General features: G+C 37.8%; 1 long non-coding RNA gene across 2 annotated transcripts; it reads right to left on the bottom strand.

Moving 5' to 3' along the window:
* Window positions 1–28,067: 28,067 nt before the first annotated feature.
* LOC140614508 (uncharacterized) lies at window positions 28,068–52,510 on the bottom strand. 2 transcript variants are annotated; one of them, XR_012015360.1, is made up of 4 exons: window positions 52,088–52,510; window positions 48,050–48,149; window positions 34,569–34,691; window positions 28,068–28,455 (listed from the first exon to the last, which is right to left on the bottom strand). It is a non-coding gene; the product is annotated as an uncharacterized lncRNA (long non-coding RNA). The 2 variants fall into 2 exon arrangements; XR_012015361.1 differs by lacking the exon at window positions 48,050–48,149 and having other exon boundaries at window positions 28,070–28,455.
* Window positions 52,511–72,089: the final 19,579 nt, after the last annotated feature.

Raw genomic sequence — 72,089 nt, 5'->3', positions numbered from 1 at the left:
AGAGCAAGTATTTTCAACTGATGGAAACTAAATTGTGTCCAGACTCTTAGCCATAAAGACAAGTACAGCTTTTATTTTTCTGTTCTCTGCAGTATAAAATTTGTTCTATAAGCCTGGAGTATATAGAGAATGAATCTGTCATATTCTCAAAGAAGACAATTCTAGCTCCATGATATGTTTTCAAAGAATTCCTAACACCTACAAAAAGGTAAACTTTTTCAGTGTTTGAACACAAGATAATTAAATATTAAGTGGACTCTGATCATAATAAGGTAATATATGCAAAACTGGACACTAATGAAACCCGATAAAGGAATCATCAAAAGCTACAGGAGTGATTTATTTAATCATTGCTTCAAAAGTAGGTTACTATCTACTCAAAAGGCATTAAACTATTGTGTGGCATTAATAGATTTTTGATCAATGACTTGCTTTCTAGTACCCTCTTAAAACCAATAAATGTATAATTTAAGTGCAACCCAGGCAATAAATGCAAATAACTGTACTTTTGTAGGCAGTGTATACTTAGGTCTTGCTCTCTTATCTCTTCAGGCACTCTGTCTTTTGATTGGAAAATTTAATCTATTTACATTTAAGGTAATTATTAATTATGAACTTAGTGCCATATTGTTAATTATATATATATAATTATATATATTTTATATATAATTTGTAATTACTTTGTTAATTATATATATAATTTATATATATATAATTTGTATGTATTATATACAAATTAATTTGTATAAATTTATATATAATTTGTCTGTTTTGTAATTACTTTGTCTCTTCTCTTGCTTCCTTTGTTTGTGATTTCATGATTTCTCTACTGGCATGCTCAGATTCCACTCATTATTTTTTGTGTACCTACTATAAGTTTTTGCTTTGTAGTTACCATAAAGCTTACATAAAACATTTTAGAATTTTAGTGGTCTATTTTAAGCTGATAAAAATAACAGCTTAAGTTGGAATGTATTCTAAAGTTCTACACTTTTACTTATACTACTCCCCATGTTTTGTCATTGATGTCACAGTTTATATTTGTTTTATTTTGTACATCCATTAACATGTTTTGTTATTTTTACTACTTTTATTTTTTTAACCTCATAGCAGATTATAAGTGATTAGCCTACCATCGTTACAATATTATTTCTAATTTAACTATTTACCTATGTAATTTATACTTTCATATGTTCCCCTGTTACTAATTAGGGTCTTTTTTATTTCAGCTTTAAAAATTCCCTTTAACATTTCTTCAAAGTCCAGTCCTGTGGTGATGAACTCCTTCAGCTATGGTTTATAAGAAAACCATTATCTCTCCTTTAATTCTGAAGGATGTCTTTGCTGGGTAGATTATCCTTGATTGGCAATTTTTTATTTCCACATTTTGTTGGGGTTTTTTGTTTTGTTTTAAATTAATTCCAGTTAACATATAGTGTAATATTAGTTGCGGGTGTACAATAGAGTAATCCAAAAATTCCTTATACAACCTAGTGCTCAACACAAGTTCACTACTTAATCCTCATCCCCTTATGCTCCCCTCTCTCTCTGGTAACCATCAGTTTATTATCTTTAAGAGTTTGGGGATGCCTGTGTAGCTCAGTGGTTGAGCCCCTGCCTTTGGCTCGGGGCGTGATCACAGTGTCCTAGGATATAATCTCTCATCAGGCTCCCTGCAGGGAGGCTGCTTCTCTCTGCCTATGTCTCTACCTCTCTCTCTGTGTCTTAAATAAATAAATAAAATAAATAAGTAAATAATCTTTTTTAAAAAGAGTCTGTTTCTTGATTTGTCTCTCTCACTGTCTTGTTCCCTTTGCTCATTTATTTTGTTTTTTAAATTCGACATGAGTGAGAGCATGTGGTATTTGTCTTTCCCTGACTGACTTATTTCACTTAGCATTATATTCTCTAGCTCCATCCACATCATTGCAAATGGCAAGATTTCATTCTTTTTATGGCCGAGTGATATTCCATTGTATTTATATACCATATCTCCTTTATACCTTCATCAGTCAATGGACACGAGGATACTCCCATATCTTGGCTATTGTAAATAATGCTGCAACAAACATAGGGGTGCATGTATCCCTTTGAATTAGTATTTTTGTATTCTTGGGGTGAATATCTAGTAGTGTGATTGCTGGATCATTGGATAGTTCTATTTTCATCTTCCTAAGGAACCACCATACTGTTTTTCACAGTGGCTACACAAGTTTATATTCCCACCAACACTACAAGAGTGTTCTCCTTTCTCCACATCCTTGCCAACACTTGTTGTTTCTTGTGTTGTTGATTTTTAGCCATTCTGATGGGTGTGAGGTGATATCCCATTGTAGTTTTGATTTGCATTTCCCTGATGATGAGGAATGTTGAGCATCCTTTCATGTGTCTGTTGGCCACTGGTAGGTCTTGCTTGGAGAAAGTTCTGTTCACGTCTTCTACCCATTTCTAAAAGGATTATTTAGGGGTTATTTTGGTGTTGAGTTTGATAACTTGTTTATATATTTTGGATACTAACTCTTTATTGGATATGCTGTTTGCAAATACCTTTTCCCATTCTACAGGTTGCTTTTTAATTTTTCTGATTGTTTCCATCCTGTGCAAAAGCTTTTTATCTTAACGTAGCCCCAATAGTATATTTTTACTTTTGTTTCCCTTGCCTCAGGACACATCAAGAAACACGTTACCATGGCCCATGTCAAAGAGGTACCACCTGTGTTCTTTTCTAGGATTTTTATGGTTTCAGGATTCACATTTAGGTCATGAATGCATTTTTAATTTATTTTTGTGTATGGTGTAAGAAAGTGGTCCAATTTCATTCTTTTGCATGTTGCTGTCCAGTTTCCCAGCATCATGTGTTGAAGAGACTCTCCTTTTCTTATTGGATATTCTTTCCTGCTCTGTCAAAGATTAATTAACCATATAGTTGTAGGTTCCTTTCTGGATTTTCTATTTTGTTATTGATTGATATGTCTATTTCTATGCCAGTGCCATACTGTTTGGATCACTACAGCTTCGTGATGTAGTTTGAAGCCTGGAACTGTAATGCCTCTGACTTTGCTTTGCTTTTTTAAGATGGCTTTGGCTATTTGGGGTCTTTTGAGATTCCATACAAATTTTAGGATTGCTTGTTCTACTTCTGTGAAAAATGCTGTTGGTATTTTGTTAGGGATTGCATCAAACGTGTAGATTGCTTTGGGTAGTGTAGACATTTTAACAGTATGTGTTCTTCCAATCTATGAGCATGGAATGTCTTTCCATTTCTTTGTGTTTTAAATTTCTTTCATCAGTGTTTTGTAGTTTTCAGAGAACAGGTCTCTCGTCCTCTTTAGTAAGGTTTATTCCTAGTTATCTTATTATTATTATTTTTTGGTGCAATTGTAAATGGGATTGCTTTTGGTGTATAAAAATGCTACAGATTTCTGTACATTGATTTACTATCCTGTGACTTTACTAAATTCATTTATTGTTTCCATCAGGTTTTTGGTGAAGTCTTTTTGGTTTTCTATATATAGTATCATGTCATCTGCAAATAGTGACAGTTTTACTTCTTCCCTACCAATTTGAATGTCCTTTATTTCTTTTTGTTCTCTGATTGCTATGGATAAGACTTCTATTACTATATTGAGTAAAAGTGTTGAGAATCCACATTCTTGTTCCTTAGGGGAAAAGCTCTCAGGATTTCTTCATTCAAGATGATGATAACTGGGGTTTCATAGATGGCCTTTAATATATTGAAGTGTGTTTACTCTAAACCTACTTTATTAAGAGGTTTTATCATGGATGGATGCTGACTTTCTCAAATGCTTTCCTGTTTGAGATAATGAAATGGTTGTATCTATTCTCTTATTGATGTAATTTATCACATTGATTGATTTGCAAATGTTGAATCACTCTTGAATCCCAGAAATAAATCCCACTTGATCATGCTGAATGATTTTTCTCATGTATTGTTGATTTGGTTTGCTAGTATTTTGTTGAGGATTTTTGTCTCTATTAGGGATATTGGCATGTAGTTCTCATTTTTAGTGATGTTTTTATATGGTTTTGGCATCAGTGTAATGCTGACCTTACAGAATAAATTTGTAAGTTTTACTTCCTTTTCTAATGTTTGGAATAGTTTGAGAAGAATAGATATTAATTCCTTCTTTAAATATTTTTATTTATTTATTCAGAGAGAGAGAGAGAGAGAGAGAGAGAGGGAGGGAGGCAGAGACACAGGCAGAGGGAGAAGCAGGCTCCATGAAGGGATCCTGACGTGGGACTCGATCCTAGGTCTCCAGGATCAACCTCAGGCTGCAAGCGGCGCTAAACCACTGCACCACTGGGGCTGTCCAATTCCTTCTTTAAATATTTGGTAGAATTCACCCGTGAAGCCATTTGGTCTTGAGATTTTGCTTGTTGGGAGGTTTTATGTTGTTGTTGTTTTTTATCTGTTTCAGCTTTCTTTGCAGGCTATCAATCTATTCAACTTTTCTATTTCTTCCTATTTCTGTTTTGGTAGCTTATGTTTATAGGAATTATCCATTTCTTCCAGGTTGTCCAATTTATTGGCATATAGTTTTTCATATTGTCTTATAATTGCTTATATTTCTGTGGTATTGGTTGTTGTTTCTTCTCTCCCTTTTGTAATTTTATTTTTTTAGTCCTTTCTTTTATTTATTCATATATATATTTTTGTTTCATGATAAGTCTGGCCAGAGGTTTATCAATTGTATTGATTTTTTTTTTGAAGTACTGTCTCCTGGTTTTATTGATATATTTATTTTTTTAAAGATTTTATTTATTCATGAGAGAGAGAGAGAGAGAGAGGGAGACAGACAGACAGATGGCAGAGGGAGAAGCAGGATCCATGCAGGGAGCCTGATGTGGGACTCGATCTTGGGTCTCCAGGATCACACCCTGGGCTGAAGTCAGTGCTAAACCGCTGAGCCACCTGGGCTGCCCCTGATTTATTTATTTATTTCTAATTTCTAAATCATTTGTTTCTTATCTAATCTTTTTAAAAGATTCATTTATTTCAGAGACAGAAAGAGAGCAGAGGGAGAGGGAGGGAGAGAATCCCAAGCAGACTCCCTGCTGAGTATGCAGCTCCACATAGGGCTTGATCCTATGACCCCAAGATCACAACCCAGGCTGAAATCAGAAGTCAGACATTCAACCCACCAAGCCACCCCATATTTCTAATATAATCTATTATTCGTCTCCTTTAGGTGTAAGGTTGGGTTGTATATTTCAGATCTGTCTTGCATTTTTCTTTTTGAGAGTGAAAGAGAAGGAGAGGTGAGGGAAGAGGCAGAGAAAGAGAGTGAATCCTAAGCAGCCTCCCCAGTTAGATTGACATGGGGCTCAACCTCGCAACCCTGAGATCATGACCTGAGCCAAAGTCGAGCCAGATGCTTAACTGACTGAACTCCCCAACCACCTCAAATTTTCTTGCTTCTTGATGTAGACATACATAGCTATAAACTTCCCTCTTAGAACAGTTTTGCTATATCCCAAAAGTTTTTGCCGATTTTGTTTTCATTTTCACTTGTTTTCATGTACTTTTTTTCTTTGATTCCTGGTTGACCCATTCATTATTTAGTAGCATGTATTTTAACCTCCTTGTATTTATGGCCTTTCCAGATTTTTCCTATGGCTAATTTCTAGTTTCATGGTATTATGGTAAGAAAAGATGCATGGTATGACTTTGACATTCTTGAATTTGTTGAGATTGGTTTTCTGGGCTAATAGGTGATCTCTTCTGAAGTCTGTTTCATGTTCACTTGAAAAAAAAAATGTGAATTTTGCAGTTTTAGGATATAGTGTCCTGAATATATCTGTTAAGCCCATCTAGTCTAGTGTTCCATTCAAAACCATTGTTTTCTTGTTAATTTCCTTTAGATTATTTGTCCATTTATGTAAGTGAGGTATTATAGTCCCATACTATTATAATATTATTATCAATTAGTTCCTTGATTTTATGTACTTGGGCGCTCTTGTGTTAATGAATAAATACTTAGAGTTCTTATATTGAACCATACCCTTTATTATTATATAGTGTTCTTCTTTGTCTCTTGTTAAATATTTTGTTTCAAAGTTTATTTTATATAAGTATTGCTACTCAGCTTTCTCTTGACTTCCATATGCATGAATATTTTTCCATCCCCTCCCTTTCAATCTGCAGGTATCTTGAGGTTTAAAAATGAGTCTCTTAGACCAGTTTAGGTTTGGGTGACTCATTGGTTAAGTGACCAAGTATTGATTTTGGCTCAGTTAATGATCTCAGGGTTGTGAGATTGAGCTCTTCTCTTTGCTGGTTGTGGAGTCTTCTTTTGATTTTTCTCTCTCTCCCTCTCCTTCTGCCCCTCCTTCCTTTTTCTCCTACTCTCTCTACCTATCTGTCTCCTGACCCCTCCCAAAAAAACCCTAAAAAATAAAATGAGCCTCTTGTAAGAAAAATATAGATGGGGAAAAAAAAGGAAAATATAGATGGGTCTTTTTTTTTTAATCTATTTTGCTACTTTGTGCCTTTTAATTGGAGTATTTAGTCTACTTACATTCAGATTATTTATTGATAGATATGTATTTATTGTCACTTTATTATTTGTTTTGTGGTTGTTTCTGAAGATTTTCTCTGATCTTTCCATGTCTTTCTTTCATGTTTTACAGATTTCCTTTAGTGATATATTTGGATTTATTTCTCTTTACTCTTTTTTTTTTTAAGATTTTATTTATTTATTCATGATAGAGAGAGAGAGAAGCAGAGACACAGGCAGAGGGAGAAGCAGGCTCCATGCTGGGAGCCCGATATGGGACTCGATCCTGGGACTCCAGGATCGTGCCCTGGGCCAAAGGCAGGCGCTAAACCGCTGAGCCACCCAGGGATCCCACTCTTTCTCTTTACTCTTGACATGTTTATTAGTAGTTTTTGACATGTGGTTACCATTAGGTTTGTATATAACCTGCCTCTGTGCATAGCAGTCTATATTAAGTTGGTAATTGTCCAAATTTAACCCCATTCCTTACTTCTTTCCTCCCCACACCTATGTATATGTTGTTATATATTATATACTTTGAGAGGTCCCTGTTTTTTTACAGAAATATTCATTTTATTGCTTTTGTGTTTCCCACCTTATACTGTCACTTTTGATGTCTCCTCCTCTCTCAACGAGTACCTTTCATCTTTCTTGCAGGGCTGGTTTAGTGGTCATGAACTGAAGTTTTTCTTTCTTTGGGAAACTCTTTGTCTCCTTGTATTCTGAATGACAGCCTTGCTACAGAGAGTGTTCTTGGCTGCAGATTTTTCCTACTTAGGCAGTCTGAATAAAACATACCCCTCCCTTCTGTCTTTCAAAGTTTCTGTTGAAAACTCTCCTACTGGCCTTATGGGTTTTCCCTTGTAAGTTCCTGTCCTTTTTTGTCTTGTTGCTATTAAACATTTTCTTTATCACTGTATTTTTCCAGCCTATTTGCACTATGTCTTGGTGTGAATCTGCTTTTGTTGATTTTGATGGGACGTCTCTGTGCCTTTTGGATCTGGGTGTTTGTTTCCTTCTCTAGATTAGGGAAGTTTTCAACTATAATCTCTTGAAATACATTTTCTGCTCCTTTTCTCTCTGCTCTCCCTCTGAGACTCCTGTAATAGAAATGCTATTATGTTTGATGGAGTCACTGAGTTCCCTAAATCTACTCTCATTTTGCATAATTCATTTTCTTTCCTTTGTTCAGTTTGAATACTTTCCATTATTCTGTCTTCTAGGTCACTAATTCATCCCTCTGCTCTTCCATCCTGCTGCTCATTCCATCAAGTATGTTTCTCCTTTCATTTATTGGCCCCTTTATCTCCACTATGTTATTGCTTATGTCTGTGGTAAGGGTCTCACTCATGTCTTCTACTCTTTTCTCAAGTCCTTGTGATCATTGCTTTAAATTCTCTATCAGGCATGTTGTTTATGCCAGCTTTTCTTAGATCTCTGGCAGTGGCTTTGTCCTGTTCTTTCATTTGGGACAGATTTCTCTGTTTCCTCATTTTGTCTGCCTGTCTGTGCCTGTTCCTCTGTGTTAAGAAAGTCAGCTGTGTCTTCTGCTCTTGACCGTAGTGACTTTAGGAAGAAGAGTTCCTGGAGTGCCCTGTAGTTCAGTGTTCCCTGTTCTCCAGAACCTGGCACTCCAGAAGAGCTTGCCATGTGTGTTGCTTATGCCCTGCTGTTGTGTCTGAGTCATCTTTCCTTTCAGTGTAGTTGTCTGCACTGACTCTCTGCCTGTTATGGTCTTTGCTTGGTCTCTGTGGTGTGAGTGGGGCCCAGACAGGCCAGCTCTGAGGGGTCGTGCTGAAGTACTTCAATGTGGGGTGGCAAGGTTAGAAAAATTTGTGCTGAGTCACTAGTCCTAAGCCAGATCCCCCAAAGGGCAGTGATGGCTGGGGGCTTTATACTTGGGCAGCTCAGGTGCAAGGCTGGACATAGTCTGGTGATGGCTGGGCCCAGCATGCTTTGGTGGTGACTCAGCTCTGTGAAGCAGCTGGGTGTGGCATAGTGGCTGGGTACTGTATGGTGTGCAGCTTTCATCTGAGCCCACTGCCAAGGCTAGCAGACTTGGAGTGGATAAGTCTTCAGGAGAACTCATGGGTTTATTGCACTGCTATCAGGTTACTTAGCAAGTGACTGTGCTGTCCCACATCCCCCAGATGGCCCTTTGTTTATTCTAGAAGACCGAGGAGGAAAACTGCACCTGCTATCTCCCTCGTTTTCAAGATATCACCCAACACATTCTAAAATCAATATGAACAGGTCTATCTTCCATTTGTTGCTGGTGTTGTATAAATCGCCATGTTTATGTTGCCTCCTTGTGCAGGCTGCTGTCTCTTTAGGGTGACAATCCAGCTATCACTCACCCTCCCACAGGAGCCTAACTTTAAGACGACCCTGGTTCCAAGTTGCTCAACTACCTCTTGTAATGATGATATTTATTTTTATTCTGTGTAAATCAATTAACTAACACAGATGGTCAGTTCAATTACCACATAAATTTTGAATTATATGACAAATAATGTTCCCAAGTCCTGTTACTTGAGAACTAGTTATTGTTTATCTTGAGAATATGTATCTAATGGTTAATGTCTGCTTGCCTATACAAAGGATAAGATTAGTTTCTGTCTTTAAAACCTGGGTGGACTGGCTGTGGTGTAGATCACATGCTCATTAAACTTATACCCAAAATAAAACCAACTTCTCTCTTTTATCTTCGTGGAGGTTTTCTGGAATGGGAAGATTTTGTTTTACATTGTTGAGAAACTTTGAAAAAATTATTATAAAACTTTTGTAATTAAAACAATATAGTATTAGTTCAGAGATAGAGATTTCACTAGAATAGAGTTCAAAAACAGACCCAAACACATATGGACATTTAATTTATGACAAATATAGTACTATCTCATAATAGGAAAAATTAACATTATTTTCAATATGCAATGCTGGGCAGAGAAATATACATATGAGATGAAATATTTACTCTTTCACACTATTACAAAAATCAGTTATGGTAGGTTTTAGGCCTAAGTGAAAAGGTGAAATAAAAAAGCTTCTAGAAGATAATATAGGAGAATATATTCACATCATTAACATGAAACTTTACCCCCTACACAGCATTAATTACAATAACTTACCAAAGACATAGAACGTCAAAACATAGACTTTATCTGTAACATATGCAACTGATGACATGTTATAAATAATGTAAAAAAGTCATAATTTAACAATAAAGTAGAAAACCTAATATGAGAATAATTGACCAGACTTAAATCTTAATTTCCTAAAAGACGATATCCAAAATGCCAATAACCACGAAAAGGTGCTCATAGTCATTAAGTCATTATGAGAGTATAATTTTAAAAAGACAGTGAGAAAGCTTGAGAGTTCCTACCCTGTTCTAACAAAAGTAAATATTTGGGAAAACTAAAAGATCAACAATTTTTCTTGAATTCATAGATGAGGACACAGGGAAAACTGTTGTCTCCAAGATTGGAGAGACAAATGAATACAGGGAATCATAGCTTATTAGTGTGGAGACTCAGGAACTAGTGCTGGCAGTAGAAAAGCCCAAGCTGTCAATGATAAATTGTGGGGGGCTTAGTGTAGAAAACTAAGTTTAAAAATTCCAGGGGACTCAATCCTAAGGGATCCCCACAATTTTGTAAGATTTACCTTCAAAAGATTGACCAGATTCCCACAGTAAGTGTCTGAGAAAAATCTTCTCAGTCTTCTTTGAAGTGGAGGGGAAAGTGAGCCATTTTGAAATGCTCCAGAGCACTTTGTTCTTTGCAAGGCTTGTCTCAGAGGAAACTAGTTAATAAGACCCTAATCTGATAGAGTATTATTGGAGCCTAACTGACCTGGGGAAGTGAAATACCCAACTCCAGCCAAATTTAACGAATGTGTGACACTTAAGGGGGGAGGAAAAAACCTGAAAAGTCCTTGTGAAATTCATAGTTCGAGGCATAGACTCACTGAGCATCTGAGACCTCATCCTAGGACTACAGAACATTTCCCCTCCCCCATTCTTCACCACTATAATGTCTAATTTATAGCCATTCCTTTTACTCAGTACATAATGCCTATCAAAAAATTATAAGACATAAAAAAGGCAAAAACACAATTTGAAGATTCAGAGAAAGCATCAGAATTAAATATGGTAGAGAATATTAGAATTATCAGATCAAGAAGTTCAACCATGATTAATATGCTAAGAGATAAAGTAGACAGTATGCAAGAACAGATGAGAAACGTAAGCAGAGATGGAAATCCTAAGAAGGAACCAAAAAGAAATATTAGAGATGAAAAAAAAAAAACCGCACTGTAACAGAAATGAAGAATACTTTTGATGAGTAACAAATAGAAAGTAGTAACAAATATGGTAAATAGTGATTCAGGAGAAGGGAGGGGCAGGATGGCGGAGGAGTAGGGTCCGCAAGTCACCTGTCCCCGCCAAATTACCTAGATAACCTTCAAATCATCCTGAAAATCTATGAATTCGGCCTGAGATTTAAGGAGAGACCAGCTGGAATGCTACAGTGAGAAGAGTTCGCGCTTCTATCAAGGTAGGAAGAGGGGGAAAAAGAAATAAAGAAGCAAAAGGCCTCCAAGGGGGAGGGGCCCCGCGAGGAGCCGGGCTGAGGCCGGGGCGAGTGTCCCCAGGACAGGAGAGCCCCGTCCCGGAGGAGCAGGAGCTGCACCGACCTTCCCGGGCGCAAAGGGGCTCGCAGGGAGTTAGAGCAGGACCCAGGAGGGCGGGGATGCCCTCGGGCTCCGGGGACACTAACAGACACCTGCGCCCCGGGAGAGTGCGCCGAGCTCCCTAAGGGCTGCAGCGCGCACGGGGGACCCAGAGCAGCTCGGGGGGCTCGGGGGCGGCTCCGCGGAGGGGGCTGCGGGGCGGGAGCAGCTCGGGGGGCTCGGGGGCGGCTCCGCGGAGGGGGCTGCGGGGCGGGAGCAGCTCGGAGGGGCTCGGGGGCGGGGCGGGAGCAGCTCGGGGGGCTCGGGCGGCGGCTCCGTGGAGGGGGCTGCGGGGCGGGAGCGCGAATCCAACAGCGCAGGCCCCGGAGCACAGGGCGCCCGGACACAGCCCAGGATCCGGCCTCCCCCGGGACAGGCAGAGGCCGGGAGGGCCCAGGACAGCGAGGTCGCTCCTGCCCGGAGCTGAGCAGATCAGCGGCCCCGCCCGGAGCCTCCAGGCCCTGCAGACGGAGAGCTCTGTGGTTACTGCGGGGGCTGACTCCAGGGCTCCAGAGCTGGCCCCGCCACTGCGGTTGTTCCTCCTGCGGCCTCACGGGGTAAACAGCCCCCACTGAGCCCTGCACCAGGCAGGGGGCTGAGCAGCTCCCCCAAGTGCTAACACCTGAAAATCAGCACAACAGGCCCCTCCCCCAGAAGACCAGCTAGACGGACAAGTTCCAGGGGAAGTCAAGGGACTTAAAGACACAGAATCAGAAGATAGCCCCCGTGGTTTTTTTATTATTTCTTCTTCTTTTTGATTTCTGTTTGCTTCCCACACCTTTTTTTCCCTTTCTTTCTTTTTCTTTCTCTTTTTCTTCTCTTTTTTCTTTTTTTCTTCCTTTTTTCTTTTTCTCTTTTCTTTCCTTCTTTCTCTCCTCTCTTTTTCGCCTTTTCCCAATACAACTTGTTTTTGGCCACTCTGCACTGAGCAAAATGACTAGAAGGAAAACCTCACCTCAAAAGAAAGAATCAGAAACAGTCCTCTCTCCCACAGAGTTACAAAATCTGGATTACAATTCAATGTTAGAAAACCAATTCAGAAGCACTATTATACAGCTACTGGTGGCTCTAGAAAAAAGCATAAAGGACTCAAGAGACTTCATGACTGCAGAATTTAGATCCAATGAGGCAGAAATTAAAAATCAACTGAATGAGACGCAATCCAAACTAGAAGTCCTAACGACAAGGGCTAACGAAGTAGAAGAACGAGTGAGTGACATAGAACAAGTTGATGGCAAAAAGGGAAACTGAGGAAAAAAGAAACAATTAAAATATCATGAGGATCGATTAAGGGAAATAAACGAAAGCCTGAGGATGAAAAAGCTACGTTTAATTGGGGTTCCCGAGGGTGCCAAAAGGGCCAGAGGGCCAGAATATCTATTTGAACAAATCATAGCTGAAAACTTTCCTAATCTCGGAAGAGAAACAGGCATTAAGATCCAGGAAATAGAGAGATTCCCCCCCCTAAAATCAATAAAAACCGTTCAACACCTTGAAGTTTAATAGTTAAGCTTGCAAATTCCAAAGATAAAGAGAAGATCCTTAAAGCAGCAAGAGACAAGAAATCCCTGACTTTTATGGGGAGGAGTATTAGGGTAACAGCAGATCTCTCCACAGAGACCTGGCAGGCCAGAAAGGGCTGGCAGGATATATTCAGGGTCCTAAATGAGAAGAACATGCAACCAAGAATACTTTATGCAGCAAGGATGTCATTCAGAATGGAAGGAGAGATAAAGAGCTTCCAAGACAGGCAGGAACTGAAAGAATATGTGACCTCCAAACCAGCTCTGCAAGAAATTTTAAGGGGGACTCTCAAAATTCCCCTTTAAGAAGAAGTCCAGTGGAACAATCCACAAAAACAAGAACTGAATAGATATCATGATGACACTAAACTCATATCTGTCAATAGTAACTCTGAACGTGAACGGGCTTAATGACCCCATCAAAAGGCGCAGGATGTCAGACTGGATAAAAAAGCAGGACCCATCTATTTGCTGTCTACAAGAGACTCATTTTAGACAGAAGGACACCTACAGCCTGAAAATAAAAGGTTGGAGAACCATTTACCATTCGAATGGTCCTCAAAAGAAAGCAGGGGCAGCCATTCTCATATCAGATAAACTAAAATTTACCCCGAAGACTGTGAGAGATGAAGAGGGACACTATCTCATACTTAAAGGATCTCTCCAACAAGAGGACTTAACAATCCTCAATATATATGTCCTGAGTGTGAGAGCTCCCAAATATTTAAATCAATTAATAACCAAAGTGAAAAAATACTTAGATAATAATACACTTATACTTGGTGACTTCAATATAGCACTTTCTACACTCGATAGGTCTTCTAAGCACAACATCTCCAAAGAAATGAGAGCTTTAAATGATACACTGGACCAGATGGATTTCACAGATATCTACAGAACTTTACATCCAAACTCAACTGAATACACATTCTTCTCAAGTGCACATGGAACTTTCTCCAGAATAGACCACATACTGGGTCACAAATCGGGTCTGAACCAATACCAAAAGATTGGGATCGTCGCCTGCATATTCTCAGACCATAATGCCTTGAAATTAGAATTAAATCACAACAAGAAGTTTGGAAGGACTTCAAACACGTGGATGTTAAGGACCATCCTGCTAAAAGATGAAAGGGTCAACCAGGAAATTAAGGAAGAATTAAAAAGATTCATGGAAACTAATGACAATGAAGATACAACCTTTCAAAATCTTTGGAACGCAGCAAAAGCAGTCCTAAGGGGGAAATACATCGCAATACAAGCATCCATTCAAAAACTGGAAAGAACTCAAATACAAAAACTAACTTTACACATAAAGGAGCTAGAGAAAAAACAGCAGATAGATCCTACACCCAGCAGAAGAAGAGAGTTAATTAAAATTCCAGCAGAACTCAACGAAATCGAGACCAGAAGAACTGTGGAACAGATCAACAAAACCAGGAGTTGGTTCTGTGAAAGAATTAATAAGATAGATAAACCATTAGTCAGCCTTATTAAAAAGAAGAGAGAGAAGACTCAAATTAATAAAATCATGAATGAGAAAGGAGAGATCACTACCAACACCAAGGAAATACAAAGGATTTTAAAAACATATTATGAACAGCTATATGCCAATAAATTAGGCAATCTAGAAGAAATGGACACATTCCTGGGAAGCCACAAACTACCAAAACTGGACAGGAAGAAATAGAAAACCTGAACAGGCCAATAACCAGGGAGGAGATTGAAGCAGTCATCAAAAACCTCCCAAGACACAAAAGTCTAGGGCCAGATGGCTTCCCAGGGGAATTCTATCAAACATTTAAAGAAGAAACCATACCTGTTCTACTAAAGCTGTTTGGAAAGATAGAAAGAGATGGAGTACTTCCAAATTCGTTCTATGAGGCCAGCATCTCCTTAATTCCAAAACCAAACAAAGACCCTACCAAAAAGGAGAATTACAGACCAATATCCCTGATGAACATGGATGCAAAAATTCTCAACAAAATACTCGCCAATAGGATCCAACAGTACATTAAGAAAATTATTCACCATGACCAAGTAGGATTTATCCCTGGGACACAAGGCTGGTTCAACACCCGTAAAACAATCAATGTGATTCATCATATCAGCAAGAGAAAAACCAAGAACCATATGATCCTCTCATTAGATGCAGAGAAAGCATTTGGCAAAATACAGCATCCATTCCTGATCAAAACTCTTCAGAGCGTAGGGATAGAGAGAACATTCCTCGACATCTTAAAAGCCATCTACAAAAAGCCCACAGCAAATATCATTCTCAATGGGGAAGCACTGGGAGCCTTTCCCCTAAGATCAGGAACAAGACAGGGATGTCCACTCTCACCACTGCTATTCAACATAGTACTGGAAGTCCTAGCCTCAGCAATCAGACAACAAAAAGACATTAAAGGCATTCAAATTGGCAAAGAAGAAGTCAAACTCTCCCTCTTCGTGGATGACATGATACTCTGCATAGAAAACCCAAAAGTCTCCATCCGAAGATTGCTAGAACTCATACAGCAATTTGGCAGCGTGGCAGGATACAAAATCAATGCCCAGATATCAATGAAATTTCTATACACTAACAATGAGACTGAAGAAAGAGAAATTAAGGAGTCAATCCCATTTACAATTGCACCCAAAAGCATAAGATCCCTAGAAATAAACCTAACCAAAGAGGTAAAGGATCTATACCCTCAAAACTATAGAACACTTCTGAAAGAAATTGAGGAAGACAAAAAGAGGTGGAAAAATATTCCATGCTCATGGATTGGCAGAGTTAATATTGTGAAAATGTCAATGTTACCCAGGGCAATGTACACGTTTAATGCAATCCCTATCAAAATACCATGGACTTTCTTCAGAGAGTTAGAACAAATTATTTTAAGATTTGTGTGGAATCAGAAAAGACTCCGAATAGCCAGGGGAATTTTATAAAAGTTAGCCATATCTGGGAGCATCACAATGCCAGATTTCAGGTTGTACTACAAAGCTGTGGTCATCAAGACAGTGTGGTACTGGCACAAAAACAGACACATAGATCAATGGAACAGAATAGAGAACCCAGAAGTAGACCCTGAACTTTATGGTCAACTAATATTCAATAAAAGAGGAAAGACTATCCACTGGAAGAAAGACAGTCTCTTCAATAAATGGTGCTGGGAAAATTGGACATCCACATGCAGAAGAATGAAACTAGACCACTCTCTTGCACCATACACAAAGATATACTCAAAATGGATGAAAGATCTAAATGTGAGACAAGATTCCATCAAAATCCTAGAGGAGAACACAGGCAACACCCTTTTTGAACTCGGCCACAGTAACTTCTTGCAAGATACATCCACGAAGACAAAAGAAACAATAGCAAGAATGAACTATTGGGACTTCATCAAGATAAGAAGCTTCTGCACAGCAAAGGATACAGTCAACAAAACTAAAAGACAACCTACAGAATGGGAGAAGATATTTGCAAATGACGTATCAGATAAAGGGCTAGTTTCCAAGATCTATAAAGAACTTATTAAACTCAACACCAAAGAAACAAACAATCCAATCATGAAATGAGCAAAAGACATGAAGAGAAATCTCACAGAGGAAGACATAGACATGGCCAACATGCACATGAGAAAATGCTCTGCATCACTTGCCATCAGGGAAATACAAATCAAAACCACAATGAGATACCACCTCACCCCAGTGAGAATGGGGAAAATTAACAAGGCAGGAAACCACAAATGTTGGAGAGGATGCGGAGAAAAGGGAACCCTCTTACACTGTTGGTGGGAATGTGAACTGGTGCAGCCACTCTGGAAAACTGTGTGGAGGTTCCTCAAAGAGTTAAAAATAGACCTGCCCTACGACCCAGCAATTGCACTGTTGGGGATTTAACCCAAAGATTCAGATGCAATGAAACGCCGGGACACCTGCACCCCGATGTTTCTAGCAGCAATGTCCACAATAGCCAAACTGTGGAAGGAGCCTCGGTGTCCATCGAAAGATGAATGGATAAAGAAGATGTGGTCTATGTATACAATGGAATATTCCGCAGTCATAAGAAAGGACAAATACCCACCATTTTCTTCAACGTTGATGGAACTGGAAAGTTATGCTGAGTGAAGTAAGTCAATCGGAGAAGGACAAACAGTGTATGTTCTCATTCATTTGGGGAATATAAATAATAGTGAAAGGGAATATAAGGGAAGGGAGAAGAAATGTGTGGGAAATATCAGACAGGGAGACAGAACATAAAGACTCCTAACTCTGGGAAACGAACTAGGGGTGGTGGAAGGGGAGGAGGGCGGGGGGTGGGGATGAATGGGTGACGGGCGCTGAGGGGGGCACTTGACGGGATGAGCACTGGGTGTTATTCTGTATGTTGGGAAATTGAACACCAATAAAAAATAAATTTATTAAAATAAATAATAAATTTTTAATAATTTTATTAAAAAATAGTGATTCAGCTCTATTAATAATTATGTTAAATGTTAATGGTCCAAACACATCAATGAAAACACAGTTTGTGAGAGTGGTTCAAAATGTATGACCCAATTAAATATTGTCTATAAGAAATCTACTTTAGTGAACCCTGGGTCGCTCAGTGGTTTAGCGCCTGCTTTTGGCCTGGGGCATGATCTTGGAGACCTGGGATCGAGTCCCACATCAGGCTCCCGGAATGGGGCCTGCTTTTCTCTCTGCCTGTGTCTCTGCCTCTCTGTGTGTGTGTCTTTCATGAATAAATACATAAAATATTTTTTAAAAATCTAATTTAAATATAAAGATACATATTATTAAAAGTAAATGGATGGAAAAATATATACCATGTTAATGGTAATAAAAAACAGGTGTAGCTATACTAAGTTCAAACAAATTAACCTTCAAAGCAAGGGGAGATAACGAAGAGCATTACAGAATGATAAAGGAGTAAGTTCTTGAAAATATAACAATTGCTAATAGGAAAGTGCTGAACACCAGAGTGACAAATGACAAAAGGCAAAACTAATGGAAAGTTAAGGAGAAATAAATAAATTCACTATCCTAGTTGAAGATTTTGGCATCCCTCTTACAAAAATGGACAGATACAGCAGGCAAAAATCAGAAAAAAAATTGTTAAACTCAATAATACCATCAACAGAATATAATATGCATCTATAGCTACATCATTTAATAACGGAGAGTAGACAGACATTTGTCTCAAGTTCACATGGAACATTCACCAAGACAGTCCATGTTCTGTGTAGTGGTATCTTTTCAGTAAACATCAAAACTTGGGAGTATTCATCTCAGAAGAGAATAAAAGCTAAGCTAGACAAGTACAGTACTGCCTTAGACAATGAAAAATATTGGGAATGTTTGGTAGCAAATAGGGACATGTTAATAGCAATATTAAAGTAACATAGATAGGGCAGCCCGGGTGGCTCAGCGGTTTAGTGCTGCCTTCAGCCCAGGGCGTGTGATCCTGGAGACCCTGGATTGAGTCGCACATCGTACTCCCTGAGTGGAGCCTGCTTCTCCCTCTGCCTGTGTCTCTGCCTCTCTCTCTCTCTCTTTCTCTCTCCTTCTCTGTCTTTCATGAATAAATCTTAAAAAAAAAAAATAAAGTAACATAGATATTTAAGTTTGGATTGCAAAATTCAGTAAATACTACCAGGATGTGTGGGTTAGAATCTGAAGATCTGGCTGCTTGTGGGGCCCATTGCCAGTCAGAGAAGAATGCATAGATTTTAGATTTTTTTTTTTCCTAGCTGTGATCACAAGGGCCCATGATACCAGAAGCTTCTAGTAGCTTACCCTGCTTTCCATGGACCTCCACCCATGTTGCAGTTTCTATGCTCTCCTGACACAAGCTAAGTCAATTTTCCATAATATCAACAACTTGGTGCCAAACAATTCTAGAAAGTTTCTCTAACATTCTGATCCTAAATGTGAACATCCAAATCCTGACATGTGTCATAGCAAATGAGAACCAACTGTCTCTAACTCTCCAAATTAACCCTTTAGGAGCACAGAGAGGCTACTTACAAAAATAAGTTAATTTTTTTAAAAAAGCCTTTTCAGATGCCTGAGTGGCTCAGCAGTTGAGCATCTATCTGCCTTTGGCTCAGGGTGTGATCCTAATGTGGGGATCCAATCCCACATTGGACTCCCTGCAGGGAACCTGCTTCTCCCTCTGCCTGTGTCTCTGCCTCTCTCTCTGTCTCTCATGAATAAATAAATAAAAATCTTTAAAAAATTAAATTTAAAAAGCCTTAGTTTTGCAGGCTTACTCTCTTCCAGAAAACAAACAATACAAACCAAAACTAAAACAATTTCACCAGTCCTGCAAGGACAAGGTGTCACAAAGTTATGGCAACTGTATATTATGATTGCTTTCAAATCTGCTTTTTCCTGTTTATCCTCACCTCCAGTGCCCCAGTTCAAGCTCTCATCATTTCCATTCTGGACTGTAACTGCTACTACCTTCTTATTCTTCTTCCAACTTCTAACCCAAATTGAGAGAGCAGTCTTCCTAAAGTATGTTGGATCATCTGAGGCTCCCCACTGCCATGGGGATTATGTTCAAATTCCTCCATGTGGAATATAAGCCCTGCCACCATAACCTCCTTTTCTCCTCTTCCCAGACCTGGATTCTGTACAGAAAGAGCCTTCTTTTCCTCTTAGTGCATTCCTTCTTTCCACTTCTTAGGCCTCAGGCTATAAACCACCATTATAGGTAAGTCTTTCGCTCCTAGTCACTGGAGATAGATTAAGATTCCCTGTTACATGCTGACTTATCCCATGTTAATTACTCTTTCACATGTATAGTACATTTTAAATAAATGAGCAGTTTTTTGATCTTTGTCTCCCCTCTTGGACTTGAAGCTTCATGACATTGGGGTAGTGAGTTGCTCTTCACTTTGTGTGGAAATTGTGTGAACTTAGGAGCTATTCATCATTTGATGGAAGACTTCAAGCTGCCTAATTACAATCATGATATAAATGTAATATTTAAGTAAATATAATTATGTTATAAATATTGATTATAATAAATATAATAAAAGTACATTGATAACATAGCAACAAACTGCTAAGCTGCCACCAGTTTCTCCACTAAATGACTTATCCAAAAGAATGTGTGTCTTCATAAAGAATCATAATTTAGGAAAAAGTTAAGCTGGGGAAAAGGCATTTTTTCATTTTTTAAATCTCTGAATGACAGAGTATTAGAGAGTTCAATTTATTTTAAATTCATAGACTCTGACATGTTAGGACTAAACATAGCAGTCCCAAAGGACACTAACATAGTAGAAACAATAAGAATAACTTAATTCTTTTGTTCATGTATAAATTTTTGTGAAAGCATTTATAGCAGGGTTATCTCATTAGATTAAATATATCTCCCTAAAATGTAATCAGTATTTCCTTTGGCTATCAAGTAGTTTTAAACTAAATAACACATATAGTTTAAAAAAAGAGCACAAAATCAAATATTTTTGCTCAAATTTCACTGATTTCAATTAAATAGAGGTCAGCTTGGTCATTTAATTATGTTTAAACTTCTGACACACGGCCAGCTACATTTTGGGCAATGAATCCAGTTCTAGTGTTGACTGTACAGCTTCCATGTGCCCTCCATATTTTTGTATGAGAAGATATTTGTTATAATTACTTTTTTAGAGTGGAAGCTCTTCAAGAGAGGGAAGCTTTTAGCATTATTGTCACAGCTACAGTTTATGAGCACAGTGCTCAAGACAAACACCAAAGAAGGTCACTGGGGCCAATCTGGGTTTTGATTAAAAGGCTGACAAATATCATGGTCCCCATTTTCTCAGATCTTGTGGAACAGCATTCTTTCATTGGGATAGATGGATTCGGTGTGGTGTTGTGCTCCAGCCAAGAGTCCTATACTCTTGAATGCAGTAAGCACAAAGGATGGGTGCCATGAGCACTAGATCATGGATATTAAGTGGCTTGAGGTCAGGTATCGATGGTTTAGGGAAGTACTGAGAAATGCTAGACTCCCAATGTCAGTTTTCTCACATGGAGAACTTGGGAGTTGTGAGACTATAGGATTTGAGTCTGGGCACTACTGTCCCTCTTAGAAAAGCCCAACACTCTCATATCACCAGGCAACCTGATACAGGTGAATCCTAATGCAATTCATGGCAAATTCTGGCTACTGTCTCCACATACATATTCTTTGTACCTACCCTCTTGTTTTTATGATGACTGAGTTGAGATTGAGCTCAAAATATCTGTTTTTCTTTAAGGCACTGAAATACAGAAGACTGGAAACTTGTTAACAACCAATTAAGAGGAATTGGTCTTTATGTGATGATTTTCTAAATGAGAACTGGAACAAAAAAAGGCAAAGCAACCAAACTTTTTGGGAATACTAGCTCACCCCTGCTATATTTTCTATTCTTGCATTACCCCTATAAAATAGATATTACAGGCCCTCTTTTATTTTATTTATTTATTTTTTCAGGCCCTCTTTTAAAATGAGGAAAAGAAGAATCAGATTAAACAAGGCCTCATCACTTGTTTGAATCCAAACCCCACTTGTTGAGCAGATTTTCTGTGATTCCCTTTAGAGTTATAATACACAATAGCTTGTTTTTATGACAACTACACAAAATGTTTGGGTCAATGATTCAATTATCTGCAGGCCTAAAAATAATTTGTTGCTTACTTTTTTCTCTCTCACACCATTTGACCATTGACTTGTCTTCAGTGGATTCTCTGCTCAAATTCTAATTAAACCTGGGGATCCCCAGGTGGCTCAGTGGTTTAGTGCCTGCCTTCGGCCCAGGGTGTCATCCTGGAGTCCCGGGATCGAGTCAGGCTCGATCAGGCTCCCTGTATGGAGCCTGCTTCTCCCTCTGCCTGTGTCTCTGCCTCTCTCTGTGTCTCTCATGAATAAATAAATAAAGTCTTTAAAAAAAATTCTAATTAAACCACAAATCAGTGGTATTCAAACTTTTTAAAATAAGTGGAATCCATTTTTAAATTAAAGTCTCAATCAGAAGTCCAAAATATAAAAATGACGAAAGAGAAATTGTTCTGTTTAATCTGAGGTAAGGACTCCAAAGCCCCACCTTTTCCTTAAACACAAAATGCCCTTGATCGTATTTTGGAATATCGGTGCTTCAAAAAACAGAGAATTTGAAAACCACTGCTTTGATGAGGAAATATGCTATAAGAAACAAATGAGCATGTCCAGCTGTGAATTTTTTGGTTTCCTGGGAACTCTGTCTTGGAAAGAAGGCCATGCGCCTTAGGAGAAGTGATGGTGGCTCACATCTGTTCAGCTGCTACAGTAGCAAATGAAGGACAACATTTTCTCCAATATGTCAACTCACAAAATGGGAGAATCACCTCATTACCCCTGGATGCCTGTTACTGCAACTCAATTGTATAGTGTACAAATGTTTGTGTCATAAAAATTATGCTCTCTATATATCATGTTGAAATTGAATTAACCTCACCCTTACAATAAACTCTTAGGAAATCACATGGATTTGCAGTTTGACTCCATTTGTCTCCCTGATCTATTAAGAGTGCATTTATCATCAAATGCACTTAAAATAACTTAAAATAACTGACTGCTGTTTGCTATCAACAGTGCAAGTGACCAAGGTACTGACATTATTTGGGGAATACCAACATGAGGCAGAGACTCTATGGGCACACAAGAGGCTAGTAAAGGTTCTCTGAAAGAGGAAAAAAGGAGATTCTGCAGATGGCAGAAATCAAAGCAGAAAATGCAGTCATCGGATATACTACCTTTTGTAATGATGTTACTGCAAATGTGAGGTGGCAAACACAGCTCCCTTTTATGACAACAAGGAATGTCCTACTAGTGTCTATACTTCATCCTACATCAATGGGTTTTACTTACTGAACTTGTTCTAAGAGCCTAAAATGTATATAAATGTTGTGATTATCCTTACTATTTGAGGGTAATTAAAAACAAGAGTTTTATAGTACTGTTATTGCCCTGACTCCAATTTGTTGTACGAAATATAGCAAAAATATGCAGCCCCTTCAGTTTGTGCTTTAACAAGATAGTCTTTTCAGAGACTGCAATGCAAGATGTCCTCTCTCTAAGAGCACCTTCAGCCATTACACCCATATGCCTTCCTCTTCACCTTTAAAACAATACCAGAGCAACAAAACAAAATGGACTCTTCTATTCCTTCTAAGAATCATCAGATTTTTTTCATAGCCAATAACAAACTACCTCAACTTATTCTCACATCACCAGCTTCAGTGTATAGTCATAACCCTGACATCTCTTTCTACCATCATCTACTTCTCCATTTCTGAGTAAGAGCAGAGAGCACTACAGAAGGAAGTCTGTGGGGTTCCTTGGGATTTCAGACTGTTTAGGATGAATCTAAATTTGCTTGGAATCTATACAGTAATGTTGGAAGCATCAGTGGAAGAGAGAGGAAACAATATCCAGGAAGACAGTCTACCTGAGTCATAAATTTTTAAAGTGGAAACTAGGCAGACCAGGAAAATTCTGGGAAGAAGCAATGAGCAGGAAACCTGAAGTCCAATGTGGGATTTCTATTTTTTTAATATTAATATTAATTTTTTTCTGGTGTGTCTTCCTTCTGACAAGGGCACTAGTCCCATCGTGGAGACTCTACCTTTCATGACCTTCTTACTCATACCATCACATTGGGAATTGAAGCTTCAACATAAGAATTTTCTGGGGACGCATTCAGTCCCTAACACTCTAACCTTGTACAAGCTATTTAATAATGCTGAGGCCATAAAAAAGGAAATAAAAAAACCTCCTTCAAAGTTCAAAAGCTTTTGTGATCATATATGAGATGTTGTAGAAAACAGTGTTTAGATTGGTGTGTCATACACAACAAGAACAGGAAAAAAAAATGTGTTCCTTTTTGTCCTCTCAGGAAAATACATAGCTCTTTCTTTCTTTCTTTCTTTCTTTCTTTCTTTCTTTCTTTCTTTCTTTCTTTCTTTCTTTCTTTCTTCCTTCCTTCCTTCCTTCCTTCCTTCCTTCCTTCCTTCCTTCCTTCCTTCCTTCTTTCCTTTTTTCCTTTCTTTTCTTTTCTTTTCTTTTCTTTTCTTTTCTTTTCTTTTCTTTCTTTCTTTTTACATAGCTATTTCTTAAAGGAGTAAATGCAATCTATCTCAGTAAAATCAGAATCTCAGGTAAATACTAAATAACATATTACAGTACAGTACGTGCACTATTTGGGGCCTATTCATACTAACAAAGTTTTCCTTGTTGATCCAACTTTCAAATCCAATCCTGTGTTCTATCCCTGTATTTTAACTGGCTATTATAGCAACAAGGAGATTAGGGTGGAGATAGCACGTATACATGAAATAGAGATGTAACATCACAGTCATAAACACATATGTATATTTTTACTTGAATACTATGAATTGCTGGGTATGCAAATTTCTGAATGAGCTATAGTAAAGAAATAAGTGGTATAATAAAAATAAAAAGTTAACTAAGCAAATCAAGGAGAAACAAAAGAGTAGAATTACATGTGCACTCTATAGCTCTATGACAATAAATTTTTAAACCTCGAGACTTCCTAATGGTCTAGACATTCAGCCTTTTGTTGCTAGACTGTGAGATGGCCCAGGGGATCTTTGGGGAAGAGTCCAGGGCAAACACCAGGATTTGGGAAAGAGTTCAGGGATTATGTCAGTAGCTACATACCAAGCAGTATGGAAAGGTTTCAATACTTAACAACCACTATAGCTGTACTAGTAGAAATAAGCTTATCTACATCCATAAATCCCAGATTTACTATTTCTTTTCTTCACAAAGGCCTCTGTTCTATTTGGTTTTTAGATGCATGCTTCAGATATTTTTCTTAGGAGGGAATGGGATGTGTGGATTATTCTAAAAATTCCTAAAATTCCCCAAAATTTAGATAGATGATAGTTAGATAAATAGATTGATAGATGATAGATAGATGACAAAGTAGATAAGAATATAAACATAGAGATACTTGTCAATTAATATTATTCTAAATTTAGAACTCTTATTACAATCATTTTTTTTTATTTTATTTTAAAGATTTTATTTATTTATTCATGAAAGACACAGAGAAAGGCAGAGACATAGGCAGAGGGAGAAGCAGGCTCCAGGCAGGGAGCCTGATGTAGGACTTGATCCTGAGACAGAGGATCACGCCTTGAGCCAGGGGCAGGTGTTTAACCGCTGAGCCACCCAGGTGTCCCTACTATCATTTTTTAAATGATGTTTAAGTGTATAGATACATTTCCTCACTTTTATAATAAAAAATTTTATTGAGGTATAACTTACATACTATAGATTGCATAAACGGCACTAATATTTAGTATGTGGCTTAACAAATACCATCATCTATTTACACTTTTGTAGTTACCACTCATTTCAAGATGTAGAATATTTCTAGAGCCCTGGAAGTTTGTCTCTTATCTCAAGGGTAACCAGTATTCTGACTTCTCTCCTCTGACACCTAAATGCAAATTTTTGCAGCTGAAGGTTCTGATAGTCAGATTTTATGTTTCTTTAATTCTTTTGACCTGGGAGCTTATATATTTTTGTCCTTAGAGACTTTGGATTTTACCAAATATGCCTAGGAGGAATGCCGTTTGTGGATTTTTTTTTTTTCTGAGTAATCTAGCCTAGAACTTTGAACATGTTCAGTGTAAAGACTGACCTTTCTCTTCAGTGTTAATCTTCCTCTATTATCTGATTAATTATTATCTCTATTCTCTTTGTTCTTTTTTTCTACTTCTGAAATGCATATATTTAATAAGATAAAATTCTTGGTCTTCTGGGGCTCTTATCTTCTTGCTTATGATTTTCAGCTTCTTTTTATTTTATTCAATGTTTTGAGAGATTTCTGGCTTGATCTCTCAGGCCACTAATTGAAGTCTCAAAAATGGGTAGTCTGTTCTTCAATTCATCTAAAAAATGTTTAATTGTGAAGCCTTGTCTTAAAGTGTGAGGGAGTCTCTTTGCTGCTGTACTTGAATTCCCATGGAAGTATTTATTTATTTTTTAAATTACACTTTCCATTTGTCTTCTTCTAGCAATTCCATTTCACGGGTTCTGATTTTCTTTGTCTTTTCTCTCCAACCTGTGCACTCCCAACTCTACTCTGTTGTAGATGAATAGTGATTTTCCTCAGCCCACTGGTCTAAATAATGGTTATAGAATAATCTAAATGGTGATGAAAAGCTACAAGTACTTTCCCCATAGACCTACAGTATGGAAGCGGGACATTTCCCTGATAGTGGTGATCAGCCTTTCTGTGTGCTTATTTTCTTTTTTTTTTTTTAATTTTTATTTTTTTATGATAGTCACAGAGAGAGAGAGAGAGAGAGAGAGAGAGAGAGAGAGGCAGAGACACAGGCAGAGGGAGAAGCAGGCTTCATGCACCGGGAGCCTGACGTGGGATTCGACCTCGGGTCTCCAGGATCGCGCCCTGGGCCAAAGGCAGGCGCTAAACTGCTGCGCCACCCAGGGATCCCTGTGCTTATTTTCTATCAGTTTATTCTCTTCTGTGAATTTCTCTTCCTTGTTTACTCCCTTTCACATTGGATTGTTTTTTTACTGATGAATTTTGAGGGTTCTTTATATTCTAGGTAGTAGTCCTTTGTCACATATGTAGTTTGCAAATATTTTCTTCCAGTCCGTAGGTTATCATCTGAGAACAGTGTCTTTCACAGGACAAAAACATTTAACTTTTATAAAGTCCAATTTACTGATTCTTTTATCTAATGGATCATATTTTTGGTATCATAAATAACAATTTCCCCCAAATCCTAGGTGTTGCAGATTTTCTCCTATATTTTCTTCAACAAATTATACATTTAAATCTGTAATCCATTTTGAGTGAATTTTGGCATACGATAAGAGGCTTAAGTGAAGATTCACATTTATTGGAGCAATTTAGGTTCACAGCATTTTTTTCCCTCTCATTTGATGATCTTGTTTCCTAATTCACTGAGAAATTGAAGAAATCAGAAACTGAATCAATCAGAAGATAATTTCTCATGAGTTTACAACTCACCTACCTATCGAAAATCATGTACATATGCTCTGCCTTCCCTCATGTTATAACAGATTAACTATCTGCCTTTCTTTCTAAAAGCATTTCCCCCATCCTGTCTTGTTTACATGAGAATAAAACTTCAGCAATATTCCCTTCTGTCAAATATTATCTGTTTCCTAATATAAATCACTTATTTTTATTAGCATATGAACATGCTATTTCTTCTATATTAAAAATCGAACTCAAACTAAATCTAACTGACTCACTTTCTTCTCAAACTACCACCCATTTTTATTTGCTCTTTTTCTCATCAAAAGTACTTCCAAGTACTTAATATAGTCATTGTCTCCATCTCATTTCATTCCATTTTGTCTTATAACCAGACTAATCAGTGATTCCCCCCCCCATTATTCCACTGAAATACTTTTTAAGATAGCCTTTATGTTATTAAGTCTAATGTTCAAATCCTAGTCCCTATCTGATTAGAATAGCTATTGATATAGTTAATCCCTTCCTCCTTTTTGGAAACAAAATCCTGACTTGGCCACCAGTCTAGATTTTCATCCTTCTTCATTGGTTGCTCTTTCTCAGGCCTCATTGTTATTTTTTCTTCTTTTGGCTGGCCTTGTCCCTGGGATTTTCAAACCTTAATCAAAGTTACAGATATTTCTTTCCCTTCAGTTACCGGCATATGGCCTCCTTCTTAGTACCAGCTTCAGGTCTCATGTGCTTTCCACCTGGATCAAACTCCTTCTATATCCAAAGACTTCACTGTGTCTTAACAGAGATGCGCTGTATAGATCTGGATCCCATGGCCCAGAATATTCACAGTGTTCTCTGCTACATTAAAGAAAAGACTCCCCCTTAAGAGGTGAGAATCTAGGGGTATGGGAGTATAATCCAGAAGGCAAAACCATCTGTAATTGATGGACTGGAGAGTAGTAAAACTCCTTTCAGGTAAGCAAATAATTTAAGAGTCTTTGTTTGTTTATTTTTTTATTTTTATTTTTTTTGTGATACTGAAAGACCAGTTGCAGCCAAAGCATAAAGTAAAATGGCAATTGATGAAAGTCTAGAACTGGGGTTTGCTTTAAAATGTCCTATAGCTATGATGCCTAGCTCTGTTGCTGAGGAGATAGCACATCATTGTTAAGTAATATTTTTTCTTAGTATGATTTGTTATCACATTCAAGGGTTTCTTGGCAGGGATCCCTAATAAAAATTTATTATTTTTTCCATTTTTCATTTTTACTTTCATTAGTTTCCTGTAGTGCTTCTACCTGTACCTCTTTTTATTTTATTAAAGCTCATATGTGGAAATTATCATACACTAAAGAACATAAATAAACTTTTATTTAGCAGGCTGTGGAAATTAGGGGTATGCAGCAAAGACGATTGAGTTCATTAAGCACCAGTGGTATTAATGTCTTCTCACTCATTACTCATTCACTCCACTGATTGCCTTAACAGAATAGGAGGCACCACTTCTCTGTTAGATCATCAAACTGTTCTCTATGGGTGTCACAGAAGACAAAAGACAGGGCAGGCAGACCCATGGACCTTGGCTCTTCAGAAGACACAATGGAGTAAGAGCATTAATCACTGACACTTCCAGGTGTGTATACATTCTCTCACTCTTCTTTTTCTCTCTGTCTATAAAGGGAGCAGAAGGAGGTGGTAAGAGCCATGTGAGTTTAAGAGCTCCTCTCAAATGAGATTTTTACACTCAGCATTTGGGGCACAAGTTCGGGGGGATCCAGAAAGCAGCATTTTTATCATTTATATTGTACAATAATTTATTTCCACTATAAACCTGTGTTTACAAGTCCAACACAATTCTACCCCTGAAACTACTAGAAGCATCCTTTACTCACAACAATAATACTAAGAACTTATGATACATTTCATCAAAAGTTTGATTCAAGTTCTTATAACATGTATAAACTGATTTTCAGATTCTGAGAATAGAGTTTCTAAGTTTCTTCTGTTTACACATGGGAACAGATTGCAAGAAATTATCATCTATATCTATGTAAGCTAATGGGCAAATGTCACCTACAGCATCACATGAAAAAGGACTGGAGGGATTTTTACTGAGCTAGGAAAAAATGCTTGAAGTGGACTTATTTGAAACAGACTCTGTGGCACATATGGATTCCCTGTGGTGGACCTTACAAGATATGGACGGGGGTGATTTGGTATCTCACAGTGTTAGATCATCCTTTTCTGGAGCAGCTGGTGTGCAATATAGCTGTTCCTCAGTGGATTAGTAATATGACAGGTGCTCCAAGGTGAGTAGCTCCAAGTAGTTATTTATCTAACAATGGCTAATGATTCCTTTGGTAATGACTCTGGTGAACATACCCAGTAATATCATAAGGAACATTCTCTCAGCTCTAGGTATCAGGCCCAGTCCTGAAGCCTCACTTGTGCTATATTATTGAGTCTCCAAAATAATTCTACATGGTATCCCCTTATTTCACAAATGAAGAAAAGGACTAAGTAAAAGGTCATACAGCTGGCAGGCAGTAATGCCAGAAGTGAAAAAGAAGGTTGCTTAACTTGAAAGCTGTAGCACTTGACAGCTACTTTCCAAGACATTGGAAGGCAGAAGCATAACCTACCAATGCTTCTCTTGTAAAAGGCAATAATATACACATCTGCAAAGTAAGTAGCAGGTTGAGAATAGGAAAAGCAGGGCAGTTTGTCACTCAATTTAGCAGCTGTAGACGTTACAGGAAAACCATCATGGAACAATTCCAGTTAACCAAGGGTATAAATAAAGACCAGGGATACCACTTCAACTTTTTTTGTAGTTTGAATGCAAAAACACAATAGAAATGACAATGCACTGAATCAGAATGATACCTTATACCGCACCTCTCTGAGATAGGTTTTTCCTCTCTCCATTCAGTAAGAATGGTGACAGGAAAGGAGGGAATGACCAGAATTTTATTGATTTTCCAGTGCAGAGTGGTCATTGATGACCCCTTTTCAGAAACGATGTCATGGGAACATCAAAAAAAATATTAGTAAGATGACCACATCTAAAACCAAAATTCTACTACTAGAGAAAGTTAGTAAGTCATGGCCTGCACTTACCCAAGCCTAGAGGAAGAACTTCTATGTTCAACAGATCCTGAAGGCATGAGGACTGAATTTTTAAATTTATTGGTTAGGAAAAATATAGGTGGACTTTATTTTATTATCTGATTATAAAGCAAATACACAATTATCCTGGAAAATTTTGAATTCACAGAACTATATAAAGCAATATACATCATCCATATTGCAAACCTTCTGAGGCAGTCATTGTTAGCTGACTCAACTTTTTCATACTTTAATCCATTGCTAACTTCAGACCCCAGATGACCCACTAAAGGCTAGATACCCTAAAGGAGACTATATTAATGGAAACTGTATGATTTGTGCTGAAAGAACATAAGGAAAGAAATCCTCTTTCCTCTTCTTCCCAAGGTCTGAACAACCTATTTCTTCCCCTGTGATGGACACTTTGATTTAAAAAGACTGTCTACACTCAGAGTAAATTTGACATGTTACTGGGGCAAAGGATTTTTCTATAGCCATTAGAGATAAGATTGACTGGTGATATGGAGATATGTGCTGTTCTGGGGTAGTCAGAACAAGATCTTTAGATAACAGTTTCTTTGTTAGCTTCACACCAAACTCAACAAAGTACCTAAGGGAAAGAAATTAGTTAGCAAACCACTTGCTTATCAAATCTTTTCCTGTTTTAGGGCTGTCACCCTTTGAGGGAAGATAGTGGGTGAAAAGGTGCCACTTCCCATAACAGACGGTTCTGAGGCACAGAAGGTTCTTTCTCGAGACTTTATTACTTCATGTTAGTAAAGAGTCCTTCTCTAAGCTCTTTCAAAAAATGAAACTAAAATTACATCAAGGACAATTTCACCAACTTTTCCACTGTGGTATTGTATAGTGTGTGGTGGGTGCTGTAACAACTATATAGTGTCTATCTGTGTAGAGAAATACATCTCTTTGGTGTATTTACCATTCAGAAAATATGGACCATTACCTGCATGTCAGGGGATAGTTTAGTTGCTGCTCTATGGTAATGAAAAAAGTCTCTGCCCTGAAAGGGCTTAATTATATTTTAGTAAGGGATACAGACAATAAAGAAATATCTCATATAATTCAAAGTGTCACTTGGCAAAAAAAGAAAGTAAAAACATCATATGTATAATGAAATGCTTCTATTTTATACATGGTCTGGGAAAACTCCCTAAGGAGGTGTTTTTGAGTGGAGATTTGAATATAGTGAGGGAACAAGAGCATAGATGACTGGAAGGAAAACAAACCAAACAGATGAAAGACTAAGCACAAAGGCACTAAAGGCACTAAAGACTAAAGCCTTGAGAGGGAGAAGTGGGGGTGGTGAATCTGCTTGGCCTCCTTAAGAAACTGCAGGAAAGAGGCCCTTGTGGCTGGAGTGAGGAAGAGAAAGGGGAGGTGAAAGGAAAGACGTTAAGATCACATAAGGACTGGCACAAAAACAGACACATAGATCAGTGGAACAGAACAGAGAATCCAGAAGTGGACCCTGAACTTTATGGGCAACTAATATTCGATAAAGGAGGAAAGACTATCCATTGGAAGAAAGACAGTCTCTTCAATAAATGGTGCTGGGAAAATTGGACATCCACATGCAGAAGAATGAAACTAGACCACTCTCTTTCACCATACACAAAGATAAACTCAAAATGGATGAAAGATCTAAATGTGAGACAAGATTCCATCAAAATCCTAGAGAAGAACACAGGCAACACCCTTTTTGAACTCGGCCATAGTAACTTCTTGCAAGATACATCCACGAAGGCAAAAGAAACAAAAGCAAAAATGAACTATTGGGACTTCATCAAGATAAGAAGCTTTTGCACAGCAAAGGATACAGTCAACAAAACTCAAAGACAACCTACAGAATGGGAGAAGATACTTGCAAATGACATATCAGATAAAGGGCTAGTTTCCAAGATCTATAAAGAACTTATTAAACTCAACACCAAAGAAACAAACAATCCAATCATGAAATGGGCAAAAGACATGAACAGAAATCTCACAGAGGAAGACATAGACATGGCCAACATGCATATGAGAAAATGCTCTGCATCACTTGCCATCAGGGAAATACAAATCAAAACTACAATGAGATACCACCTCACACCAGTGAGAATGGGGAAAATTAACAAGGCAGGAAACAACAAATGTTGGAGAGGATGCGGAGAAAAGGGAACCCTCTTACACTGTTGGTGGGAATGTGAACTGGTGCAGCCACTCTGGAAAACTGTGTGGAGGTTCCTCAAACAGTTAAAAATAGACCTGCCCTACGACCCAGCAATTGCACTGTTGGGGATTTACCCCAAAGATACAAATGCAATGAAACGCCGGGACACCTGCACCCCGATGTTTATAGCAGCAATGGCCACGATAGCCAAACTGTGGAAGGAGCCTCGGTGTCCAACGAAAGATGAATGGATAAAGAAGATGTGGTTTATGTATACAATGGAATATTACTCAGCTATTAGAAATGACAAATACCCACCATTTGCTTCAACGTGGATGGAACTGGAGGGTATTATGCTGAGTGAAGTAAGTCAGTCGGAGAAGGACAAACATTATATGTTCTCATTCATTTGGGGAATATAAATAATAGTGAAAGGGAAAATAAGGGAAGGGAGAAGAAATGTGTGGGAAATATCAGAAAGGGAGACAGAACGTAAAGACTGCTAACTCTGGGAAACGAACTAGGGGCGGTAGAAGGGGAGGAGGGCGGGGGGTGGGAGTGAATGGGTGACGGGCACTGGGTGTTATTCTGTATGTTAGTAAATTGAACACCAATAAAAAAAAAATGAAAGTAAAAAAAAAAAAAAAAAAAAAAAAAAAAAAGATCACATAAGGAGAGCTCTAAGTATCACAGAAAGACCACACCATGATTGTACCATATGCATCCTCCCATTTCTGCAGCCCTGAAGACTGAATTACTCCCGAGGTACCCACTGTCTGTCTCTGATGATGGGGACACCATTCACTGTCTCACTCCAGCCCAGGTTATTCACTCTCATCTGTACTGAGCTATCATGTGCACCCAGCCCTCCAGCTTCTTCCTTCCTCTCTGTAATTGTGTAGGCAATTTCCTCAGCTTTGAATGCTTTTCTCCATATTGATCTGATGAAAGATGACCCTTCTGAGGAAAGACACCTTTTATGTGAGGCTTTTCCTGGCTCCCACTTGTCTTTCTGCCACTTCTATTTCTAGCATATCTATGACCGCTTTGTGGTAATTACCTGTCTGCATTACTGCTTCCCATGTAAGAAGATGAATTTCATGCAGTCACAAACTCGGTCTTTGTCTTTAGCTTCCTGTGCTTAGCACACGTCCATATGCATGGTAAAAAGAAATAATAATAAATGCGGAATAAGTGAACGAGTTTGTGAGTACCTGAATGAATGAAAATTGTCTGAATGAGTTTTGTGTTTGTTTTACTTCAGGTCAATGACACAAAGACTCATCAAAAAATGGACTTCTCTTTTATTCTCATTCAGCCAAGAAGATGATTTTTTTTCCCTGAACTTTTTCTTTTTCTAATAGAAAACTATAAGAGAAGTGAATGTCAAGAATGTTCTATGCATGGAAAATATAATAACTACATAATGCACCTGTCAAAATGGTGTTTAAAATAAAATGCTAACAGACCCATATAACTGAAGAGGTTTTGTGGGAGTTGCTATTATAAAGCAGTTTTTAACACACCGCGCAGAAAATTATTACCTACATGAAACTTTTAGAGCAACTATGATTTAGAATTGGAAGCTGTACTTGTCATTACTAGCAAGCCACTTCAAACATATCATACATCTGATCGTTGGTTTGCAAATCCACAGAATGGGCCAACTCACATGTGTTCCAGGATCAGGGAGAGGGATAGAAGACATTTCAGAGGAAAGTTTTTCTTTAAATATTGCCCTTTGTTTAGGATAAATCTCTAAATTTAACATAGAACATTAAGTATCTGAAATTAATATGTGCCTAAATATTATATAGGAATAATAAATGATATTCTATATGATTTAATGATCAAATTAAATTGGAAATAAAGTGCTCTCATGAAAGTTGAGATATTAAAAATCAGAGATAGGGGAATCCCTGGGTGGCTCAGCAGTTTAGCACCTGCCTTTGGCCTAGGGCGTGATCCTGGAGTCCCGGGATTGAGTCCCATGTCGGGCTCCCGGTGCATGGAGCCTGCTTCTCCCTCTGCCTGTGTCTCTGCCTCTCTCTGTGTCTCTCATGAGTAAAAAAAAAAAAAAAAAAAAAAATCAGAGATAGGATGAGAAAATGAACTAAAGATATTTTTTCTGCCCTGTTTATTTACATCCAACTTCTCTTTTCTAATTTTCTTCTTTGGTCACTATTGCTCTAAGTGTCATAGAACCTCTTTTTCTGGTCCGGGCAGGGATGGGATTATTTGTTTGTGAGGTCCAACTAGCAGGACCTTTTCTATGGAGAAAGTTTCTGTACACCCATCATGGGTATTGAAATCATGGATGTGGGCAGAGCTAATCCAAGTGTGGACATCAATTTAGTGGTATAACAAAATGGACGAGTCAAAAGAAGAGTTGATACCTGGGGTCCACAGCCAGGAGAAATTGGGGTGGGGGTAGTAGAGAGCAGAGGAAGGATGAGAAAATACAACTAACACTTATTCTGTGTTTACCATGTTGTCAGGCACTAACCTAAACCCTGGAGCAGAGAGTACAGAACTAACCCCCTGCATCTTGGCACTTATTAGGAGCAGACAGACTTGATTGTTTGTTGCAGTAATAGCCTGGCACAAGTGGCTCGGTTCAAAGGAGAGCCTGTTGATGGTAAAAGAGATTGTCATTAATTTTCATGATTTTACCTTCCCTTGATTCTCTTCTTGCCATGAGCATTTCTCTTTCCCTGGGTTTTTAGTCAATTAATCTAATTGTGGATCCCTAAACCACAGTCATTAACAATCTGATTTTCTCTAAATATAATTGACTGAAAATATTCTCGATGCTTCAAATGTCTAAGGACATCTTGCAGATCTTTAGCCATTTTCTCTACTCAATTGCATACAACCATCACCATGGATGCCCCACCATTCCCAGACTTAGCATAGCTGTTATCTCTTTCAAGACATTAATTAAATTATAAATTCAATGAAGATATTTTACATTTATTTAGTAATTTCATTCTACTTAGATTCAGGCTGGCTAATTCTAGGATTTGTGTCTTTGCCTCTATAGTGTTGCTTAGAGCACCTAGTGCAGTGCTTGACACATGGATGGACGCATCACATGCTCAGTTTATTGAAGTGAACTCAATGGTTGAAGTAGATAGGGAAATGAAATAGCTAAGAAAACATAATCTAGGGGACACACAAGTGGCTCAGCGGTTGTGCACCTGCCTTCATCTCAGGTAGTGATCCCAGGATCTGGGATCGAGTTCCACATTGGGCTCCCTCCAGGGAGCCTGCTTCTTCCTCTGCCTATGTCTCTGCCTCATGAGAGTCTGTGTCTCTCATGAATAAATAAATAAATAATACTTAAAATACTTTGGATTGTTCCAAAAATATCTCTAGCACTAGTCCAACCCTGGAGTCTGTATGTCCATGAGTTTTTTTCAAAATATTAAGGAATATTATATATATACATATATATATATACACTCACACACTGTTGAGCAAAAAAATGCCTACACATATATGAAAAGACAATGATTTAAATGTCAATACTGTTCATAGCACAAAAATATTTATTAATGCATGCTGGTAAAAGAAATTATGGTACATCACCAAAATAGCATATCACATTAAATACTCTGTGTGTATGTATGTGTGTGTGTTGACAAGAAAAATGCAAGATGCAAAACTATGTGCATATTATTGTGCATGAACTTACTGGAATAATCTACACTGCACAAGAAACTGGGGTAAGATTGGGGTTACAGCTTGAGTTAGCATTAGGGTTTTGGGTAAGAGCTTGAAAGTCAAGCATAAAAGGAAGATTAAATTTTCACTGCATATTCTTTCCAATATTTGCATTTTTATTAGATGATTATATTAGCTTTTTTTTTAAAGCTCCAGCTGAGTTAAACAAAAGATAAAACTATTAAAACTACAGAGTAATCTGAGGCAACAAAGTTTAATATTCAAATAGGACCAGAGTCAATTTCCAAAGGTCTTCTGAAGCATTCTTTTTTTGGGATATGACATTATGGCTCAACAGATCAAAGTCAATATCCTTGAATAGCTAGAACTTTTTATATTGCCTTTCCTGTTCTTTCTGTCTCATAGGATTATGAAGTGTCTCTTCAGATACTTTGCCCATTTTTCTAATTGGGTAGTTTGTTTTCCTATTATAGCATTGTAAGACTTCTTAAAATAATCTTGATAAAAATCATTTATCAGAAGTGTGACTTGAAAATAATTTTCTCAGTCTGCATTTTGTCTCTTCATTCTAAGAAAATCATTTGAAGAGCCAAAGCTTGTCATTTTGAAAAATCTAATTTTTCATTTTTTCTTTTATAGATCATGTCTTTGATGTAGTATCTAAAAATTCATTGCCAAACCCAAGGTCACATAGGTATTTCTTTTTTTCTTGGAAGTTTTGTAATTTTATATTTTATATTGCTGTTTTTAGTTCATCTTTGTATGAGATGTAATGTCAATGTTTGCTTTTTGGCATGTGGATATCCAAATGGTTCTAACACATCAGCACCATTTGTCCTAAAAACTGTTCCTTCTCTATTAAATTGCCTTTGACCCTATGTGAAAAAAAATCAGTTGATTATATTGTGTGGGTACATTTCTGAGCTCTCCCTTCTGTTTCACCCATCAATGTCTGCTCTTTCACCAACGCCACAGTATCTTAGTTACTGCAATTAATAGTAAGTCTTAATATCAAGTAATTTTAGTCTACCAACACAGTTTTTTTCCCCAGAATGGTTATAACTATTATAGATTCATTACCTTTCCATATAACTTTAGATCAGCTTGTCATAGCCTATGAAAAGTATGCTACAATTCTGATTGAGATTGTGTTGAGTCTATAGATCAAATAGAACTGGCATTTAAAATCTTGGATATTCAGTTCATGACCATGATACATTTCTCTATTTAGCTTCATACCTGATTCTTTTTCACCACTGTTTTGTAATTTTTAGCCTGCATATTTTGCACATGTTTTGATATATTTATCCTTAAATACTTCATTATTTTGGTACTATTGTGATTAATATTGTTTCTTCCTCCAGTTTCAAGTTCCATTTGCATATTGCTAGCATACAGAACAATTGGTTTTTATGTAACGACTTGGTATTCTACATGTTAATCTCACATATTAGTTTCAGGAGGATTTTGTGTGTGTCTGTGTGTGTGTGTGTGTGTGTGTGTGTGTAGGTTTTTTGAGATTTTCTACAGAGACATTCAGGCTGTTACGAAGTACAGAAGTTATTTCTTCTTTCTATTCTGAATGTTTTGTTCTTTATTTGTTATACTGGGTAGGTCTTCCTGTTTGATATTGAGTAGGAATGACATGAGAAGACATCCTGACCCTATCTCTGATCCTTGGGGAAAAGATAATTATGTATGATCAACAATAAATATGAAATAAGATATGGAATGTTTGTGTATACTCTTTAGTAGGATAGGGATGGTACCATCTATTCTTACTTTGCTGAGAGTTTTTATCATAAATGGATGTTGAATTTTATTCATTTTTTTCTGTAATTATTGAAATGAAAATATGATTTTCTTATTTAGTTTGTCATTGCTGTGAATTTCAGTGATTGATTTTTGAATGTTAAATCAGTCTTGTATTCCCAGAATGAACCCCACTTGATTATTACAGTTATCCTTTTTGATACTGTTGTATTTAATTTGCTGACATTTTGTCAAGAATTTTTGTGTCTATATTCATGAAGGATATTGAACTACAGTTTAATGTGCTTGCCTGGTTTTAGTTTTATGTTAACGCTGGGCTTATACAATGAGGAGGAAAAGGGGGAACTATTCCTTCTTTTTTTCTATTTTATGGAAGGGATTTTGTGGAAATTTTATTATTTTCTCCCTAAATATTTTGTATAATTCACCTTTGAAACAATCTGGATCTGACAATCTTCTGTCTCATTTTTAATAAATCTCTAACAAAAATTAAAGCTTTACTAGATATAGGGTTGTTTCTATTACTTTTTCCTTTTTTAGTGGGAATTAGTAGTTTGTGCCTTCTAAAGAATTGGTACATGTCATCTAAATTGTGGGAATTAATGAGCATAGGATTTTTCTTAGTATTCTTTCAGTGTTCTTTTAATGGCTTTGGGATCATTAGTGATGTGCACATTCTTTATATGGATATCTTGTTTCTTCCTCCTTTTCTTTTTGGTCAGCAATGCTAAAGACATCAATTTTACTGATCTTTTCAGGGATCCAGCTTTGGGTTTAATTGATAGTCTCTATTGCTTTTCTATTTTGTTTTCATTATGTTTCCCTTCTGCTTCTTTTTTTTTTAAAGATTTTATTTATTTATTTATGAGAATGCACAGAGAGGAGAGAGAGAGAGGCAGAGACGCAGGCAGAGGGAGAAGCAGGCTCCATGCACCAGGAGCCCGACGTGAGATTTGATCCCGGGTCTCCAGGATCGCGCCCTGGGCCAAAGGCAGGCGCCAAACCGCTGCGCCACCCAGGGATCCCCCCCTTCTGCTTCTTTTGTGTTTAATATGTTCATATTTTTCTAGTTTCTTAAGGTAGAAGCATAGATCTTCCTTGTTTTCTAACATAAACATTTAATGCTATAAATTTCCCTCTCAACCCTGCTTTAGCTGCTTCTCACAAATTCGATATGCTATTTTCACTTTTACTTAGGTCAATATTTTAAAAATTTCCCTTGAGATTTCCCTTTAGTTTATTTATGTTTATATGTTTAATTTCCAAATATTTAGGGATGTTTCTAAATATCTTTTGTTATTCATTTTTATTTTAATTTTTTATGATCCAAGAAAAAATATAAAGTTGATAAATGAATGCACATATTTAATTTGTTAAGGCTTATTTTATGACTCAGGATATAGTCCAGCTCATTGCATGTTTCATTTGCACTTGAGAAGAATATGTATTCTGCTACTTTTTTAGTGGAGCACTCTATAAATAACAACTGTTAGTATTATTGGAGTTTGATTTGCCAAAATTTTGCATACCACCCAGTGCTCATCCCGTCAAGTGCACTGCCAGTAACTGTCACCCAGTCACCCTAACCCTCTGCCCACCTCCCTTTCCACCACCCCTTGTTCATTTCCCAGAGTTAGATGTCTCTCATGTTCTGTCACCCTCACTGATATTTCCCACTCATTTTATCTCCTTTCCCCTTTATTCCCTTTCACTAATTTTTATATTCCCAGAATGAATGGAACCATATAATGTTTGTCCTTCTCCGATTAACTTACTTCACTCAGTATAATACCCTTCAGTTCTATCCACATGAAGCATGGTGGATATTTGTTATTTCTAATGGCTGAGTAATATTCCATCGTATACATAGACCACATCTTCTTTATCCATTCATCTTTTGATGGACACCGAGGCTCCTTCAGTTTGGCTATTGTGGACATTGCTGCTATAAACATTGGGGTACAGGTGTCCTGCCATTTCACTGCATCTGTATCTTTGGGGTAAATCCTCAGCAGTGAAATTGCTGGGTTGTAGGGCAATTCTATTTTTTAACTCTTTGAGGAACTTCCACGCAGTTTTCCAGAGTGGCTGTACCAGTTCACATTCCCACCAAGAGTGCAAGATGGTCCCCCTTTCTCCACAGCCTCTGCAATATTTGTTGTTTCCTGTCTTGTTCATTTTCACCATTCTCACTGGTGTGAGGTGGTATCTCATTGTGGTTTTGATTTGTATTCCCCTGATGGCCAGTGATGTGGAGCATTTTCTCATGTGCTTGTTGGCCATATCTAAGTCTTCCTCTGTGAAATTTTGTTCATGACTTTTGTCCATTCCATGATTGGATTGTTTGTTTCTTTGTTGTTGAGTTTAATATGTTCTTTATAGATCTTGGATACTAGCCATTTATCTGATATGTCATTTGCAAATAACTTCTCCCATTCTGTAGGTTGTCTTTTAGTTTTGTTGACTGTTTCTTTTGCTGTGCAGAAACTTTTTAACTTGATTAAGTCTGAATAGTTCATTTTTGCTTTTGTTTCCCTTGCCTTCATAGATGTATCTTGCAAGAATTTGCTGTGGCCAAGTTCAAAAAGGGTGTTGCCTGTGTTCTCCTCTAGGATTTTGATGGATTCTTGTCTCACATTTAGATCTTTCATCCATTTTGAGTTTATCTTTGTGTATGAGAATGGTGTCAGAGAATGGTCTAGTTTCATTCTTGTGCACATGGCTGTCCAATTTTCCCAGCACCATTTATTGAAGAGACTATCCTTTTTCCAGTGGATAGTCTTTTATGCTTTGTTGAATATTAGTTGACCATAGAGACTGAAGAAAGAAATTAAGGAGCCAATCCCATTTACAATTGCACCAAAAAGCATAATATACTTAGGAATAAACATAACCAAAGAGGTGAAGGATCTATACCCTAAAAACTACAGAACACTTCTGAAAGAAATTGAGGAAGACACAAAGAGATGGAAAAATAGTCCATGCTCATGGATTGGAAGAATTAATATTGTGAAAATATCAATGCTACCCAGGGAAATTTACACATTTAATGCAATCCCTATCAAAATACCATGGACTTTCTTCAGAGAGTTGGAACAAACCACCTTAATATTTGTGTAGAATCAGAAAAGACCCTGAATAGCCAGGGGTTATTGAAAAAGAAAACCAGAAGCTGGATCTGCTCTGGGGGCATCACAATGCTGATTTCAAGTTGTACTACAAAGCTGTGATCATCATGATAGTGTGGTACTGGCAGAAAAATAGACACATAGATCAATGGAACAGAATAGAGAACCCAGATGGGCCCTCAACGCTATGGTCAATGTATGCATTTCATTGGGATAACATGAAATTTATACATTTACTTAGGAAGAATTGATACATGTGCAATATTCCTTGGTCTCCCTTTACATGAACATATTCTTTTTCTCTCTGTTCAAATGAATTTTTTATAATGGGTAATTATTTTAAAGGTTTTCTCATACAAACTTTAAATATTTTTTAAGTATATGTCTAAGTTTGTTTGTTACTTGTGTTTTGTGTTGGGGGACATTAAAGTAAGTCTGGCTTCATGAAATTTGTGTGCAAAAGTTGTTCTCTCTTGCTCTTTCATCGTGGAAACCTTCCCACTGTGACACGAAGACCACTACTTAATCCCTGTAATTCTGAAATCTCATTTTCATACACTAATGACGAGCTGGACACAGAGTCAGTTGAAATACATGGGAATCTTTTTTGAGTATATGTGTTTGGAGCTGGTTGAGCCCGTATGAATCTAGGAGGCAGAAGATTGATGTGTAAGCTTAGTAAGGTGAGTTCAAGAAGTTGTAAGTTGGCTTATGGAGCTCTGAGATGTCAGCAGCCCTGCTCTTCCCTTAACTTCATGTGCTCCTTTCTCACCTTGTAGATGGCATCTCTCCTGGGCATATATTCTGTCAGCAGAACATCCTGACATAAATTTTCCTTCACTTAAGTTCACAGGCAGTGTTCAGGAAAACTACCATTAGGAATTGTAACAGTGAAAGTTGAAGCGGGTGGGGTGTAGAGGGATGGGGATGACAATTATGAACTGAAGTAGAAGCATTGTTCTGATGCCGTGAAAAGTGCTTTTAAGTATATTAGTGATATTCCTCTGAAAGCTCGCTTATCAATTCATTCAAAATAAAACAGCCATTATGTGGAAAGTGTGATGCAGAATCAAAGAACATAATGATCCTTTTGTTATAAACAGCTGAGCAAATAAGTCAAGATTCAATCAGGATTCCTAAAAGAAATGTTAAGTATTGGAATTAATGGGTCTTTTGAAAATATTTCTGAATATTAAAAAACTCTTAAAATAATCTGAAAATATCTATTCTTTCTTCCATATATTCTTATTTTCCTTCTTTTTTATACTAATAAGCCTCCCAAAGTTAAATATCTGTCTTAATTAACCTTACTCTTTTTTTTAATTTTATTTATATATTTTTTTAATAAATTTATTTTTTATTGGTGTTCAATTTACCAACATACAGAATAACACCCAGTGCTCATCCCGTCAAGTGCCCCCCTCAGTGCCTGCCAACCAGTCACCCCCATCCCCCGCCCTCCTCCCCTTCCACCACCCCTAGTTCGTTTCCCAGAGTTAGGAGTCTTTCATGTTCTGTCTCCCTTTCTGATATTTCCCACACATTTCTTCTCCCTTCCCTTATATTCCCTTTCACTATTATTTATATTCCCCAAATTAATCAGAACATACAATGTTTGTCCTTCTCCGATTGACTTACTTCACTCAGCATAATACCCTCCAGGTCCACCCATGTCGAAGCAAATGGTGGGTATTTGTAGTTTCTAATGGCTGAGTAATATTCCATTGTATACATAGACCACATCTCCTTTATCCATTCATCTTTCGATGGACACCGAGGCTCCCTCAACAGTTTGGCTATTGTGGACATTACTGCTAGAAACATCGGGGTGCAGGTGTCCTGGCGTTTCATTGCATCTGTATCTTTGGGTTAAATCCCCAGCAGTGCAATTGCTGGGTCGTAGGGCAGGTCTATTTTTAACTCTTTGAGGAGCCTCCACACAGTTTTCCAGAGTGGCTGCACCATTTCACATTCCCACCAACAGTGTAAGAGGGTTCCCTTTTCTCCGCATCCTCTCCAACATTTGTGGTTTCCTGCCTTGTTAATTTTCCCCATTCTCACTGGTGTGAGGTGGGATCTCATTGTGGTTTTGATTTGTATTTCCCTGATGGCAAGTGATGCAGAGCATTTTCTCATGTGCATGTTGGCCATGTCTATGTCTTCCTCTGTGAGATTTCTCTTCATGTCTTTTGCTCATTTCATGATTGGATTGTTTGTTTCTTTGGTGTTGAGTTTAATAAGTTCTTTATAGATCTTGGAAACTAGCCCTTTATCTGATGCGTCATTTGCAAATATCTTCTCCCATTCTGTAGGTTGTCTTTTAGTTTTGTTGACTGTATCCTTTGCTGTGCAAAAGCTTCTTATCTTGATGAAGTCCCAATAGTTCATTCTTGCTATTGTTTCTTTTGTCTTCGTGGATGTATCTTGCAAGAAGTTACTGTGGCTGAGTTCAAAAAGGGTGTTGCCTGTGTTCTCCTCTAGGATTTTGATGGAATCTTGTCTCACATTTAGATCTTTCATCCATTTTGAGTTTATCTTTGTGTATGGTGCAAGAGAGTGGTCTAGTTTCATTCTTCTGCATGTGCATGTACATTTTTCCCAGCACCATCTATTGAAGAGACTGACTTTCTTCCAGTGGATAGTCTTTCCTCCTTTATTGAATATTAGTTGACCATAAAGTTGAGGGTTCACTTCTGGGTTCTCTATTCTGTTCCATTGATCTATGTGTCTGTTTTTGTGCCAGTACCACACTGCCTTGATTACCACAGCTTTGTAGTACAACCTGAAATCTGGCATTGTGATGCCCCCAGCATTGGTTTTCTTTTTTAAAATTCCCCTGGCTATTCGGGGTCTTTTCTGATTCCACACAAATCTTAAAATAATTTGTTCTAACTCTCTGAAGAAAGTCCATGGTATTTTGATAGGGATTGCATTAAACGTGTATATTGCCCTGGGTAACATTGACATTTTCACAATATTAATTCTGCCAATCCATGAGCATGGAATATTTTCCCATCTCTTTGTCTTCCTCAATTTCTTTCAGAAGTGTTCTATAGTTTTTAGGGTATACATCCTTTACATCTTTGGTTAGGTTTATTCCTAGGGATCTTATGCTTTTGGGTGCAATTGTAAATGGGATTGACTCCTTAATTTCTCTTTCTTCAGTCTCATTGTTAGTGTACAGAAATGCTACTGACTTCTGGGCATTGATTTTGTATCCTGCCACGCTGCCAAATTGCTGTATGAGTTCTAGCAATCTTCGGGTGGAGGTTTTCTGTTTTCTATGGACAGTATCATGTCATCAGCGAAGAGGGAGAGTTTGACTTCTTCTTTGCCAATTTGAATGCCTTTAATGTCTTTTTGTTGTCTGATTACTGAGGCTAGGACTTCCAGTACTAGGTTGAATAGCAGTGGTGACAGTGGACATCCCTGTCTTGTTCCTGATCTTAGGGGAAAGGCTCCCAGTGCTTCCCCATTGAGAATGATATTTGCTGTGGGCTTTTCGTAGATGGCTTTTAAGATGTCGAGGAATGTTCTCTCTATCCCTACACTCTGAAGAGTTTTGATCAGGAATGGATGCTGTATTTTGTCAAATGCTTTCTCTGCATCTGTTGAGAGGATCACATGGTTCTTGGTTTTTCTCTTCCTGATATGATGAATCACATTGATTGTTTTACGTGTGTTGAAGCAGCCTTGTGTCCCGGGAACAAATCCTACTTGGTCATGGTGAATAATTTTCTTAATGTATTGTTGGATCCGATTGGCTAGTATTTTGTTGAGAATTTTTGCGTCCACGTTCATCAGGGATATTGGTCTTTAATTCTCCTTTTTGTTGGGGTCTTTGTCTGGTTTTGGAATTAAGGTGATGGTGGCCTCATGGAACGAATTTGGAAGTACTCCATCTCTTTCTATCTTTCCAAACAGCTTTAGTAGAATAGGTATGGTTTCTTCTTTAAACGTTTGATAGAATTCCCCTGGGAAGCCATCTGGCCCTGGACTCTTGTGTCTTGGGAGGTTTTTGATGACTGCTTCAATTTCCTCCCTGGTTATTGGTCTGTTCAGGTTTTCTATTTCTTCCTGTTCCAGTTTTGGTAGTTTGTGGCTTTCCAGGAATGCGTCCATTTCTTCTAGATTGCCTAATTTATTGGCGTATAGCTGTTCCTGATATGTTTTAAAATCCTTTGTATATATTTGGTGTTGGTAGTGATCTCTCCTTTCTCATTCATGATTTTATTAATTTGAGTCTTCTCTCTCTTCTTTTTAATAAGGCTGGCTAATGGTTTATCTATCTTATTAATTCTTTCACAGAACCAACTCCTGGTTTTGTTGATCTGTTCCACAGTTCTTCTGGTCTTGATTTTGTTGAGTTCTGCTGGAATTTTAATTAACTCTCTTCTTCTGCTGGGCGTAGGGTCCATCTGCTGTTTTTTCTCTAGCTCCTTTATGTGTAAGGTTAGCTTTTGTATTTGAGTTCTTTCCAGTTTTTGAATGGATGCTTGTATTGCCATGTATTTCCCCCTTAGGACTGCTTTTGCTGCATCCCATAGATTTTGAAAGGTTGTATCTTCATTCTCATTAGTTTCCATGAATCTTTTTAATTCTTCCTTAATTTCCTGGTTGACCCTTTCATCTTTTAGCAGGATGGTCCTTAACCTCCACGTGTTTGAGGTCCTTCCAAACTTCTTGTTGTGATTTAGTTCTAATTTCAAGGCATTATGGTCTGAGAATATGCAGGGGACGATCCCAATCTTTTGGTATTGGTTCAGACCCGATTTGTGACCCAGTATGTGATCTATTCTGGAGAAAGTTCCATGTGCACTTGAGAAGAATGTGTATTCAGTTGAGTTTGGATGTAAAGTTCTGTAGATATCTGTGAAATCCAACTGGTCCAGTGTATCATTTAAAGCTCTCGTTTCTTTGGAGATGTTGTGCTTAGAAGACCTATCGAGTATAAAAAGAGCTAGATTGAAGTTACCAAGTATAAGTGTATTATTATCTAAGTTTGTCTTATCTTTGGTTATTAATTGATTTAAATATTTGGCAGCTCCCACATTTGGGGCATATATATTGAGGATTGTTAAGTTCTCTTGCTGGATAGATCCTTTAAGTATGATATAGTGTCCCTCTTCATCTCTCACTACAGTCTTCAGGGTAAATTTTAGTTTATTTGATATAAGGATGGCTACCTCTGCTTTCTTTTGAGGAACATTTGAATGGTAAATGGTTCTCCAACCTTTTATTTTCAGGCTGTAGGTGTCCTTCTGTCTAAAATGAATCTCTTGTAGACAGCAAATAGATGGGTCCTGCTTTTTTATCCAGTCTGAAACCCTGTGCCTTTTGATGGGGTCATTGAGCCTGTTCACGTTCAGAGTTACTATTGAGAGATATGAGTTTAGTGTCATCATGATATCTATTCAGTTGTTTTTGTGGATTGTTCCACTGAACTTTTTCTTAAAGGGGAATTTTGAGAGTCCCCCTTAAAATTTCTTGCAGAGCTGGTTTGGTGGTCACATATTCTTTCAGTTCCTGCTTGTCTTGGAAGCTCTTTATCTCTCCTTCCATTCGGAATGAGGCCTTGCTGGATAGAGTATTGTTGGCTGCATGTTCTTCTCATTTAGGACCCTGAATATATCCTGCCTGCCCTTTCTGGCCTGCCAGGTCTCTGTGGAGAGGTCTGCTGTTACCCTAATACTCCTCCCCATAAAAGTCAGGTATTTCTTGTCTCTTGCATCTTTAAGGATCTCTTTATCTTTGGAATTTGCAAGCTTCACTATTAAATGTCGAGGTGTTGAACGGTTTTTATTGATTTTGGGGGGGATCTCTCTATTTCCTGGATCTGAATGCCTGTTTCCCTTCCCAGATTAGGAAAGTTTTCAGCTATGATTTGTTCAAATACATATTCTGTCCCTCTGTCCCTTTAGGTGTTCTTGGGAACCTCGGTTAAACATAGGTTTTTCTTCCACAGGCTGTCGTTTATTTCCCTTAATCTATCTTCAGGGTCTTTTAATTGTTTGTCTCTTTTTTCCTCAGTTTCCCTCTTTGCCATCAACTTGTCTTCTATGTCACTCAGTCGTTCTTCCACCTCGTTAGTCCTTGTCGTTAGGACTTCTAGTTTGGATTGCATCTCATTCAGTTGATTTTCAATTTCTGCCTGATTAGATCTAAATTCTGCAGTCATGAGGTCTCTTGAGTCCTTTATGCTTTTTTCTAGAGCCACCAGTAGCTGTGTAATAGTGCCTCTGAATTGGCTTTCTGACATTGAATTGTAATCCAGATTTTGTAACTCTGTGGGAGAGAGGACCGTTTCTGATTCTTTCTTTTGAGGTGAGGTTTTCCTTCTAGTCATTTTGCTCAGTGCAGAGTGGCCAAAAACAAGTTGTATTGGGAAAAGGAGAAAGAGAGAGAGAAGGAAAGAAAGGAGAAAAAGAAAAAAGGAAAAAAAAGGAAAAAAGAAGAAAAAGAGAAAGAAAAAAGAAAGTAAGAAAGAAAAAGGGTGGGGGAAGCCAACAGAAATCAAAAACCAAAAAAAAAAAAAAAAAAAAAAAAACAAAACCAAAAAACAAAAAACAAAAAAACCCACGGGGGAGTATCTTCGGATTCTGTATACTTTAAGTCCCTTGACTTCCTCTGGAACTCGTCCGTCTAGCTGGTCTTCTGGGGGAGGGGCCTGTTGTGTTGATTTTCAGGTGTTAGCACTTGGGGGAGCTGCTCTGCCCCTGCCTGGTGCAGGGCTCAGTGGGGATTGTTTACCCCGAGAGGCCCCAGGAGGAACAACCGCAGTGGCGGGGCCAGCTCTGGAGCCCTGGAGTCAGCCCCCGCAGTAACCACAGAGCTCTCCGTCTGCAGGGCCTGGAGGCTCCGGGGCGGGGCTGCTGATCTGCTCAGCTCCGGGCAGGAGCGTCCTTGCTGTCCTGGGCCCTCCCGGCCTCTGCCTGTCCTGGGGGAGGCCGGATCCTGGGCTGTGTCCCGGCGCCCTGTGCTCCGGAGCCTGTGCTGTTGGATTCACGCTCCGGCCCGCAGCCCCCTCCGCGGAGCCGCCCCCGAGCCCCCCCGAGCTCTCCCGCCCCGCAGCCCCCTCCGCGGAGCCGCCCCCGAGCCCCCCCGAGCTGCTCCGGGTCCCGCCGTGCGCGCTGCAGCCCTTAGGGAGCTCGGCGCACTCTCCCGGGGCGCAGGTGTCTGTTAGTGTCCCCGGGAGCCCGAGGGCATCCCTGCCCTCCTGGGTCCTGCTCCACCTCCCTGGAGCCCCTTTCCACCCGGGAAGGTCGGTGCAGCTCCTGCTCCTCCGGGACGGGGCTCTCCTGTCCTGGGGACACTCGCCCCGGCCTCAGCCCGGCTCCTCGCGGGCCCCTCCCCCTTGGAGGCCTTTTGTTTCTTTATTTCTTTTTCCCCGTCTTCCTACCGTGATAGAAGCGCGAGCTCTTCCCACCGTAGCATTCCAGCCGTTCTCTCCTTAAATCTCAGGCCGAATTCGTAGATTTTCAGGATGATTTGAAGGTTATCTAGGTAATTTGGTGGGGACAAGTGATTTGGGGACCTTTCTCTTCTGCCATCTTGCCCCTCCTCCAATTATCCTTACTTCTTGTTTATACTGAGCCCTCAGTTATTAATAGGAGAGCAGAAATAAATGGTCACCAGAATTAATAATGTATGCCATTATTTTCTATTCCCAATGTTGGGTAGTGACTGAAAATGCTCTTTCTAAATATTTATGCAAAAACTCTCATCAGATACAGAATAACATCCCTATTTTTTTTCATATTTGTCAATATTGATCATGTCTTGGCCATACTAATAATGTGTTTAGAAGAGTAAAAATAATTTAGATTTGGGAGTCAGACACGTGGCTTTGAATTCCAGGTTTAATCTATTTGGGTTGAGTCATCAGATAAGTGTTTAGCCTTTCTGGGAATGGGGGAAATAATGTCTATCTTAAATATTATAGTGAATATTAAATGAGACAATATATCCCAGGTGGATACCTTCATGTCCTGTAAACAAGTTTATCAATGAATGATTGTTTACTACCTGTATCATACTTGTCATTATTTTTCTCTTTTTCAACTCTCCCTCCTCCTTTGGAGAAGGATAGGTCAATATAAGAAGTTCATAAATGGGATCCCTGGGTGGCACAGTGGTTTGACGCCTGCCTTTGGCCCAGGGCACGATCCTGAAGACCCGGGATGGAATCCCGCATTGGGCTCCCTGCATGGAGCCTGCTTCTCCCTCTGCCTGTGTCTCTGCCTCTCTCTCTCTCTCTCTCTCTCTCTCTCTGTGACTATCATAAAAAAAAAAGTTCATAAATACTTGAATAAATAGAAGGATACTGATGTGATCTCTGGACTAATTCAGGTTTATATACTCTACAAATTTGAAAACCATTACTCAGCAGCTACATTCCACAATGATAAGAACTCCAATTGTGCAGGCTCAAGTCTTACTACGATGGAGGATACCTTACATCCTCTAAGTTGGATGGAAGCTTTTGTTGGCATAAACACTGAGTAGAATGAATTCATTTTTTTCTTTAAATATTTATTTATTCATGAGACACACACACACACACACACACACACACACACACACACACACAGAGGCAGAGACACAGGCAAAGGGAGAAGTGCTCCATGAAGGGAGCACGATGTGGGACTCGATCCTGGGACTCCAGGATCACGCCCTGTGCTGAAGGCAGGCACCAAACCACTGAGCAACCCAGGGATCTCCAAGAATGAATTCATTTTGAGGTCTTCTTTCCAAGCTCACACAGAAATTGCCTGGACCTCCCATCATTCATTCATCAGATGTCGGGTTACTCTATGTGGTTGACTATCTCTGTGTTCTTCATTTGGCAGTGGGAGGAAAGAACTAATTATTGAAAACACATGGGTCTTAAGCATAATATAATGCACTTTACATACATTTTTTACTGATTTCATAAACTAAATCTATAATGGTACTATAATTATTTCTCATATTTTAGGTGGGAAAATTGGAACAGTATAACTATTTTTTAAGTCAAATGGAAATTAAATAGCACTTTCTAATTCTAATACATGAAATCATTTTACTCTACTGCATACTATAATTTTTAGGGGCTTACTATGAAGTCCTTGCACTGACCTAAGAACCACAAAGGGATACTGCAGAACCAAAGATAATGCTTCACTTTTTCTTCTAGCTGGGATAGTGGGATATAGCCTTAAGATAGAAAACAGGTGACAATCCTTAAGATCTCTGAACATGAATATCATGATGACTCCTTGGCTTTTCCTTTGCCGCCTTCTTCCTGTTATTGAAAAGACTCCAAATCTCAGGATCCTGGGACTTCTTGTACTTAAAACTTCTATAATCAAGGAAGCCATTCTATTTCTTAGGACCTTGATTTCTACAGCTTTAAATGAGGTTGGACAGTATGATCACCTAGACACTTTCCAATTCCAGATAGATTTTGATTCTATAATTTCAAATAAAAGTCATTTTTAAATAGTTTCCTTCACCTCATAGTCAAGCCGTTTATTCATGTTTGAGACTTTCTTTGAAATCTTCAACAAATTATATATCTAATTTGATATGTACTCAGGAACAAATACCATGGTTAAGCATACCACAATAAAAATGTGGGAGCGATACAATCAGTGTTTTAATGACTTAGATCCCACCTACCCAGAGAAGCAGATAAGTATACCACAATAACTGAAAGTCTACACAGGATGGTAAAAATGGTATATGACATTACTTAAGGAATAGGGAGGGAAAAGGTATATATAGGGGGTTTGAAATTCTATTTAATTTATATCCTTATATTCAAGGTCTTGTAGGCTACTGAACAAATCCTTCTAAGTCCAGTAATTTATACCACTTTAAAATTTTTTGAGTGGAAGAAGATTTAAATTTAGGTTATAGTGAAATTTTGTAAGTGATCTAACATTTACTGGAGAATTACCACATTCTTGGCTCTATCCACTTGCATGATTGTTTGGTTTCAAACTCACAGTCTTATGCACAGAGGAGGTCATTAAATACCCTCCATATAAGAACAAAATTACTGAGACTCAGAAGGTTTAAGACTTTGCTATTCATTGCATAAGTAGTAAGTTGCACAGTTAGAATTTGAAGTTGATTCTGTGTAGGTTCAGAGAGGAAGCTCTATCTGTAACAAACAAAGTTATCACAGCTTCTTTCCTAAAATATCATTGTATCAATCCTGTGAACTAAAAATTCCCAGTTCTTGATCATATTGAAAAGGGAAAATCAATTATCACTTTTAAATGGCTGATACAATTTACTTAGTGTAAAGAAAATATTTAAAGAGCCATATGTTGGTAAAAGTTGGCAATCCCCTTGGTGTTAGAAGGCCTTAGGTAGCTGGCCCAATAAGTCTGATGCCCCTGGGAGTTGCTAAATCAGGCTTTTTGTTGTTTATTTGGTTTGGTTTGGCACTAAGACGTCTGGGTCTTCCCTTCCAAATCTACAAGGTGTGCCTTCTAAAAAGAGACAGGAATAATTTTTATACTTTGGAAAGTACAGGAATATAGCACAACCAACATGAGGAAGAAATGGAGACAGTAACTTATTAAGGAGATCTACTTCCCCAATCATTACTATAGATTAGATTGGGTAGATGCTGATGTATATGTGTTTTCAGGCCATGGGAATTTGTTTTAGTAAGAGTAGAGGAAAGAAAGTTGATACACATTTATTGATTTCCCCTTGTGTGCCAGGTTTTGTACAGATGTATCTGTATGTGATCAATGCCCCTACTCTTTGAGGTATCCTCCTTTTACATGTGAGGAAAACTTTAATGCTCAGTAGTGTAGTCACTTCCTCAAGGTGAAGTATGAATGTGAGTCTTGGCATGTCTGACTTGACCCTTAAAAATCTTGAAGATAGACTTTACAGTGAGTCCTTTTTCCTTTTCTTTTCCCTCCCTTTTCTTCTTCTTCCTTATCTTTGAAATAACTCCAACTAATTCATCATCACCATGTTTTTTTTAATTAAATCTTTAATAATTTTGATTAGGAAAACTTCATTGAAGATTTGTTTAGTTTTCACCCTAGTAAATCCCACCCATGCCCCTACTCAGGACCTCTCTCACCTTGGCCTCCTTTCTTCTGCCTTTCTTGTCTCACAGCAGTCATTAAAGTACAGAGCTCTGCCTACACATGGGGGATAAGCCATAAGCCATACTGCTGGGGGTTTGAGTTTCTTTCAATATTATAATCTCAGTTGCTTGCTGGAGAGTAATTAGCAAGAGGGGCATCATATAATTTTCAGAACCATCTTTCAATTATTATCACTGTTTCATAGCAATATCTTCTGGCAGGCCTATCTATCTTGCAAGTTTAAAAATTGCAATATCAAGTGACTTAAAAGGACCAGACCAAGAATGAGTGCCAACAGAAGAAGCGCAAAAGTGGAAATGATGATGATGATTACCCACCTCTAAAATAATAGCTCCCTCGTGGTTTCTCTAGTGCCACTTGTATTGGAGGTTAGAAAGATTTTCCTAGCAAAATGACATGCTTGTTTCCCAGGTATTGAGAGAAGGGCTGGGAACTGGTGGCACTGCTGCTTCTTTACCCATAGCCGACATTCTCAGTTGTAGCAAACATTCTAGAAATCTGTCATTATTTCAAAATACCAACAGAGGGTATGGCCATTTCTGTGCAGCTATGAATAATTCATTGAATATTTCAGGTAGTGAAGTCACTAAAAATAGCAAGAAAGTTGAATGCCCTGACCTTAAAACAAAATCTTGCTATTGCTGAATACTATTATTTTTGAAACATGACACTGGGCAAACTAATTTCCTAAAGATTTTGCTTGTCTTATTTTAACTTACTGACTTCACAGGAAAATTCCAAGTTCCTTCTGTAAGACTGAACAAATGCTGCGAAGCCATTCTTAGAACATTGCTCTAGTTCTCAGATGAGATCTCGCTTTCCTTTCACATTCTTACCCAGATGCCTTCACATGACTACCACTCTTGAATATGGAATGAGAGTATGAGAGACTGAAAATACATTCAAAAACCTTGGGAAGAAACTGGGATTTGGGGCAATAGCTCTGTTGTTGTTCTTTTAATGTTTTAAAAAATTATTTTATTGAGTTATAACTTGCATATAATATGTAAGTTTAAGGTGTACAGCACATTGGTTTGATACATTTATATATTGTAACATCATTACCACCCTGGCATTAGCTGACATTTCTATCATGTCACATGATTATTTCATTTGTGGTGAGAACAATTAAGATCTGGCCTCTTAACAACATTGAGGTTTAGAATACAGTACTGTTGCCTGTAATCTCTATACTATGCCTTAGATCTCTATGACATATCTATCTACTGGTTTCAAGCTTGTACCCTTATACCATATCCCCCCAGCTGCCTCCTCCCCAAGAGTCTGTAACCACCATTCCACCCTTTGTTTTTATGAGTTCAGCTTTTTTTCTACCACGAAGGTGGATACTCTATTTTGTTAGGGAGAAAACTCCTAAATATTGTAATGATAGTCTAGGTTTATAACTTACTATACACACACACACACACACACGCACACATCCTTGGGGAAATCAATCAGCCTCTCTGTTCCTCTATTTTCTCATCTGTAAAGTAGGGATATAAATGAGAGTATTTTATAGATCAAGAAAAATGAGTGGAAAACTCTGTAAACCTTAAATTAGCAGCACAGCAGTCTGAATATTGTCACTGATTCAAGTGAAGAAAGGAAGTGAGATCACCATAAAGGAAATTTGGATAAGAAGCCCCTCTCCTGTTTTGAGTTAAGGGTATACTTTCATGCTATTTTATTCACACCATACATGAATAAGTTACTGTAAAATATTCAGAATTATATGAAGGAAAATGGGAACGTTTACTTTAATGAATATGTTTAGAGTCTTTCTCCCTTTATGTAACCAGTATTAAAAGTTAGAAATATAGTTATCTCCTTTCTCTTTAACTACACACTCAAATTGTCCTTGTTACATTGGAGGCAGTCATGGAAGTGTTGTGGTTTCACCTCTGTGTGACCCATGTTTGTCATATTCCTGCTTGTAATGTGTTCATATTTTAGATGTAAAGAAAGAGGAATCTCTTTTTGGATGGAGGTGATGACAAACTATATCATTCACATCCGTCCCCTAAGCCAAAACAAAACAAAACAAACCACACAAAACCTTGTTGCTCTAAGTATTAGCATATTTTTTCAGTGAAAAGACAATTATTCCATTATCCATGATTCATCAATTTTTATACTGTTATTAATATAAAAGTTTGAGAATCAAGCTGACAGGAAAATAGTGCCAAATCATTGATGCAGAGCTTGAAAATGATGCATAATTTGGTTGCTCTGTTGTTTTCAGTGGAATGCAAAGCCAAAACAATCACTTTAAATATGTTGAATGTACAATTTTTTTGTCAAGCTTTTCTGAGATGTTTTTAAATTTTACATTTGTGGTGTTACCTTACTATGCTTGAAGTACTGTGATTGAAAATAACCACTAGTTTATTGGGAATTTCATAAAATTAATGTCAATTATTAATTGAAAAATCTCCATTTATAAATTATAATACTTTATATTAATTGCTAATACAGATAAAATAATATTTTAATAGACATCATATAATCACAATGATGACAATACTCCAAAACTAATTTTCATTTTCCTATTATATTTGGAAGTGAGAGATTTATATCCATGATCTTCAAGGTTAATATCCATGATCTTCAAGGCTTTTTTACTCCCACAAATAATTTTGAAAGCTACACAACTCTTTACACATTTAGAGTTAACATACAAAACTTTTTATTATAAATTTAAATAATTGGAAAATGTAATTACCACAAATACTGACATTTTAAAATAAAACCCTTTAAGCATATCTAATAAAATAAACACTTGAGAAATTTGATATATGTATTTATCCATTTTAAACAAATATCCAAACTCTTTTTAATCACACATTTTATATCATTCCTTAATGTTTTAAAATTTATATCTATAGGGGCATCTGGGTGGCTCAGTGGTTGAGCATCTGCCTTTGGCTCAGGGTGTGATCCTGGAGTCCCGGGATCAAGTCCCACATCGGGCTCTCTGCATGGAGCCTGCTTCTCCCTCTGCCTATGTCTCTGCCTCTCTCTTTCTGTGTCTCTCATGAATAAATAAAATATTTTAAAAAGAATATTATAAAAAAATAAAATAAATAAATTTATATTTATATTTTCTGTAATTCTGGAAAGATGAAGCACAGGGAAGTTAAGTGACTTGCCCAAGTTTACAAAGCACATCTATGACAGTTCTGGGTATAAACTCAGAGTCAATGCGGCAGAGTCTGTTATTTACCTTTATTACTAACCATTTTCCGTTTACATTTTGAATTTAAACAAAGCTGAAAACATGCATGCATCATCTGTTTACAACTTGTGCTTTATGTTGCTTCTTCTTTCATCTGTGAGTGCATACCTTTTTTTTTTTTATTGGTGTTCAATTTGCCAACATATAGCATATCACCCAGTGCTCATCCCATTTAATGCTGTCTTTAGAAGAACATGGTACAGGATGACCCAGTCATTTCTGTGCCCAGGAAATGTATTACATGCTTTTAGAAAGAAAATAATATATTTCTCAGTCTTTATATTTAGCAAAATATTATGAAACTTTTTTGTATTTCTCACTTTATAATCTCTTTGATAAAGAATAGAGAAAACCTACTTTCAGTAACTCAAATAAGAGAGAAAATAATTTTTTGGATGCTATGCTGCCAATCATCGTTGTGTTTAAAAACAGGGAGACTGATTGCTCTGGGAAGGAGAACCAGAATAAAGTTCATGTTTGTGGAGCTGGACTTTTATTAACCCTTTTGTTTTGGGTCTACTCTTCCTAAGGCAATGGAGAGTCTCAAGTTTTATTCCCACTTTTGAAAAACTTGAAGGATTATGACCTACCCAACAAAAGAATAAAAAACCTGTAGGAAAGTATTGATTGTACTTAACATTACCCTGAGTAGAAAATCAATGAATTTTGTTGAAAATATTTCCTGAATGATTTCTGAACTTATTACTCTCTCTCTCTTGTGAAACCAATGTATTTATTGGGGACCTAACAAGAAGGAAAATGATATTTCCTGAATATTGGGCTAAAAATATCAACTAATACTGTTCACTATTAATCATTAATAATCAATAGCCATTAATTACCAAAAGTGAGGGTACAAGAACACAGGTTATGAATGTCTAACACAAGATAAACAATAGAAGAGAGTTCCTTCTGATGGTCTCTTTTTCCTTGGCTTTTTCTCCTCTGTCTCCTTTGCCATATTTCTCCCTTCTTTCTGTATCTCCCTGTTTCCATCTCTCTCTCTCTTTTTATTTTTATCTTTTCTCTTTACGATCCTCTTACCACATTATCTCCCTTCCTTTTTCTCTGTCCCTGATTAAGTCTGATTAAGGGCTAATAAGCCCTGCTGTGGTTTTAAAAAAGCCCTAGTTTCAGAATACACCATTGGAAAGTGATACTTGAACCATCTTCTTTGCCCTAGATTCACCCATTTCCACACAAGTATTGTTGATGCCAGTCTCAACAACCATATATTGTCTTGGGGTGGGGGCGGGGCAGAAGGAGAGGAAGAGAGAGAATCTTAAGCAGTCTTCACACCCAGCTCAGAGCTTGATCTCACAACCCTGAGATCATGACTTGAGCCAAAATCAGGAGTCAGATGCTTAACCAACTAAGCCAACCAGGCAACCCCTATTTGTCTTTTTATTCTTAGCAAATCAAAGTGTTATCTAGTAAGAAGCCCACAAAATACTAATGTTGACATATGAAATAGTGAACACCTGCATCTGTCATCTCTCAACTGGAGCTTTCGAAGAATTCTTTTTGTTTTTCAATATATTTCTTTGGTATATCTGTAAATGCTCTAATATCAATGCTCTTATCTCTTCACCAGCCAATACATTCTCACAAAATAACACATTGTGCTTAATCAGCTTATTTGGCTGATTATGGCTATAAAACTAAATGTATGAAGGTTCATACTGCCAACAAAAACTAAAATAAAATCTTTTGCTCTCAAAATGGAAAAAAAAATAAAAATAAAAAAAATAAAAGTAATCAAGATTAAATAGGATGCTGAGTCTTATTCTGAAAGAATTGATAAACCAGTGATAACATCTGTCAATTTCTCTGTGTCACCCATAGAATACATCCCACAGTGTGGAGGGCTTAAAGCACTTGTGAGATGTCAAAATTTATTATTTACTGCGTACCAAATATTGTGAAATCCATTTTAGACACATAATCATATTAGAAATAGATAACATAATTCCTACATCATGTGGATGAAGAAACAGAAGCTTTGAGAACAGTTTAAGGCTATGGAATAGGGATGACCCAGGTTTACTTGGTTCCAAGCTTGTGCAAAGCTGTTTCCTTCACCCCCTCATTGCCTCTAGGCATATATATGGTCATCACCAAATAAATTTTGACTGAAATGGATTATATACCTCAAACTGGTATTCCATGAATAGAATATTTCCAGAAAACTTTAGCTCTTACTCAGGCCAAACCTTTTCCCATAATCTGAATGGTGGCAAGACTCCAGTCTTCTAAGGCATAGATTACTGCCCCATTTCCTTCTGGTTTCAGAATAAATTCTTTTCACTGAGAGTTTGAAGACTCAAACTATGCCTTTTTCTTTGTATTCATGAGCAAATTGAATACAAACTGTTTATGTGAGTAAAATGAACCCTCATATAAACGGAAGCCTTTTTTTTTAATTTGCTATGATACTATGCTATAAACTACAACAGGTTACGATTAAGAACATATACACTCATAAAGTGAAATGTCAGAATGACAAATGTTTAGAGCTAGCAGATTTCTTTCAGCTGTTTTGAAAAGGCAAAACTATGTCTTTTTCTCCCATATATGACCATATGTCTATCACCATGGTATAAAAGCTATTATATTTAAATTCTACTTTTGTTTATTCATTCCATCCTGGCAACAAATATCTAGAAAAGAGCTATAAGGAAATGCTTCAATGATTGATATTGCATTTGCTATCTAAAGCACAAATCAAATTATCTCCAAAGGTACTCAAGTCCCCTTTCTACCTCAAACATAGATAATAAATTAAATTGTCAGCAACACTCTTTGGCTTAAACATTTGTTTTGAAGATTAAAGATATGACCTGTTAGTGAAAATCATACAAATTCTGTTCTTTGGGGGATGGTGGCAGTATGGGTCTATAGAAAGGGGAAAAGCAGTTTATAAATCTTCATCTTGAGTATGAAATTCTTTTAGAACTTGTGTGTCTTGAATACAGCAAAATCATTTTTCTGTAATATGAGAAGCAGGATCTGGTATTGGGCAATACACAGGATCTGGATTCAGATTCTGTCTCTGCTACTTGCTGTGTGGATTTGGGGAAATTCATAACCCATTTCTTCATCTATATAATGAGGATGACACATTAAGTATTAAATGTGATTATGCTGTAAATATCCTCATCATTATCACATCTGACATGTAGTATGCAAGGAGTCAGTAATGGTTTGTATTACAATTATTACATAGAAGGTTGGCAGGGTAGGAAAGATTTGGAAATGCTTTCCAGACTGGTTATAGTCAAGTAAGTTTGCAAAATACACATGAGCATCCTGAATGCTCTGAAAAGTACTGTGCAAAAGAATGTTCCCAAGGTTTATTTAACCAAGTATTTTTCCATGTGTTTACCAAGGACAGCTTCTCTCACACAGTGCCCTAAAACTGTGATATGAACATCCTACAGAAATTAGAATAGTGAGAGGTACCTCAATACCAATCCCTTCATGGGCAGTAAGTTATACTTGAGAAATTTATTGGTTTTGTTGATGATGTGGATTTTAAAATAGAGTGTATGTTTTTTTTAATACTAAAGGAATTTGTGGTTATTACTGAAGTTTTAGAAAGTTGGAAATATAAGAGATAACAGTTAATTGTTCTTAGGCTTATCTCTCCCCCTAAAAATTGTTAACTTGAGGTGGGTAATTTTCTATATTTTCCCACCACTTAATTTTATATTATTATATTTACTTATATTCATTCTACATATAAAACCTTGTATCTTTTCCACTTAGCATTTTAACAGTTTATTATAAGCTCCTTATATATATCATTTGTTAAATATTATATTGTTTTCAATTGAGGTGACATGTCATAATTTACCTAACCATTAATTTATGGTAATGTTTTTTATACTTTTACCAAGTCATGATTCTTATAAACTAGTATTAAAGTCTCCTAAAATTATGGATTAAGAGATGCAAAATTCCAGTTATAAAATAAATGAGTCATGGAGATAAAAAGTAAAAAAAAAAAAAAAGCCCCCCAAATTCTAACATTTTTAAGTTCTAAAGTTTCCTGCTTTAGAATTTCTGATTACCTATTCATAATAAAATCTCAGAATTGGAATGAAAGAAACAAAACTTTATTTACTAATTTATTTATTTGTTTAGCAGATATTTACTAGGTATCTGTCCTGGGTTTGGTGCTATGGCTAGAATCTACCAGTATTAAGCTGTGGATCCTCCCCTGGAAAATGTGCTATCAGATTTTTTAGACTCCAGATATAAATAGATAGTAGATAGATAGACAGATAAATAATAGATAGATGGATAGATAGATTGCTTTTCAAAAGCACTGTCACAATTTGTACTTTGAATTGTAGTGATTTAACTCCAATAGCAATTGTAGAAATATCCAGAAAAACGTAGATACAATATACAGATACAGTTATATATAGCAACAAACAGATATATGTGAATGTTTTTGCACATATTTCACAAAGCAAAGACAACAAAAAATTCTTAAGTTTTCAATATGCTTTCATTGATTTATCAAATTGCCCCAGTATGATTTAGGTAGAGGAAAGTCCATCCTGCCTCTATATCCTGGAATTCTCAGATCCATTTCATTTTAAAAACTTTACTCAGTAAATAGAATTCTAACAAATTCTTTTCAAATGCTTTCCTCTTCTTTTTTTTTGTATATTTTTTATTGGAGTTCAATTTGCCAGCATATAGCATAAAACCCAGTGCTCACCCTGTCAAGTGCCCCGCTCAGTGACTGTCACCCAGTCACCCCACTCCCTTGCCCACCTCCCTTTCCACTACCCATTGATCATTTCCCATAGTTAGGAGTCTCTCATGTTCTGTGACCCTCACTGATATTTCCCACTCATTTTTTCTCCTTTCCCCTTTAATCCCCTTCACTATTTTTTATATTCCCCAAATGAACAAGACCATATAATGTTTGTCCTTCTCTGATTGACTTACTCCAATCAGCACAATACCCTCCAGTTCCATCCACGTTGAAGCAAATGGTGGCTATTTGTCATTTTAATGGCTGAGTAATATTCCATTGAATACATAGACCACATCTTCTTTATTCATTCATCTTTCAATGGACACCGAGGCTCCTTCCACAGTTTGGCTATTGTGGACATTGCTGCTAGAAACATCGGGGTGCAGGTGTCCCAGCGTTTCACAGCATCTGTGTCTTTGGGGTAAATCCCCAGTAGTGCAATTGCTGGGCTGTAGGGTACTTCTATTTTTAACTATTTGAGAAACTTCCACGCAGTTTTCCAGAGTGGCTATACCAGTTCACCTTCCCACCAACAGTGCAAATAGGGTTCCCCTTTCTCCACATCCTCTCAAACATTTATTGTTTCCTGTCTTGTTCATTTTCACCATTCTCACTGGGGTCACATGGTATCTCTTGTGGTTTTGATTTGTATTTCCCTGATGGCAAGTGATGAGGAGCATTTTCTCATGTACTTGTTGGCCATGTCTATGTCTTCCTCTGAAATTTCTGTTCATGACTTTTGTCCATTTCATGATTGGATTGTATATTTCTTTACTGTTGAGTTTAATAGTTCTTTATAGATCTTGGATACCAGCCCTTTATCTGATATGTCATTTGCAAATATCTTCTCCCATTCTGTAGGTTGTCTTTTAGTTTTGTTGACTGTTTCTTTTGCTGTGCAGAAGCTTTTTATCTGAAGTCCCAGTAGTTCATTTTTGCTTTTGTTTCCCTTGCCTTCATAGATGTATCTTGCAAGAAGTTGCTGTGGTCAAGTTCAAAAAGGGTGTTGCCTGGGTTCTCCTCTAGGATTTTGATGGAATCTTGTCTCACATTTAGATCTTTCCTCCATTTTGAATTTATCTTTGTGTATGAGAATGGTGTCAGAGAATGGTCTAGTTTCATTCTTGTGCACGTGGCTGTCCAATTTTCCCAGCACCTTTTATTGAAGAGACTGTCCTTTTTCCAGTGGATAGTCTTTTCTGCTTTGTCAAATATTAGTTGACCATAGAGTTGAGGACCCATTTCTGGGTTCCCTATTCTGTTCCATTGATTTATGTGTCTGTTTTTGTGCCAGTACCATTCTTTCTTGATGATCACAGCTTTGTAGCACAACTTAAAATCTGGCATTGTGATGCCCCTGGCTCTGGTTTTGTTTTCAATATTCCCCTGGCTATTTGGGGTATTTTCTGATTCCACACAAATCTTAAGATGATTTGTTCAACTCTCTGAAGAAAGTCCATGGTATTTTGATAGAGATTGCATTAAATGTGTAAATTGCCCTGGGTAGCATTGACATTTTCACAATATTAATTCTTCCAATCCATGAGCATGGAATATTTTTCCATCTTTTTGTCATCCTAAATTTCTTTCAGAAGTGTTCTGTAGTTTTTAGGGTATAGATCTTTACCTCTTTGGTTACGTTTATTCCTAGGGATCTTATTCTTTTGGTGCGATTGTAAATGGAATTGACTCCTTAATTTCTCTTTCTTCAGTCTCATTGTTAATGTATAGAAATGCCACTGACTTCTGGGCATTGATTTTGTATCCTGCCACACTGCCGAATTGCTGTATGAGTTCAAGCAATCTTAGGGTGGAGTCTTTTGGGTTTTCTATATACAGTATTATGTCATCTGTGAAGAGGGAGAGTTTGACTTCTTCTTTGCCAATTTGAATGCCTTTTATTTCTTTTTGTTGCCTGATTGCTGAGGCTAGGACTTCTAGTACTATGTTGAATATCAGTGGTGAGAGTGGGTATCCCTGTCGTGTTCCAGATCTTAGGAGAAAGGCTCCCAGTGTTTACCCAGTAAGAATGATATTTGCTGTGGGCTTTTCATAGATGGCTTTTAGGCACTGAGGAATGTTCTGTCTATCCCTACACTCTGAAGAATTTTGATCAGGAATGGATGCTGTATTTTGTCAAATGCTTTCTCTGCATCTATTGAGAGGATCATAAGGTTCTTGTTTTTTCTCTTGTTGATAAGATCTATTACACTGATTGCTTTACGTGTGTTGAACAAACCTTGCATCCCAGGAATAAATCCCACTTGGTCAGGGTGAATAATCTTCTTAATGTACAGTTGATCCTATTGGCTAGTATCTTGTTGAAAATTTTTGAATCTGTGTTCATCAGGGATATTGGTCTACAATTCTCATTTTGGTGGGGTCTTTGGTTTTGGAATTAAGGTGATGGTGGCATCATAAGACAAGTTTGGAAGTATTCCATCCCTTTCTATCTTTTGTAACAGCTTTAGTAAAATAGGTATTGTTTCTTTAAACGTTTCATTGAATTCCCCTGGAAGTCATCTGGCCCTGGACTTTTGTGTGTTGGAAGGTTTTTGATGACTGCTTCCATTTCCTCCCTGGTTATCAGCCTGTTTAGGTTTTCTATTTCTTCCTGTTCCAGTTTTGGTAGTTTGTGGTTTTCCAGAAATGCATCCATTTCTTCTAGATTGCCTAAATTATGGCATATATCTGCTCATAATACATTTTTAAATTAGTTTGTATTTCCTTGGTATTAGTGGTGATCACTCCTTTTTCATTCATGATTTTATTAATTTGAGTCTTTTCTCCTTTTTTTTTAATAAGGTAGGCTAATGGTTTATCTATCTTACTAATTCTTTCAAAGTACCAACTCCTGGTTTCGTTGATCTCTTCTACAGTTCTTCTGGTCTCTATTTCACTGAGTTCTGCTCAAATATTTATTAACTCTCTTCTTCTGCTTGGTGTAGGTTTTATATGTTTTTCTTTCACCAGTTCCTTTAGGTGTGAGGTTAGCTTGTGTATTTGAGGGTTTTTGTTTTTTTTTTTTTTGAGGGATGTTTGTATTGTGATGTATTTCCCTCTTAGGACTGTTTTAGCTGTATCCCAAAGATTTTGAATGGTCCATTTTCATTAGTTTCTATGGATCTTTTTAATTCTTCTCTAATTTCCTGGTTGACCCTTTCATCTTTTAGCAGGATGATCTTTAACCTCCACGTGTATGAGTTTTTTCCAAGTTTCTTCTTGTGATTGAGGTCAAGTTTCAAAACATTATGGTCTGAAAATATGCAGGGGACAATCCCAATCTTCTGGTATCCGTTGAGACCTGATTTGTGACCCTGCATGTGGTCTATTCTGGAGAAAGTTCCATGTGCAGTTGAGAAGAATGTGTATTCAGTTGCATTTGGATGCAAAGTTCTGTAAATATCTGTGAAATCCATCTGGTCCAGTGTATCATTTAAAGCTCTTGTTTCTTTGGAGATGTTGTGCTTAGAAGATCTGTCATTTGCAGAAAGTGCCGTGTTGAAGTCTCCCAGTATTAGTGTATTATTATCTAAGTATGTCTTTATTTTGGTTATTAATTGATATACTTGGCAGCTCCCACATTAGGGGCAAAAATATTCATGATTGTTAGGTCCTCTTGTGGATAGATCCTTTAAGTATGATAGAGTGTCCCTCTTCATCTCTTACTACAGTCTTTGGGATAAACTTTAATAATCTGATATGAGGATGGCTACCCCTGCTTTCTTTTGAGGACCATTAAATGGTAAATCGTTCTCCAACCTTTCATTTTCAGGCTGCAGGTGTCCTTAGGTCTAAAATAAGTCTCTTGTAGAGAGCAAATAGATGGGTCTTGCTTTTTTATCCAGGCTGAAACCCTGTGTTTTTTGATGGGATCATTAAGCCCATTCTCATTCAGAGTTACTATTCAAAGATATGAATTTAGTGTCATCATAATACCTATTCATTCCCTCTTTTTGTGGATTATATCTTTGGGCATCCTCTTTCTTCTACAGAGTCCCCCTTAATATTTCTTTCAGAGCTGGTTTGGTGGTCACACATTCTTTCAGTTTCTGCCTATCTTGGAAGCTCTTTATCCCTCCTTCTACTCTGAATGAGAACCTTGCTGGATTGAGTATTCTTGGCTGCATGTTCTTCTTATTAGGACCCTGAATATATCCTGCCAGCCCTTTCTGGTGCCATGTCTCTGTGTAGAGGTCTGCTGTTAATCTAATAGTTCCCCCCATATAAGTTAGGGATCTCTTGTCTCTTCCTGCTTTAAAGATTTTACTTTATTTGGAATTCGCAGGTTTCACTATTAAATGTTGGGGTGTTGAATGCTTTTATTGACTTTAGGGGGGATCTCTATATTTCCTGGATCTGAATGCTTGTTTACCTCCCCAAATTAGGGAAGTTCTCATGTATGATTTGTTCAAACTGCTCTCTGGGCCTCTATTCCCTCGGCGCCCTCTGGAACCCCAATTTATGTAGATTTTTCCTTCTGAGGCTGTCATTTATTTCCCTTAACCTTTCCTCATTGTCTTTTAATTGTTTTTGTCTTTCTTCCTCAGTCATCAACTTGTCTTCTATGTCACTCACTCTTTCTTCTACCTCATTAATTCTCATTGTTAGGACCTCCTGTTTTGATTGCATCTCATTTCACTGATTTTTAATTTTGGCCTGATTAGATCTAAATTCTGCAGTCATGACGTCTCTTGAATCCTTTAAGCTTTTTTCCAGTACCAGCCATAGCTTTATAATTGTGCTTCTGAATTGGCTTTCTGACATTGAATTGTAATCCAAATTCTGTAACTCTATGGCAGAGAGTACTGTTTCTGATTATTTCTTTTGTGGTGAGTTCTTTTTAGTCATTTTGCTCAGTGTAGAGTCATTGTATTGAGTGGGCTATGTTAAGAATATCAACCACAACCTAATTAAATTTCACCCTAGATGAGGGTCAGAGATCAGAATTTGAAAGCAAAGATCAGAACGAAATAAAACAAAAGGATCACTTAAGTGAAAAACAAATTTTAAAACATAGTAGTAAAAAATAAAAGGCCAGGAATCCTAAAGAAGAAGAGAAAAAAAAAGAAAAAAGAAAAGAAAAGAAAAGAAAAAGAAAAAAATGGGGTGGACTGGGAGATGGTGGTGAAGAAGTTGTAGTGGAGGGAGAATGTAGTCTACCTGAGGGGTTCCAGAGGGTAGGATCCTCTTGTGTCTGAGTATATTAAGTTCTGTATATTTGAAGATGCTCAGTCTCAAATTTATGTAAACCAGCAATACTTGTAGAGGGCCACAACATTGACCACCAAAACATACATGGGATAAAAGAGGGAGGCAGAATGGGATGAGGAATGTCACAGATGAACCAGCACAGTATACCACTTGGTTCTGGGTGCATGCTGGTTATGTTTTAAAAGGTATTAACTTCCGCCATTGTAGAACAAAATGAGGCAGAGAAAGGAAACAACACAAAACAAAACAAAACGTATCTTGTATATCTCCCAAAATTAAGTTGAGTATGTTGAAGGGAATCTAGAAGTGGAAAATATATATAGGGCTTGTCATTATAGGAATATGAAAGTCAAAAAGGAAGAATCTTAAAAATGAAGAGGTGGTAAAATATTGTAGTTAAGGTGGGAATAGAGAAAAAACTTGGAAATTTACAGTCTGATTCAAAAACGAATTTTACTGGAAAAAGGAAGAAAAAAAAAAAGGAGGGGTACCCTGTGGTTCTATATACTGTAAATCCCTCGAGTTCCCTGGAGCTTTCCAGCGCTGGGTGGTCAAGAACTTGCTCTTCCCCTGTCCCTGCAGCTGGTCTTCTGGGGGAGGGGCCTGCTGCTGACTCGCAGGTGTGTGCACCTGGGGAGCTGCCCCGCCCCCTGCCAGGTGCCGGGCTAAGTGGGAGCTGTTTACCCCATGAGGCCCCTGTTCCCTGGTGGCCCCGCTCTGTCCCAGGCACAGGGTGACACGCGGAGGAACCACCACAGTGGCGGCGGCAGCTTCTCAGCCCTGGAGTCAGCTCCCCCAGTAACTCCCGCAGCTCCCAGTCCGCACGGGCCTGGATGCTCCCGGGGCGGGGGCGCCGACCTGCACAGCTTGGGGGCGCCCTGGGCACCAGTGACCTCACTGTTCTGTGCCCACCTGTCCCGGGGGGAGAGCAGATCCCGCGCTGTGTCCCCCCACGTCCTGTGCTGCTGGAATCGCGCTCCTGGGGCCGCACAGCCCCCCCCCCGCCCCGCCCGGAGCCGCGGCCTGAGCTGCTCCCGAGGCCCCCCGGGCCGCTCCAGCCCTTACAGCGCTAGGCCCCGGTGTGCGGGGCGCTGTCCCCCGGGCACCTCCTGTGTTAGTGACCCCGGGACCCTGGGGGCTCCCCCGCCCCTCCCCGGTTCTGCCCAAGTTCCTGCGAGCGCATTTCAGTGGGGGAAGAATCCAGCGCGGATGTGTAAAGTCCCTGCTGCTCTGGGCGGGGCTTCCCCGACCCGAGGCTCTCGCTGGGGCCTCTGGGGGCTCCTCGCGGGGCCCCTCCCCCACTGGATTCTTTTTTCTCCCCTCTCCCCCCCCACCCCGCCTTCCTACCTTGTTAGAAGAGCAAACTCTTCTCTTTGTAGCCGTCCAGCTGTTATCTCTTTAAATCTCAGGTTGATTTCCTAGGGTTTCAGGATTTTGAAAGTTATCTAAGTAAGTTGTTGGGAACAGGTGACTTGGGGCCCCAATTCCTCTGCCATTTTTGCCCTACCCCCTTCCTCTCTCTTCTGAATTCCCACAAATTGGTGCCACCCATAAAATCTTTCTTCTACTTTGGTCATGGCAGCTTAAAGTGGTCTCTCCCTTCAAGGTCTCCCCAACCAGGCCTCAGATCAACATTCCTGAAATCTAACTCTGACCACTCCATCTTCTCAACCAGAAGCCTTCCCTGACTCCCCACTAACCCCAGGGGGAAAAAAATTCAAATACTATTTTTTCAAACCACGTTCTTTTTCTCCTTCACATAACTCCAAATCAAATGCAAATCTTGAACTCCAAGTCTGTACCTTTCACTCTCTCATCTCATTCCTTGGTCTTATTGGTCTAGAAAGCCCCATCACATCTACACAATGATAATAGCTATCTTGTATCAACTATCTGCTTTGTGCTGAGAACTGAATAACTCTTCTCAAAGGTTATCTCACTTTAACCATCACAATTTCTATTTCACGTGGGAAACAATTGTGGTACACTTGAGTGATTTGTCCAAATCCACACAACTTACTTACATGTAGAGTTCTGTTAGACTCCAGAGTACTTGATCTTTCAACCTGAGTACATTTTATGGTCCAAATAGTATTTGTTTTTTAATATTAGATGCCACCAAATTCATGAAGCCCTTTCCAGCATCCCAGAAGTGATTTCTCACCTTCTGAGTTCTTATATATCCTACTCTATCTCTAGCATACCATTGATTATGTTACCTCTTATTTTTTTTTAATTTTTTATTTATTTATGATAGTCACAGAGAGAGAGAGAGGCAGAGACATAGGCAGAGGGAGAAGCAGGCTCCATGCACCGGGAGCCCGACATGGGATTTGATCCCGGGTCTCCAGGATCGCGCCCTGGGCCAAAGGCAGGCGCTAAACTGCTGCGCCACCCAGGGTTCCCTACCTCTTAATTTATTTAGGTAATAGGTCTTCTTTCACTTATTTATTCATTTGATATTTTATTAAGTTTAGGCGTAATAAATGGCAAGGACTTTGCTAGGGTTTTTATAAGGGACTTGCTAGGGATTTGATAAGACAAGAGAAACATGATCCTTGATTTCAAAAAGCATACAATTTAGTTGTGGAAACAAACATTAGGTAAACTCAAAACAAATATATAATCATATATTTTACATGCTCTGAGGCAAAAGCATGGAATAAAATGAAGTAATAAAGAAAGATCACATGGGGTCAGAGTAGGGAATGGGGATTGTTCAGAGTCGGCCTTGGTGAGAAAGTAAAATGTCAGCCAAGACATCAAGATGAAAAGAAATTAGCCAAATAAAGACTTGGGAGTGTGGATGAACAGAATTCTAAGCAAAAGGAAAAGCACAGGCAAGGTTTTGAAGCAGAGAAAGACTGTTTCCAAGAATTAAAAGAAGGTCACTCAAGGGTACAGTATAGTGCTGTGAAATTGTTTGTGTGACTGGAGCCCCATAGAGTTTTGCCATGGTGCCCGGAGATCAAGATGCCTTGAATGAACCAATGGAGTGGAAAAGCAGAATGGCATAAGTTTGAAAAGAAAAACAGGACTAGATCATTAAACATTCTACAGTACTAAAGAGTGTTCATATCCTTTAAATCTAAATGGAGATCTCTCACCAGATTTAACAAGTGATTACTATGATCCAATTCAGATATTTATTTATTGTTCTGGAGGGTAAACACTGTGGGTTAACATATCTATGCATGCCTATTTTTTCTTTAAGGTATTTTTAATTCCACAGTGCCTAATTATAATTCTTTGAGGATATCATTTGTTTAATACTTATCTCCTGAGACAGAATGAGTTAGTCTGTTTATCTTCTGAAATGTACATGCTTTGTCATCATAGCTATGCTATTTTCTCATATCCTACACCAACTCTCACTGGAGACTATGTGTGAAATTCTGCACCTTTTCCCCCATGTGATATTTCTTTGCTTTCAATCACGTTTGAACCTTCCCAAATGGCTGACTTAGTCTCTTGATATTGTTGCCAGCGGGAAATGACTATGAACTACAGACATTTGGTGCAATGACTGCTCTAGCAGTCCATGTATACAAGAACAATCAAGCTTTTTATTCTAAAGCTACAGGTCACAGAAAATTCAAGAATGAAGTTTGACGTTTCCTTTGAATCAATTTGTCACAACCTCTGCTAATCTCATTTCTTGAAGGGCTTATTTTCTACCCGATTACAAATTATAGCCTTTGACCTTTCTGAGAGGACTCAATAAAGCTGAATTTTTGGCAAGTTAGAGGCTACACAGAGTAAAAGAAGATTGTTCCTTCCCAAATGGAAGTCTACTGGATGACCAATGCAAATTCCCCATACTGGGGAGGAAAAGTCATTTATATTGCATAAACCAGTGCCAAACAATTAGTAGTAGCTGTATTGAGAAAGATTTGGAGACCACACTGGGCTGAGGAAGAGATGGTACTGCTGATTAATGGTATCTACCATATGTTCAGAGGGAGGAAGTGGCAGCTGGGCATAGAGGTATTTCTGCCTAAACTCATTTAGAATAGCCAGGGCCTTGAGAAGTGTTCTAGCATAGGAGAATTTAATCAAAATACAAAAGGGGATATACACCAACATTCTTACAGAATGCCAAAAAAAACAAAAAACAAAAAAACAAACAAACCACACACACAAGCATGCAATATAAATAAGATTTGTGAAACTAAAATTAATATTTAAAGAGTGCTATTAAATCAATGATAAACATGAACTCAATATAACTTTAGGTAATAAGTCTAAGCAGATCCTGAATTGTTTTAATGGTCTTTTAATTAGCTTACTTAGTGAAGTTTTCTTTAAATTTCTTATTGTTGTTCCTTGAATCTCTTGGATTTTCATGTGGAAAACTTGTGAGTAATTATAACAAATTCCACAGCAACTTCCAAATATCTTTTCTCTTATTGCTTTGACTAGAAGAACTTCTAAAACAATATAAGCAATGAAGGAGAGAGTGTACATGCTTTTTCTGTTCTTAACATCAGCGTAAATTCTTTTACTATACTACCATTGTGAGTCAGAGGTTACATAAGGGTTATTTTTAAAAAATCAGAATAAATGGGCACCTGGGTGGCTCAGCGGTTGAGCATCTGCCTTTGGCACAGGTCATGATCCTGGAGTCCTGGAATCAAGGCCCGCATCAGGATCCTTGCAGAGAGCCTGCTTCTCCCACTGCCTGTGTCTCTGCCTCTCTCTATATGTGTCTCTTATGAATAAACTCTTTTTTAAAATAATCAGAATAAATAATAAATTGTACAAATAGCTTTTTATGATATTTGTATGATTCATATGGCTTTTTTTCACCTTTGATATATTAATGTAATATATTTCCTAGAAATAAACTTTTGATTATGGTGTACTTTTTGTTGCTATGATTGATAAATATATCAATATTTTATTTAAGATTTTTGTTTCAATGCTTAAAAATGAGAATGGCCCAAATATTTTTTTCCTTAGAGATCATTATTGGTAAAACTATTGCATTAATACTATGATTGTTTTATAAAATTATATATTTTGTTGCAGTTTATGTTTTGGAAGCAATCTAAGGTAGTCCTTAAAATCTAGGCCCTCAAAAATCAAAACAGTAAGGTATTGGCATAAAAAGAGACACATAGATCAATGGAACATAATAGAGAACCCAGAAATAAACCTGTACCTATATGGTTAATTTACCAAAACGAGGCAAGAATACACAGTGAAGAAAAGATAGAAAGGAAAGGTGTTGGGAATACTGGATATCCACATGCAAGACAATGAAGTTGTCTCCTTATCTTACACCATACACAAAAATCAACTCAAAATAAATTAGAGGCCTGAATATAAGACCTGAAACTATAAAACTCCTAAAAGGAAATGGAGGGGGTCATTTCTTTAACATTGGTTTTGGTAATGATATTTTTGGATTTGACACAAATAGCAAAGGCAAAAAAAGCCAAAATAATCAAGTGAGACTAGATCAAACTAAAAAACTTCTGCACAGGAAAAGAAACCAAGAACAAAATGAAATTGCAACCTATGGAATAAGAGAAAATATTTGCAAATCATATATCTATTAAGGGATTAATATCTAAAATATATAAAGAACTGATACAACTCAGTAGCAAAACAGACTTTTTTCCAAAGGAGACATACAAAATGTCCAACAGGCACATGAAAAAGTACTCAACATAGCTAACCATCAGGGAAATACAATCCAAACCACAATGACATATGACCTTACACCTGTTAAAATGGCCACTATCAAAAAGACAAGAAATAACAAGCATTGGTAAGGATGTGGAGAAAAGGCAACCCCTGTACACTACTGGTAGGAATGTAAATTGGTGGAACCAATGGAAAACAGTATGGAGGTGCCTGGATAATTCAGTTGGTTAAGCATCGGACTTGTGATTTTGGCTCAGGTCATGATCTCAAGGGTCATGAGATCAAGCCCTGTGTCAGTCTCTTCAGAGTCTACGCAGAGTCTGCTTGAGATTCTCTCTCCCTCTCTCCCTCACCCCCCTTTAAAATAAATAAATAAAATATTTTAAAAATTTAAAAATAGAACTGCCATATGATCCAGCAATCTCACTTCTGGTATTTGTCTTAAACAAAATCACAATCCTGAAATGATATTTGGACCCCCATGTTCATCATAGCATTATTTACAATAGCCAAGACATGGAAACAAGCTAAATGTCCATCAACAGAATAAAGAAAATATGAATATTATTCAGGTAAAAAAGGAAATCCTACCATTTTCAGCAATGTGGCTAAACCTAAGGTATTATGCTACTTTAAATAAGTCAGAGAAAGAAAAATATTGTATGATCTCACTTATGTATGGAATCTTAAAAAACTCTGAACTCATAGATTCAGAGAATAGGTTGGTGGTTGCCAGAAGTGAGGGGAGTGTGGGTGAAATGGCAAAGATAGTCAAAAGGTATAACCTTCCAGTTTTAAGATCAGTAAGTTCTGAGAATATAACAATGTAATGTACAGTATGATGACTATAGTTAATAATAGTGTATTGTATATCTGAAAATTGCTGTTATAATTACAAAGGACCTAGAAGGAGACATTCATTATTTATTATTTATTCCTTTTTGCTAGGTTCGTATTTCCCTGGTTGGGGATAAAAATAAATGAGGTTATGATAAAAAAATCTCTCCTTAATTCTTAAAATTGTTTCAATGTCTCCTACTAAATGCAATAGCTTCCCAACAAGGATCTTCAGACACTCTGGCCAAACTTCTTCTTGATAATAGGGTAGCTCTTGATTATAGGGTAGCTCTTGATTATCTTCTAGCTGAGCAAGGAGGTGTCTGTGCTGTGACCAACGTTACTGGCTATACCTGGATTAATTCTTCTAGAGTAGTTGAAACTTAATTCTGCAAGATCACTGAGCAAGTCATTTGACTTAAAAAGATGACTTGCTCAGTGGGGTCTTTCTTTGACTTATTTTATTTTGAATGTCTTGGGTCTTGGGGACCATGGCTCCAAAGTGAACTCCAAACATTGAGAATTACGCATTTATGGTAATCATAATACTCTCCCTGGTGCATTATATTCTCACAGCTGCTAATCACCAAGCAAATGATTTCCC

This window comes from Canis lupus, chromosome 22 (assembly GCF_048164855.1).
Source record: "Canis lupus baileyi chromosome 22, mCanLup2.hap1, whole genome shotgun sequence".
NCBI classification, from domain to species: Eukaryota; Metazoa; Chordata; class Mammalia; order Carnivora; family Canidae; genus Canis; species Canis lupus.
This window is presented reverse-complemented; position numbering and strand designations above follow the sequence as displayed.